The sequence below is a fragment of the Amborella trichopoda genome, chromosome 4 (genome assembly GCF_054954075.1).
Source record: "Amborella trichopoda isolate Santa Cruz 75 chromosome 4, AtrichopodaSantaCruz75HAP2 v2.0, whole genome shotgun sequence".
NCBI classification, from domain to species: Eukaryota; Viridiplantae; Streptophyta; class Magnoliopsida; order Amborellales; family Amborellaceae; genus Amborella; species Amborella trichopoda.
The window spans coordinates 25282071-25354159 of record NC_142339.1 but is presented as its reverse complement, the minus strand read 5'-3'; the positions used below and the strand labels follow the sequence as shown (position 1 = coordinate 25354159).

The 72089-nt window shown below is 35.8% G+C and overlaps 1 protein-coding gene and 2 long non-coding RNA genes across 4 annotated transcripts; 1 reads left to right on the top strand and 2 right to left on the bottom strand.

Moving 5' to 3' along the window:
• Positions 1-14599: 14599 nt before the first annotated feature.
• LOC148782372 (uncharacterized) lies at positions 14600-19432 on the bottom strand. The gene is made up of 2 exons (XR_016054260.1): positions 18922-19432; positions 14600-18429 (listed from the first exon to the last, which is right to left on the bottom strand). It is a non-coding gene; the product is annotated as an uncharacterized LOC148782372 (long non-coding RNA).
• Positions 19433-41726: 22294 nt separating this feature from the next.
• On the top strand, positions 41727-68150 carry LOC18425328 (CDPK-related kinase). Of its 2 annotated transcripts, XM_006829888.4 has the most exons (11): positions 41727-42312; positions 44916-45046; positions 49488-49529; positions 49682-49790; positions 63548-63626; positions 63746-64042; positions 64116-64228; positions 66921-67028; positions 67121-67183; positions 67275-67442; positions 67579-68150. In XM_006829888.4, exons 1-11 carry the CDS (start codon positions 41746-41748, stop codon positions 67720-67722), a joined length of 1821 nt encoding a protein of 606 aa, XP_006829951.1. In that variant the 5' UTR covers positions 41727-41745; the 3' UTR covers positions 67723-68150. The 2 variants fall into 2 exon arrangements, with proteins under 2 accessions (XP_006829951.1, XP_088721140.1); XM_088865014.1 differs by lacking the exons at positions 67121-67183; positions 67275-67442; positions 67579-68150 and having other exon boundaries at positions 64116-64275; positions 66921-66999.
• Positions 65769-66959, bottom strand: LOC148782371 (uncharacterized). Its single transcript, XR_016054256.1, has 2 exons — positions 66586-66959; positions 65769-66484 (listed from the first exon to the last, which is right to left on the bottom strand). It is a non-coding gene; the product is annotated as an uncharacterized LOC148782371 (long non-coding RNA).
• Positions 68151-72089: the final 3939 nt, after the last annotated feature.

Here is a 72089-nt window from a genome sequence, read left to right as displayed (position 1 = left end):
TCCTAATTTAATATTATATTCATACTAGATTTCCTTTTGGATAAATAACATCTATTTTGCAGGCTTCCATGTCTCGTTGCGTTATTTTTCTTTTCTCATAATTTAAATTTGCTTGCGGTTGAGATAATGCAGATTCCTAGACCCAATATATTTGTAGGGACTACTCAAAGGTCATCTGCTTAAGTGAAACTTATGAGTTATTCCTTGTGGTTATGCATTGAAATCTGATCACTATGAGTTATAGTTGTCAAGAAGCTTGGCACCTATTTGGATGCATCAAATTTTGGTGACCATATAGAATTTACAAGTTCTTGGGCTAGATTATTGTGTTCACTCTAATCTAAGTATGCATTACTCTCAACCTTGTCATGGTTAAAACATTTGTTTTGGAGCTTAGAATCTTCTTATTAGCTTTTTTAAAATGCAGTATCTTTTGGATTCATTATGTTAGCTCTTACCTATCATTTGTTATTTCTTATTACTTCATATGTTCCATTCATTTTGGACATGTCAATGCAATTGGGGACAAAGGGCCGGGCTCCTATTCTTGGGATCGAGGCAATCAAGCTACCCATGGACATGTCAATGCAGTTGGGCACTAAGGACTGGGCTCCTATTCTTGGGAGTGAGGCAGTCAAGCTACTCAATTGGGCCCAATGGTTTTGTGAAGTGCTTGATACTAGGTTGACAATAAGCAAGTACGCTAATTATGTCCCATTTGGTTGCACATATGACATGTAACAAGCTTCTGTGGCGGTTTCTTTGACGGTGCTTTATATCTTTTGGTCGCAGGGTGGCCCTTTGTCATTGTGAGCAATGAATTCCTCAATATAACATTACTTGCTGAACAATCTGAATTAATGTTTGTTTGATATTTGTATTGATATTTGTTGGATGATTGGGTTTATTCTAGTTTTCTTCCGTGGTTTGCTCTCGATTCCGTGTATTTATATGTTGAGCCTGTGACAACCAAAACTTTTCTCGTCCAATTAGAATGCATGGCACGACAGGGAGGAAGGAAGTTGTAAGGCAACGCTAGTTGAAGTTGTGGCCAGCGCCAACTGAAGTTGTAGGCAGCGCCGGCTGAAGTTGTGAGCAGTGCCGACTGTGAAGAGAACGAAGTGCCAACGCCGATTGAGTTATGAACAGTGCCAACGTCGACTAAGTTATGAACGTTGCCAGCGTCTGCTGAGTTATGAATAATGCCAGCACCGGCTAAGTTATGAACAGTGCCACCGCCGGCTAAGTTATGAATAGTGCCATCGCCGGCTGAGTTATGAACAATCCCAGTGCTGACAGAGTCATGTGCAGCGCCAGTTGTGAAGAGGACGAAGTACCAACGCCGGTTGAGTTTTTGACATGCATGTTTTGATAATGCCACTTATTAGGTGCAAGCTGAGGTGAGTACCACTTGTCCAGATTTTATACCTTTTGATGACACGTGCACCACGACACCAAACATAAGAGTACCTAAGCCTCTCCTCTCACCCACACCACTCACTCTTCCCTCACAATAAAAGTGTATGTGATGTAGAAAAATCCTTGCGCCATTTTCACTAGAATTTGGGGTTTTGTTCTATGACAATGATGGATATTGAGAATGAATATATGATTCTTAGTTTATGTAAGTAATGCATATTTGTGTGTACATGGTGAGAGAATAGTTATTTTCATATACTTTATCATGGAATGAAGGTTATGAAATGTGTTCTTGGGATATGCCATATGAAACTGTGAAATTCCAGAAACATGTGTGTTCTCGAAAAAGATTTTTGAACAGACAAATGAGATCCGATTTACCTCAAATCACCACCATTGGATATATATGTGAGTCTAATAAAATTTTCGTTTTTTCTCAATGTCTAAATTCTTTATAAAAATGAAGTTATGATTCAAAAGGTATGAATAGGTCACTATTGACTGTTTTTTTAGAATTTTCACTGACATTGATGTGGTCATTGGTTTCAACTAGCCAAATGAGATCCATTTTCAATCAAACCACTGCCATTTGAAAGGTATACGAGTAGGCTAAAACTTGCATTTAGAAATTATTTTGAAATTCGTTTTAGATTGAAAGTTATACTTTGGTTGAAGGTATGTCACTGTAGACAGTTTTAGCAAAAGCATAGATTTAATGTATCAGATGTCACTAAGTTTGACTAACCAAAAGGTATCCATTTTAGTCCAAACCACTTCCATTGGAACTATTTATGAGTTAGCTTTAATTCACATGTTGAGTACTTTTTTAAATTCCTTCTTGATTTTGAAATATGGACAAAATTTCAAAGACATGTCATTGTCGTCACTGCACAACAGATTTCAGAAGAAGTGTCTCTGCTCTTTGGCTCTTTTGAGGGGTCAATTAAGGTCCAACTGCTCAAACCACCCCTAATTGAAAGATACCTGTGTCTAACGTAAAATTGATTTTAGAACTATCTTTAAATTTCAAATGAAATAAAAGCTATAGCTTTGTTTTGATTGGATGTCACTGTCTGAGATTTCAGAAAGCGTGACATCAATACTGAGATTATGTGGCTCTCATAATGTATGCTACTGGCATTGTTCCTCTGTGGTACTCTGTGATACTGATACAGATATTCCGTGACATTGATACTATTAAAAGGCAATAGTGATATTGTTATTCTGTGACATTAACATTGTCATTCTGTAATACTGATATTGTTATTCAGTGATATTGATATTATCATCCAGTGATATTGACATTGTCATCCAGTGATACCGATACCGTTGTACTGCGATGCTGTGAATATGACACTAAGATTATGTCATATGAATATTGATATATGTGTCATGACCGCTACACAATGGGTCCTCCATTGTTTTAGTGAATATTCTAACTCTGTTATATGAAAACTGTTATTTTGTGACTTCTGGCCACTACGCAATAGGTCCTCCCTTGGTAGTGGATATTCTGAATTCTGTTATATGCATTCTGTGATTTCTGGCCACTACACAATGGGTCTATCATTAGTAGTGGATATTCTGATTTCTGACCACAACTGTGATTCTCTGACCACTACGTAATGGGTCTCCCATTGGTAGTTGGGTATACAGTACCTCGACTCCCATGATAGGGGTGGACTCGAGACGTAACTGTAATTAACTGGGTGGGTCGTGCCCACCAATTTTCTTAGGCACTACGCATTGGGTCCCCCAATGGTAGTGTAATGCCCACCTGCGTAAGAGTGAAAAATGGAGGGTTGTATCATGCAAGGCCGCATCCTATCGAAAACCCCAAAGCGCATTGAGGATTGTGTGCGTGAGTGAGGATATTACGAAGTAGGGCACCTACTTGTCATTGTCCTCCCTCCTGAATGAGGGTAGAAGTCCCTAGCACAATATTGGCTTAGCCTAATCGCTGTGGCTTCTACTTCGAGAGTTAACTAATTTGTTCTGCTTATCTAATTTCTGTATTCTGTAAGAATATATGACTGTAACTGTGATATGCATAAAAGTATATGTCATCTTGATAATAAGTAATGCTCCGTTAACTGATTCTTACCATCTCTTTATAGCATTCATGGGTACTCTGATATGTGACCAAACTTTGTAAGACAAATGCGATTTCTGATAAACCTGAGTATGTTATCATGTATATACTGATAGTCAGGAATGCAAAGGTAGTGATCTGCTTACTGGGCTTTTAGCTCATTCCATCTTAATCTCATAACTGCAGAATGAAGGGTGCTCGTAGCTGTGTTCAAGGTGGGTGGCAGTTTGAGGGCATGAAGCCTGCATATAGAGAAGTTTGAGAAGCCGCCTTTCGAAGACTTCCACAGTATGACTTCAGCAACATGATGTATACTTCATCTTGTGTATTTTGGGCCAGTAGTGCCTTAAAGAAATTGTAAAGACCTTTGATATCTCAATAATATAGTTGTACCTTTTGGATTGATATTTTTTTAATGAATGGATTTATTCTAGTTTTCTTTCGTAGTCTGCTCTCGATTCCATTTTTTTATGCATTGAGCCACTCCCACCTAAGTGACGTTTGCGACCTCTGGTCACGATCTCGCGCTCTGTCACCCTTAGGCAGAGGTCAGGGAGCGGGGTCGTGACAGAGCCAATCCCACCTGAGTGACGTTCGCGACCTCCGGTAGCGATCTCGCGCTCTATCACCCTCTGGCAGGGGTCAAGGAGTGGGGTCGTGACAGTTATGGTATCAGAACAGCTAGGTTAGGATTCTTGGCCTAAGGAGTCTTAAGAGTGTTTGTAGGATAGTCTTTGATAAGCTAGTAACTGGGTGTTTATGTTTTGATTGAAGATGCCGAGGACTCGTACCAACAACGCGAGTTCAAGCAATGGGAACCCCGAGGCCTTCTGTGAATTTGTTAGAGATTTGGGGGCCATGACAGAAGTAATGAGAGAAGTTGTACCGGTTTATTGGACCCTTTAAGATTTTAGAAAGAATTGGAGTTGTGGCATATCGAGTGGCCCTACTGCCCGAGTTAGCTAATGTCCACAATGTATTTCATGTGTCGTTATTAAGAAAGTATCAGCTCGATTTGTCCCATGTCCTAAAGTATGAGCTGATCCCGATTAGGGAAGATTTGACTTATGTTGAACAACCTTTTGAAATGCTAAACCGAAGAATTCAGATTTTACGTCACAAAGAGATCCCTCTAGTCTGGGTTTTGTGGCAGTATCATTCAAGGGAAGAATCAACGTGGTAGCAAGATGAAATTCAGGCATTTTACCCCCATTTATTTGATTAACGATTTTGAGGACAATCCTTTTTTAGGGGGGATGATGTGACGACCCAAACTTTTCTCGACCAGCTGGAGAGCATGGTGGGATAAGGAGGAAGGAAAGAAGAAGAAGGGAGAGCGCGCGGCGTTAGGAGAGGGAAGCCGCACCGGTTGTGTAGAAGCCAACGCCGATTTTGTTGTGTGCAGAGACCAGCGTCGGCTGTGAGGTGTGTAGAGAGTACCGCCGACTATGTTGTGTGCAGAGACAAGCGCCGACTGTGTAGGAGAAGGACACCACCGCCGGCTGTGTTGTGTGCAAAGATCAGAGTCGGTTGTGTTCGGTGTAGTGCCGGTTGTGCTGTGTGCACCGCCGGCTGTGAAGAAGCTAGCGTCGACTGTGTTGTGTGCATCGCCAGCTGTGAAGAAGCTAGCGTTGGTTGTGCTGTGTGCAGAGACCAGCGCCGGCTGTGTAGGAGAAGGAGACCAACGCCGGCTGTGTTGTGTGCAGAGATCACGCTGGTTGTGTAGGAGGAGACCGACGCCGGCTGTGTTGTGTGCAGAGATCAGCACCGGCTGTGTTGCGTGCAGCGCAGGCTGTGATGTGTGCTGCACCGATTGTGAAGAGACCAGCGACGACTATGTAGGAGAAGGAGACCAGCATCGGCTGTGTAGGAAAGAGAGATTAGTGTCGGTTGTGCTGTGTGTGGAGCCGACTGTGTTGAGTAAGTAGCCCCAGCTGCGTTTCTGATATGCATGGATTATGAGTGTCACTTGTTAGATGCATGCTGATGTAAGTGCAACTTGTCAAGATTTTAAGTCTTTTGATGACACTTGGACCACCACCCCAAACATAAGAGTACTTAAGCCTCATCTCTCACCCATGCCACTCATCCTTACTTCATCTCTTTCTCTAAGACACAAGGTTGGAAGAAGTGACTGTTGGTGGCCAGCTATTGTTGGCCAGGTGTGAGCCGTGAGAAGAGGAGTGGAGAAGGCGCTATTGTTATTCATGTAATCCATTACCAATGCAATATAATCATGAGGATGCATGGGAAGTTATGTATGTGAAATAAGCAATGAAAATGTATGTGATATAGAAAACCCTTATGTCTTATTCACTGAAAATTGGGGCTTTTGTTCTATGATAATGGTAGATGTTGAGAATGAATGTATGATTCTTAGATTATGTAAGAAATGCATGTGGTGTGTGTGCATTATGAGGGAATGGTTATCACGTTTTACATCATGAAATGAAGGTCATGGAATGTATTCTTGAGACATGTTATATGTCACTATGAAATTCCAGTAATATATGTGTTCTTAAAGGTACTTTTGAATAGGCAATGGGGTCCGATTGAACTTAAATCACCATCATTGGAAAGGTATACGAGTCTAGTAAAATGTTCATTTTTTGCCCACTGTAGAAATTCTTAACAAAAATGAAGTTATGTTTCAAAATGAGAAGATATATCATTGTTAACTGTTTTCTTGGATTTTTCACTAATACCACTGTGGTCACTGATTTTAACTAACCAAACGACATTCATTTTTGGCCAAACTATAGCCATTTGAAATTTCTTTGAATGGGATAAAATTTTCATGAAGACACTATTTTGAAATTATTTTTAGATCGAAAGTTATACTTCGTTTTATGAAGATTTGTCACTGTGGGTAGTGTTGATAAGATTCAGAACTATCACCTTATTTGGCACGAATCTTTGAACCACCAAACGAAATGCTTTCAAATCAGATTTTTTTGAAAGATATGTGTCTTGGCTTAAACTTTGGTATTGAAACCATCACAAGTTACCTCACGGTTTGAAAGTTATAAGGATATGAAGCAAGGTATGTCATTGTCCACTGTACGCAACAGGGGGCAGCCAGTTAACCCTCACCTCCTTGAACCTTTAAGAGGTCCAACAGCATCCAATTGTCTTCAAAACACTCCCATTTGAGAGATAGGTGTGTTGGGTACCTACTGTGTGAATGATGGTACCATGCTGCTTATGTCATATGTGAATATCATACTATGAATAGGTACCTACTATGTGAATGATGGTACCATGCTACTAATGTGATATGCAAATACCATGCTATGAATGGGTACCTACTATGTGAATGATGGTACCAAGATGCTTATGTGATAAGTGAATGAGCACCTACTGTGTGAACGATGGTGGTGGTGGTGGTTTCCTATTGAGAATGGTACCTATTGTATGAATGATGGTGCCGGCAGTCGTAATCTTCCCCTAACTCCCCATGATAGGACGGGAGTCAAGATGTGATTGTGAATATTTGGAAGGGTCGCGCCCCCTAGATTTATATGGGCACTATGCATTGGGTCACCCAATGGTAGTGTAACGCTCTCTTGCCAAAAGGGCACAAGAAGAGAGTCATGTCTTGCAAAGCCTCTTACCTATCGAAAACCCCAAAGCGCGTCGGGGATGGGCGTGTGTGTATGTGTGAGGGCATTACAAAGTGGAACATCCACTTGTCATTGTCCTCCCTCTTGAATGAGGATAGAGGTTTCAAGCAACAAGATTGGCTTAGCCTGGGCGATGGGACCTCTACTTCGGGAGTAGGGCCTTACTAATTTTTTGCTTATGATCTGTTGTCCTTACTGTTTTACTTCAAGTAAGGTGATTGTGAATTATGCATTGTATATTAAATTGCTTTATCATATTACTGTTGGAATGATGAGAAGCATACTGATGGATTTTACTTGATACCTTGTGAATATATGTGCATTGCATATTGTTATCACTGTCATGCTAGTTGGAATGCAATGGTGTAGATCTGCTTATTGGGCTTTTAACTCATTCCATCTTAATCTCATACTTATAGAGTGAAGGGTGGTGGCATCTGTGCTAAAGGTGGGTAGAAGTTTGGGGAGTTTGAAGCTTGAACTTGAGAAGTTTGAAAGCCATCTTCCGAAGACCATCACAGTATGTTTTGGGGGTTTCAACAGCATGATGTACACTTTATTTTGTGTATTTTGGGCCAGTAGTTCCTTGAAGAAGTGTAATGACTTTTAATATTGAATGAATGAAATACTTGTACCTTCTAGATTGATATTTGTTTGATGATTGGGTTTATTCCAGTTTTCTTTCGTCGTTTACTCTCGATTCCGTGTTTTTAAGCGTTGAGCCACTCCCACCTGAGTGACGTTCACGACCTCCAGTCGTGATCCCACACTCTGTCACCCTCTGGCATGGGTCAAGGAGAGGGGTCGTGACATAATCCTTTGCTGCACCTGATGGAGACAGCCCTCTCTTATGCAAGAAGAGCTGACCAACCACAGTCTCAATCGCGGTTCTGGCAAGAGGTTCATCAAAGCCTCAAAACAAAGCGCAACAGGGGTCTGCGAATCTTAACTAGAGAAGCAATCAAGACATTCAGGGCACCCTGCTCTAGTAACCTTCTTCGCCAGAATCCCTTCTACCCTCTTCAATAGACAAAGTTTCAAGAAGAGGAACAAGAATCCTGCACCATGGTCAATGGCATTGAAGATGGCCCGGCTACCCAACACCCACGGTCCCAAGACCGTCGAGAACCGGTGCTTACACACTTGGCGTACAAGACTCGAGTCCAATCAAGGCATGCCGAAGCCCTACTGACCGATCTACCTCGTGCAAACTGTCAAGCATGAAAACCTTCGACCGCAGTTAAGCCTGACCTCCCTAAGGAAACGGTCAGCGTCATGGTCATAAACGAACTTGTCGACTCCCAAGAGGTCCGTATGGAGAGGTTTGAGCAGATAGTCCAGGCGATGATGGACAAGATCGACCGTATGGAGATCGCCCGACATTCGGCTAACCATGAAGTCAATTCCCACCATTCTGAGAATGTGCCTCCCAGACAGCCCCCTCCTCCTGCCTCACAAGACAATTTTGTCCCCCACCCCTATTCTCAGGCAAATATAGATGCTATGGTAACACACAGTCTGAAGAACAGGCAAATCCTAGGCATACGGGGCACGACGCTTTATCACAAGTCCCTTCCTATATCGATCAAGTCCCATTTTCCTCAACTACAAGAAAGGGAAGTTTCCTCGCTTCGATGGAACAACATCCCCCAATCTACACATTGCCCATTTTCAAGCAGCATGCCGAGAGATGGCGGCTGATGGTAGACTCCTTCTTGATCAATTCGTTGAAACCCTTGATGGCCATTCGTTCCAGTGATATGCTTGGTTTCCTCCAAACTCAGTACGTACCTGGGAGGAGATGGAGAAGTTGTTTCATCAGCGTTTCTACGAGGTCGAGAGGGAGGTCCAAACTATTGAACACGTTACCTTGACCCAGGAGGTAGATGAACCAGTCAACAAATTTATATCAAAGTGGAGAGATTTAACAGCCCACCACCCTAATCCTATGCCTGAAAAGGAAAGTTCAAACATGTGTTCGAAACATGCAACCTGAGATCGCTCTACACGTTGAGGCCTCCAACCCAAACTCCATGTCAGACCTAATCTCTAAGTCAGTTCGCATAGAGAGATTGTCACACCATCATCATAGGTCATAACAACAATCTTCAAACCCGGGAAGCAACCGAGGCAACGGTAACTCTCGAATCAACTCCCGGGGCAACCAACAGAAGGGAGTGATCAGTGCAGCTATCACAGTAGCTGATCCAAAGAAGGCTGCCTCCCAAACTTTAGACCTCTCCAAAGGGGAGGGCACATCCAAGACAGCGCCTCAAGCAGGCAAGCAACATCAGTCGTACTCGCCAACCTCAATCGAAATGAGTATTGGATTGCCAATCAGAATAAAGCTTATCCCTTTGAAAAGGAATGGGTGTCTACACTGCTCCGATTGCTGCGCGAACAGAATATGGTTGAACTACCCGAGGCCAAGTTTCTTGACCAAGTTGGTCTTGATACGCACGCAAAATATTGTGCCTATCATCGAAGGATGAACCACTCTACCGAGGACTGTTATACACTCAAAGACATCATCAAGGCTCTGATCCAGAAGGGTCAGATTAAGCTTGAGGAACTCAAAAAGGCATTCGGGGCAACAGAAGCCTCTCATATAGTGACTCTTCACGAAGAAGATGAAGCGCCTGATCTCCTTCGAGCCTTGTTCGCCATGATGCTTCAAATGGGCCTTATCACGCCAAAGCCGGTGAGGCAACCCAAGCGCCTGGCTAAAGGAATAGAGAACCATTGGTGCCCATATCATCAGATATGGGCCCATGACCTGAGCGAGTGCTCTAGTTTCCATGACATAATCTCAAAGAAAATACAGGAATGTCATGAGTCCTGTAACCTTCCACAAGGGGACCCCCAATTCATTGCTCCCCCGGTGCAAGAGGACCGCCAACACAAGCCCTAGTTAATAATGATTTAGATCCTACAGAAACCTTAACTTCTCAACCATGAACAATCTATCGCGGGTGAAGCAGACTTAAGTCGTTAAAATGAGAGACCATCCATCAAGCTAGGACTGTTCACAAACCTAGTGAGATGAATCAAGCTCCTCCAGACACACCCAAGAGGAGACGGGCCCCAAGAAGAGCTCGTAGAAGGAATAGGCCTCCTCAACCGGCGATCCAGTAAGAGTTTCTCAGGCGTCTTCCTCCTCCGCCGACCTTGCAAGATTTCATCCCCGACATAATCATTTTTCGTCCTTCGTCCAATCAAGAGAAAGTCCCTGAGTCATCAATGACTTGAAGCATGTCCAATGAGGGTGACGACGTTAAAAGCACCACCCAACAATCTGAGCAAAGTAAAACCTAAAAGACTCCCTGCACACGTCCAATCTTGGTGATGACGTAAAAAGCTCCCCAAATAGATCCAATGACGGGAATGACCTTAAATCCCCCTCACCTACTATCCTTGCGTCTTCTTCTTCTTCCCCCTCCTCTTCTTCTGTGTATCCTGCAGGTATGGCCTTGCAATGTCCAGACTTAGACGCTCTCAATAGAGAACTCGAAGGGAGCATTATAACTAAGACACGGCGGAGACGAATGAGAAAGACACTAGCTCAGAAGGCTGGGCTCCTAACAGTTGTTGATGCCTTGGGGGCTCGAGCGCGGTCACAGCCATCTGCCACTGTTGGGACGCATAGGAACTCTAAGCCAAAGAAACCTCAGTGAACCCCAGAGCCAGACTTTGAGCAATGGTTGATTGAATCAAGACGACAGACCCTTTATTCTCAAGAAGCTTGCCATATGATGTAGGTCTGTGAAGTATCAACTAGCCCCAGCCAAACACCGTTAACACTCAGTCAAGAAACAGAGGATCCCTATGAAGGTGTCTTTCAACCTTCCCATAACTTCCAAACCAGGCTTCTGTAGCCTCATATACTGAAAGTCGGCCCTTCTGCTACTCAATTCAGGGAGGGTGCAGAAATTATGACCTACAATAGAACTTTATTGGAAGCAGAGATGGCGGAATCATAGGATTTTGCACTTGAAGTCAATGAGAAGTCCTCAGAAGATAATGATAAGGAGTTGCAAGAAGCCCCGAAAGAATAAGAAGAAGGCAGCCAAGCCACGGCCGATGAACTCGAAGAAATAAACCTAGGGGATGAAGCTGACCTTAGGTCCACTTTCATTTCGATAAATGTCTCCAGAAGAGAAGGAGAACTTTGCTGCCTTCTTGCGAGCAAATATAGATGTCATTGCATGGCATTATCATGAGATGCCTGGCCTAGATCCACAAGTCGTAGTCCACCCCCTCGGCATCGATCCGACTATCAAGCCTGTCAAGCAGAAATCAAGAAGGTTCGTGCTTGATCTTGAAATGCAGATAGATGCTGAGGTAACCAAACTTAAGCAAGCAGTCAAGAAGAAAAATGGTCAAATCATGGTCTGCATTGACTTCTGCGACCTCAATGCCGCTTGTCCAAAGAAGACTTTTCGTTGCCATTTACGGAAATGCTCATCGATTCCATAGCTCACTATCAGATCTTCTCCTTCATGGATGGATATTCCGGGCATAGTCATATACAGATGGCCCCAGGACGAGGAGGCCACCACATTTCTAACCCCAAAAGAAGTCTTATGCTATACAATGATGCCTTTCGGATTGAAGAATGCAAGCGCTACGTATCAGAGAGCAATGACGACCATATTTAACGACATGATGCACAAGGAGGTCAAATGTTATGTCGATGACTTGGTAGTGGAATCCAAGGAGAAAGAAGCTCACATGAAAGTTCTTGAAAAGGTGTTCAAAAGAGTACACCTTCATCAGCTCAAGATGAATCCACTAAAATGCATTGTTGGTGTGCGCTCAGGCAAGTTCTTAGGGTTCATTGCCAGACACCGAGGATTGGAGGTTGAGCTAGTCAAGATCAAGGCAATCCAGGAAATGGCGCCGCCCACTACACTGCGAGAACTGCAGTCTCTTCAAGGACAGCCGGTATTCATCGGCCGGTTCATTTCAAAACTCTCAGGCCACTGCAAGCCTTTCACGTGCCTATTGAAGAAGGATACTCCATTCATCTGAGATGAAGCATGTCAAGCAGCGCTCGACGACATCAAATAGTACTTGCTCAATCCCCCAGTGCTCTCCAACCCGCCCTCGACAAGTCACTTGGAGCACTATTGGCACAAAACAACGGCGAGGGGAAGGAAACCGAACTATACTATCTCAGCCGCAAGATACAAGGGGCTGAGAAGAACTATCCCCTTATCGAGAAGATGTGCTTTACTGTATCTTTGCGGCACAAAAGCTTTGTCATTACTTACTTGGTCATGAAGTGAAGCTCATATCAAAGGTCGATTCAGAAAAGTTTCTCATGACACGACCATGCTTGTCAGGACGCCTGGCCAAGTGGGTCTTAATGCTGATGGAATTCGACATCACATACATGCTACAAAAGGCTGTCAAAGGCCAAGCTTTGGCTGATTTTCTCGTAGCACATACTGTGCCGGTAGAATATCCTTTATCTAGTGACTTTCTCGATGAAGAAGTATTATGTACAGAACTTGTTGACGTATGGGAAATGTACTTTGATGGAGCCTTCCAATCTGATCGAGACGGTGTTGGAGTGGTTTTCATGACACCGAAAGGCGGGATACTTCCCCTATCCTTCTCCCTCACCGAAGTTAGTTCCCATAATGAGGCAGAATATTAGGCCTTGATAATTGCGTTGGAGATTGCTTTCGACCTGGACTTAATGCAACTCAAAATCTATGGCGACTCTGAGTTAGTCATTCGACAGCTCAAAGAGATTTATGATGTGAGAAAAGACACTCTCAAGCCCTACCATGATACGGCAAAAATCATACATGGCTCAGTTCGATGAAGTATCCTTGAGTCACATCCTCAGTAGCTTAAACTTGCAGACTGATGCACTCACGAAGCTGGTAGCTACAATTCAATTGTCCTCTCCAGGACCTACACCTGTCTGGGTTGCAGAATGGAGACACATCGAGTTGAGAATTGAAGTTGATGCAGATGATAAGAGAAATCTCTTCCCCGAGTGCCCTCCTTATCCATTCGGAGCGCTCTTATCTGCCAAAGAGGTTATCAAAGCGGAACAAGAAATGACACAAAGCCAAGGAGCGATTGTACGAAAACAAGACCCATAGTTCTTCGACCCAATGTGTGCCAAGGTTGAGCAGGTCGAGGATTGGAGAGAGCCCCTTATTAACTTCATAAAGTACGGGAGGCTTCCTGAAGATCGTGTTGAATGCAATAATATGCAACGTATGTCCACCAAGTACACTATCCTTGCAGGTGATGTTCTCTTCAGACACTCTTTCGATGGCATTCTTCTCAGATGTGTAGACATGCAAGAGGCAAATAAAGTCTTGGAAGAAGTTCACCCAGGAACATGTGGGTTGCATCAGTCGGGCCCTAAGCTCTATGACCGGATACGTAGATTGGGATATTATTGGCCTTCAATGACAGCCGACTCATTAAACTAAGCCCAGAGATGTCAGGTATGCCAAATACATTCGAGTCTCGTCCATCAGCCTCTAGAGCCTTTGCACCCTACAATGGCATCATGGCCCTTTTCCCAATGGGGTATGGACATTGTAGGACCTATTGACCCTCCTTCTGCAATGGGTCATGCCTTCATTCTAACAGCAACAGATTATTTCTCTAAATGGGCTGAAGTTGTCCAACTAAAGAAAGCTTTGGGCGCTACAGTGGCCAACTTCATGAGGCATCACATTATATACTGGTTTGGGGTGCCTGACCGGATTATCTCTGATAATGGCCCTCAATTTCTTGTTAACCAGTTTGGTTTCAAGTGGAAGTACTCAACTATGTACCACCCTCAGGCGAATGGCTTAGCTGAGGCTTTCAATAAGACTCTATGCAATTTTTTAAGGAAGTCAGTATCAAAAACAAGGAAGAATTGGCATGAGAAGCTGCCTGAAGCGCTATGGGTCTATCGTACTACTACACACGATGCTACTGATTCCACTCCTTATTCTTTGGTTTAAGGAAGTCAAACGGTTTTACCTCTCGAAATTCAAATCCCTTCACTGCGAGTCGCTATACATCAAGGACTAACTGAAGATGAAAGGGTCAAACTTCGGTATCAATAATTGGATGCACTCGATGAAAAGAGGTTAGAAGCATAGCAGAGTCTCGAACTCGACAAAGGGAGAATGAAGAGAGCCTTTAACAAGTATGTCAAGGTTCGTTCATTCGCTTGTGGGGATCTAGTTCTGGTCGTCAAGAGGCCGATTGTCATACATGGAACGCGTAAAGGGAAGTTTGAGCCCAAGTGGGAGGGTCCCTTTATAGTAAAAAAGGCCTCACCAAATGGAGCCTACATACTGACACATCCTGATGGGGAAGAGACGATGTCCCCCTATCAATAGGCGATACCTAAAGAAGTACTATCCGTGATGCAAACTCAAGAAAGAGAGACTCAAGGTGCAAAAGTAAAAAAGCTCAGAAGGATGATGCAAACAAGAAATTCAAAACAAAATATAAATATTTTTATTGCATTAAAAGGAGTTACAAGTTACAATCAAAGCCCATTGTTAGGGAAGTTACAAGTCTCTTGCATCTGAGGATAAGAGGACGGTTACAGGCCCAAAGAAACGCTCTTCTCATGAAGAAGAAGAAAACCCACCAAAGAAGTGCTCTTCTAATGACGAAGAAGCAAACCCACTAAAGAAACACCTTCCTCATGAAAAAGAAGCCAAACCACTTGGAGATGTTAACCATTTTCGAGTCAACTTCATCTGTCGAGGGTCTCCAAGTCAACTTCAATTCATCTGACGAGTATATCAGACATACAAAGCAGACTTCTCTGGCAAGGAATTGGCCTATGATGGAGAGCATACCCTATTCACAGTGGATGCCCTTCCATGGAACAACATGGATTTTACTGTTGTGCTAAAGGACTTGGCTTCCAACGGGTATCATGAGCCAAACCTTACCATTGGTCACTACCCTTACCTGCCCAAGTCACTGCAATGTATGAACATCCCTGCATATAACCTATCGTCGTGCGTAACGATTCCCACATGCGACTCACTGCCATGTGCAAGCAACACTATGCGCACCATGATGCTGGTCATGCACTTATGAGCGCTATTTGAGGCCAGTGCCGGCTGTGGATATCGAAGGCTAGCGCCGGTTGTGCTTCTAACTCCCTGCGCCGGTTGTGTCAGCTGTGCTTTTAAGAATCCAACGCCGGCTGCATAACCAAGGGCAGCACCTGTCGTGTTTGCCACCGCGGCTGTTCACCTCTCAGTGACTTTTGTTTTCCACGTCCCCTAGATTCCTGTGATTCCTCATTTTTTGCCTAAGACGTTTCGTCTCCCCTATTATTTCACGATTCCCAATGGGACCGTTCGTCTTCCCGCAATCGTCCACCTTCCCCGTGATGATTCACTTCTCTGCAAACCCTTTGGGTTCCTGCCAGAAATTCTTCCCACTACCGAAAATCCTTTCCCTCTGCAACTTCCCTCTGCAACTTGCCAGAAAACCACCAAAAACTAGCAGAAGTTCACCCAGCAGCCCCTCACTGCAGCTTTCGCCCTTTTTCTTTTCTCTACCTCACCAAAACCACTGTTAGAATCCTGGCAAACTTCTTAAAATCACGGTTAGAAGTTATCGTGCCAAGGAAAGACCTTATAACGGCTTTAGAATAGTATCCGACCACCGCCATTGCATCCAAAACATCTAAAAACCCTCGAGGACCAAATTTGGGCTCAATCGGACCACTCAAAAGGGGTTTACACCCATACTGTCCCAAAACGGGTAGGTTTTACACTATCGCAGTGCAGCTTCACTGAACCAATCCCCAAGTAAGGAGACTGCAACATCACATCTCGAGAGAGAATATGATACCAACTAGGGGCAAGGAAAATCTAAGGATAACCACGATTAAGACCTCCCTGCCACTTGGAAGAAGGAAGGATGATCGAGTTCTTATCTGTTTTTTAGGACGAAGTGCCACAAGGAGAAAAAAAAAAAGTCGCCAACTCTTCTCCTCCTCTTTTTTCATCTTCTTCAAAAGAAAAAAAAAACATTCCGCCGAGAAGAAAAATCGAAAGGAATCTTGAGCGTTGAAAAAAAAGCCACTGGGCTGAACACTTGAAAGGGACCCTAGAGGCAGCGAAAAAAAAAAAAAAAGGGCTACCGGGCTGAACACTCGAAAGGGACCCTGGGGCGATAGAAACATAAAACTTCTTTATCTTTTCATCTCTTATCCACAATCTCTAGAAATTTTTCTCTTCTCAATATAGAATGGCATCAGAAAGCAATGGAAGGCATCAGTCCAAGTAAAACTTGAAGAGACTCAACTATTTGAACTTAATAGAGTGGTAGTGGAAGAACAAAATTGGAAGTCCAAAGATATTCTGAGCACTCTGAAGCACATCCCATATTATCCAAGACACCAGTTTGATCCGAAAAACAAGAAAAAGTCTTCCTTGAATGGTAACATAAGAGCTAAGTACTTAGTGATTCCTTGTCCTGAAAGTCCCAAGTAGAGGCTCGACAAACTTATGACGAAAAGAAAAAGGGAAGAAGAAGAGAGGGATCCATGGTAGCATGAGCCAAACTGCTTACCAAAACTTGTTTTTCAAAATTTCTCATCCATCTTCAAATTTTCCCCTATGTGTCTCGTGAGTTTTCAAAAACCTTAATTTTTTTGGTTAAAACGTAGCACGAAACTCTGTTTTTGTTTCAAAATTCAATTTATCTTCAAAACCTTCTAAAATGTTATAAAAAAAAGAACGAATTTCATGGAGGCTTAGATATGATGCGTCTGCCGCCACCAAATCTTGATTGCCATGCTTGCAAGCCCTTAGGAAAACAAAGACCAACCATAGGTTCCTATACCAAAAAGCCTGAACCTGTGGACCCCAAGAATCAAAATCAAAGGCGAACAAGAAGTTCATCTAATGGAACTCCTAAAAACCTCGATTCTGAACTTAAATGACCACACAAACCCTAATAAACCTTAGGCAACCTATACCCAGTATAATTGCTTCGAAAGCCCAAAAGATTTTCAACAATCCAAGAATTACCTGAATCAAACTAACAGATAGAAATATCTAACAAATGACAATTTAGTCCCTATGAGACCATGATGCAATAAGGCTTTTTCTTTAATTAAATAAGGATAAAGCTTCAAAATAAATCCAAAAAATTCCCAAAAAAATCCAAAAAAAATCAAGAAAAATTATCATAGAATTCTATAAATACCCCCTCCATAAACTAAAAATGGAAGACCAAAAAAGAGAGCAATAAGTCCCTCATAAATTCCAAAAATTAGAAAAATAGCTAAAAAAATACCAAAAAATAGGAAAAACCCTTAGAAAATTCTTAAAAAAATTTGGAAAAATCCCTAAAATCAGATAAAATCTCATAATTTAATATTCAACCTTTGGAGATCTCAAAAACCTTAGAAGACTGAGGAAAATCTCATCCAATCCCCAAGAAAAGCTTAGGTAGACCCTACCTAAAATTATAAGCGTTTTTCATGCCTTAGGAACCTTAGATCTAGATCAAAGAACATTAGATCTACCAATTCCAGCAAACAAAGGCATCCAAAAAAAGAGATGGTAATACAGATCAAAGCGTAAATGACACAGCAATACCAACAGAATATCATGAAAAATGGTTAACCAGTAAAAACAAACACCTAAAGCGAGAAAATCGGATTTTAGTACAAGATTGACATTGAATCACATACAAAAAATACATAATTATGACATAAGTTACAGCCTATGAACAAGCATTTTAGTCAAAATAAAGACAACCTTCTATGAGAGAGGACGGAAAAAAGACTCATCCATATAGAGCAAACCACATAATATATTCTCCTAGACTCCTACACCTAAAGATGGTATGCAAATGATACACCAATTTCTCAGGATTGCTTTCAAAAATCTAATATCACATCCATACATAGCACAAGACCTAACTTAATGAAGAAGATGAAGTAACAGTCACAAACTATAACAAAAAATGCAATTGGTTTCAGCTTTTTACTTACTAACTAATATGCAATTCATCAAAGCTAACCACAAGCTATTTGTATCACTCAAAATCAACTACCTCCCTATTCGTATCATTCAGATGAGTCCTGAGTTGGACAATTGATTATAAAATAATGGCTAAAAATCTCTTTGCTAAAAAATAATGAACCCTTAAGTTACACAATGATTTGGTGATTAAATGTGGACAAGTAAATCGATCACTCGGCTCTGTTAAACTCTACGAATTATTCTCCCAACACCAACTCATTTGAGAGTGGAAACCAATCAAAATCACCGGATAGTGAACCTTCCAAACATAAGCACACACGCAAGTTTTAATCAAAGTAATCTGAGAAAAGCAAAATCAGTAAAGCCAAATAGCTTGTATCACACAACCATCTACCACTATAATAGGTTGGAAACTAACCAATGGCCAATCCCAGATAACAAAATACAGTCGGAGAGAAAATATTGTTTCTGGTACAAAATGGCCATACCATGTTATAAAGATAGAGTGAGAGAGAGAGTCACACGTAAAAAAACAAAACATAAAAAGCATGAACCCCAAATATAGAGAGAGGGAGAATTTACAAATGGCACAAAAAAGCAACAAATGAACCTCGATTAGAGAAAGAGAGAGAGAGAGAGAGAGAGATTACATACGACACGATGAGAGCAACAAATGAATCCCAGCGAGAAACACACACACACACAGATTCAACATGAAAGAAAAGAAAATTCCAAAAATGAAACCAAGAGACGGAGGAGGGGGAAAGAAAGACAGAGAGAGATATTGTACCTTGAGAGGAACCCACAGAAGAAAGTTCCCACACAATTGAGCCTTCTTCAGTAGAATGAAAAATGCAAGAGAAAAATCTCACGAATGAGTTTCACTCTACACCTGATAGAAATAGTACCACGCTCTCTCTCTCTCTACACTCCTCCACGCCATTACTCAAACCCAAAAGGCTTCCCCCAATACTCGATAAACAGATCATGAGAGCGGTTTATACAGTTCTCCATCACCACTAATGTGAGATTTGAAGCCATTAAGCAAAGCAGAGGACTTCATAGAAGGTTCCAAACATTGAGTTGCAGAGATTCGAACCCGGAAATATAGTTAGGGTTTCAAGTACTGAGAGAGGGGCGAGAGCAGAGAGAGGGAGGGAAAGGGATTAACGCAGATGAGAGAGAGAGAGGGATGGGGGTTTAGAAAACCCAAAATATTAAGTTACAATTCAAATCTCACCTCGAGATTTGGATCGTAATCAATCGTGATGAGTCGGGTCCCATGCTTGTACGTTTGGTAGGGTTCTAGAAGATCATTACTGTTCTATATATATATATATATATATATATATATATATATATATATATATATATATATATATATATATATATATATATAAAAGATGTTAGAAGGAGCCAATTAGCTCACAACAAAAAAAAAAGACATCAACAGTCCTAATCAAATTTAGGCCAATCTGATTATCTCAATAGTATTTGAATTTTAATTTTTTTTTTATAAATTTAAATTACTTGAAATTTGGAGCATGTGTATATAAAAAATAGATGAATCTTTGAAAAATATGAAAAAAATATTTTATATGAAATAAATTATCCAAAATACCCCTAAAATGTTTCAAGCGGTATTTTGGTCAATTTGTTTTAAGAATTATTATTTTTATTAAGTGCGACTTGATGAGAATAACACAAGCCTAAAATTTCAATTTATTTGGATTTGTAGAAAAAAAATTAAAATTCAAACACTACCGGACATCCGTGATCTCCAGATCGGCCTAAATTCAATCTGTGTCGTTGAGCTTTTTCCTGTGAGCTAGTCTTTTCATATATATATATGGATAATCTAAACTTCATAACCCTTTAAGTTACAAAGGTTCAAGATAGAGAGAGTTGTGAAGGGTGGATTTATTAATTTTGTAGTCTATTTTTTAAAAGAAGTTATTTTTGTGGGGCAATTTTGTAAATATTACTACAAAACAAAAGGTACTTTTGTCATCTCCATAAAGGGTAAAGTTAAAATTTTAACTTAAGAACAAAGGCACTCTACAAATAAAGTTTCAAGATACTAACTCCCAAAATATCATTGTATTTTTGTGAAAATTTTAAATTTGCACTTGTTTAATGGTAAAGTTACCTATTTAAATAATTTTTTAATAAAAAAATAATTATTGTTTTGATAAATACACCCATCACAACCACTTTTAACTTGAACCTTTGTATTTTGAGGGGTTGTTAACTCTAAACAAACCCATATATATATATATATATATATATATATATATATATATATATATATATATATATATATATATATATATATATATATATATATATATATATATATATATATATATATATAATTTTAAATCGAATTTAGAAAAGATTGTAGCAGTAACAAGTCTGTTTAATAAATCTTTTCTATTTGGTATTGGATATCTAATCCATTATAAAACTTTATTTAAAGGTTTATAATTTATTACTAACCTTGCTACCCCACTTTCTTTTTCAGCATTTTTATTTACATAAAAAACAGCACAGCTCCAAGGGGATGCACTTAGCCTGATTAGGTTTTTTCTTTGTAGATCATCAATTTCTGTTTTACAAAATTCTAATAGGGTTGTATTCATTTGTACAGGTCTAGCTTTTGTAGGAATTTTATTTTCTTTAAATTCTTTTTCATAAGGTAATCCTACTATATGTTTCTTTCTTTCCCAGAATGCATATGGAAAATCACTGCATATTTCTGTTTCTATCTGGGTTCGAAGGTTATTGATTTTTGTTATTATTTCAGGTTTTCCAAGTCTGTTTCTATTTGTTTATATTTAATTTCTAATTTAAGGGAACATAAAAAATTTTCTTTATTGTCTATTTTATCTTTGACTCTATTGATTTCTTTGAGCTTTGGTTTTTCTAAAAATTCAAACTTCATTGTTTGTCCTTCTCTAGATGTTTCTAGACCTGTATTATTAATTGTTATTAGGTAAAGTAATGTTAGAAATGGAATGCCAAGTATTACTGCTTGACTTAAATTCTTTACTATAATAAAAGGTGTTGGGAAACAGTGTCCATTATTGCACACCATGGCACTTGATAATTTATATTTAATAAATAATCTACTCTCATCAGCAGTATTAAGTATTTGAGTGGTTTTATCGAAGTATTTGGATGGGACTAAACCTTCATTAATGTAATTTAAATCTGCACTTGAGGCTACCAAAGCTAATGTTTGAAAATGATATTCATCTTGGATAATGATTTTTACTAATAGAAACCATTTTTTGTGAAATAATTTTGCTTACTAAATTTACAGATATATTATCTTCAACTTCTTTTGTTTCTGAGGTTTCTGGTTCTCTATGGTTAGTATCTACTAGTTGATCAAATTCAATTTCATCTGTATCAGTTGTGGTTCCTGATATGTCATTTTGTAATTTTAATATTTTGATTCTAGTCTTTAGTTGTCCTACTTTTGTTGTTATTTCATTTACTTCTTTTTTTAATTCAGATATTGTGGGTTCTCTTTGGAGTATATCTTTTTTATTAATTCGTTTGAGTATTTCAGCAAAATTATAATCTTCTAGGGGTTTTAGTAAAGGAGCTGGTTTATTTTTTGCTTTTGTTAGTGTAATAAATTGGGTAATGATTTCTCTTTTTTCCTCTGGATCATTTAATTTTTCTATGAGGTCTAAAATTAATGTTTCTTCTTTTGATAACATATTACAAGAACATTCTTCCATGTTTTGTTCAGATTCAGATTGTTCTGTGGAGGATATTAAATATTCTTCATCTTCTATTTGTCCTAATAAAGAGGTATCAGTAGAAGTTTCAGAAGAGTTATCATCATATATTTTGTATGATGTCATATAACTCATTTATAATTGATTCTTCTAAAATAATTGTGTCAATTTTCTTTTTCACTTAACATTGGCTTTTATAATGGCCAACTTTTCCGCATTTATAGCATACAGGTAATTTTTTTCTACCTTTATGAGTTTTATATTTGGGAGAGAATCTCTTTTTAAATTTTTCTTTTTTATATTTTTTATGACATTTCTTATCCTTCCTTTCTGGCTTACCTCTTTTCTTTTTATGAAATTTATCTTTAGATTTTTCTATATGATATCCGAATAGTTCACAAAAGTCTCCTAGTTCTTTTTTACCAGTCATTTTTTGTTTATCGAATTGCTTTTTTAATTTCATATCATTGCATACGGCTAATCCTTATGCACATATTTCTGCATATAATTCTCCTTATGTATAGACAGAATATGGTATGATTCCTCCATTCTTATTTTTTAATCTTGTTTTTACTTTCTCAGCAAATAAATATGGTAATCCTGCAACAAATTTTTCTTTCCATGGATCCTGTTGGCTATCTTCTCTACTTAATAATGTAGAAAAGAAAACATCTTTGTACCATTTATAATGGGATAGGGTTGGACATCGTAAATTGGATAATAAAACTTCAGATTGGGCTTCAAGTAAGGTTGTACTCCCCACAAAATGAAGAGTGATAGTGTAAATTATAGTATCGACAGCATCACTTTCGGAGTATAATATATCTTGATTATTTTCATTTTTAGCAGTCCATTGACGAGTATTATTAAGAATTTATTGTTTGTTATTTTCTGGTAAGTGAAAATCCCACCAACCTCGAAGCTATCCTGTGAAACCACAGATAATGGCTTTGGCAACTTTTTGTTCATGGTTGCATACCATTTTGCATGCAAAAGCATACATGGTTATATGTTTCATGGTGTCTAATATCTGTTGTTCAGACAATCCATCTATATTCCAATTTACTATTGATCTTCCAGAATAAGAAATATTTTGAGCTACCAAGTCTTCTTCGAATTGTATATCTACAGGAGTAGGTCTATGATGATAAGGTCTAGCTGTCAAAGGTTTTCATGACTTTCCATATGTTGTCCTTTGGATGTTATTATTATCTTGACTATGACTGTTTTCAGTAAAGGCTTCTTCCATATTTTCTATTATGTCAGCTATTATGGGTTTCTCGGCCTGTAGAGTTAACGTAGATGATTCAGGAATAACTTTACCTTTTTGTTTTTTATCCTGAATCTCTAGCTTTTTATCCTGAATTTCTAATTGAGATAATTTTGATATTAACATATCCATTAAGGTCTTATTGTCTTTTCCAAGTTTAAATCTTTCTTTGTCAAGTGATGTAGGTGGTTTGAATAAGACATTTTTGGTTTTTTGTATAGGTACAGGTCTTAACATATTTTCAATTCTGGATGCCTGCTTTCCTAATGATTGCATATATAGATTGGTGTAATTATTTTGTTCTATCACATGTGGAATTAATTCAGCTTTATGTTGTACTATTTCTCTTGTAGTCATTTTATATGGTGTAGCTTTTGTTTCTAATTTTAAGTCTGGATTTGATCCTCTTATAACAATACTTTTTTCAGGAGGATGGATACTTGTTAATGTATTTCCATCTATTGTCTCATATGAACTATATTGACTTTGTATTGTATTTACTTCAAAATTAGGAATATGAATTTTTCTCTCCTTACATATTTCTGTTAGCCATACAAAAAATCCTTTATTATAATGTTCTCTTTTTTGTGCCTTGGTATATTTTATATGGAATAATTCTATTAATCTAGGTTGAAAATTTTGTTTATACCAAGTTCTAATTGCCTTATTTTCTTCAGACAGATAATCATGTTCAATAAATTGTTTATTAAGCTTTTTTTCTTCTTGAAGAGTTAAGACTTGAAAATCCATTTCTGAATCAGTTAATTCTGGTTCAAATTTTTGTACTGACTTATATTGTGGGATGACAATATTCTCTCTTATTCTATATAAGCTTTCTAATTTTGGGGATATAGATGAAGTAGAACTCCTTGGTAATTCTATTAAAGGATTATTAGATGATTTTATTTCAGAATCATCTTTATGTCCTCTTTGTTTGGTGAATTGGATTTCTATTTTACCATTTAGATTTTCTATAACCTTATCAGAAATAATATTTAATGTTGGGGCTTGGTATTGATGGTTTTCATTATAGATTGACAAAGATTCTGGTAGGATAATTTTTTACGATTCTATGGTTTTTGGTATGATAGTATTAGACTTCTCGATATTGGTTTGGAAGAATACTGTTTTCCCTTTTGTATCATATCGTAAAACATTGGGACATAATGTAGTCATAACTTTATAATATATTCGATATACTATGGCTATATTTTGGGATCCTGCGATCATATCAAAACCTTGGGTTTTTAGGTTTAGGGTCAATACTTTAAGAATATTTGGATCCTTTAAAGATATAGAATAATTAGGGAAGCAATTAAAATATACTAGACCACTACATAGACTAGATTCTACCATACCTAATAGGGAATCATTAAATTTATTATGTCTAGTATCTCTTAGACATACTAATATTGAGTTATTGAGTCCTAACCTAGTTAATGGTTTAATAGCTACCTATATTAAACCTATATGAAGATAGTTATAACTTTTATCTTTATGAGATTATATTATTTTATTAGTTAATAACTGAAAGTCTTCTTGGGTTACAGACAAAGTTTGTTCTACTGTTTTAATAGCATAACCTATTTTGAATTCAAATGTTCATTTTTTATAAATATCACTTATAGGGATTTTAGGTAAATTTCAATTTTCTATCTGGTTTTATTATCGATAACTATTTCTTCTTTATTTTAATTCTTAGAGTATTACTAGTTTGGGGTAATGCTTTATTTGACAGATTCCTAATAAAATTTTCCATTATTAGGTTGCGGATGAGTGCTCATTTAGCTATCTCTTACGTCTTTTTTACCTCAGCGCCTCTCCTGGCCTCAACGGTCTCTCGACTGGATGCTTTCTGGCCTCAACTCTCGGACAAACTTTTTTTAATGAAAAATTTAATTAGGTTTCTATCTTCTAAAGTATTAATCCTAGTAGTAGTACTCTGTTGGATACTATTTAAAGAAGGTGTGGTCTGGCTCTGATACCAAATTTCGCCTCAAGATCTACCTTCCTAGATTAGTCCTAAATAATCCTAAATTCTGCGTAAATAACCAAAATAGAAACCTATAATTAAGATGAGTAAGAGAGATACATGAGTAATATCAATAGTAATCCAAGTATAATAAGTAGTTTGATAAATTTTTAAGCTAAGTACTGTCCGTATTATCATAACAACTGTTTATTACAGACTTCTGACAAGAGTAACAACGTATTATCATAACAACTGTTTATTACAGACTTCTGACAAGAGAAACAATAAGTACCAAACTGAAATTTAACAAACTGTTACAAACTCCAACTAATACTGACTCATAGACTTCTTATGAAACAACAACTATAAAAATTTTACAATCATAACAACTGCACAACTCATAAAACAACTCAATACACAATTTACAATACTTACAGCGTGCAGATACAGTAACTGCAAAATAGTTTCCACTCGTCTGGATAATAGTCTGGTAAGGTTTTGACGTTACAATCACACATAGATAACTTTGAAAAGAAGAAGGGATGAGAAGAAAGGCTGCTCTCTGAGTTTTGCCTGATGCCTTCGACTGAGGAGGTTTTCTTCTATTTATAGAGCAGTGAGGAGTGTAAATGGGTGCCAAGTGGTTGACACGTGGTCGGCCAGGATTGCAGAGAATTATTTGAATCTTCTTTTCGTTGTGAAAGACATGTTGATGAGATAGCTGGAGCATCTTTTGGGTAATCGTGGAGACAGGTGGCCTTGTCTGTGGCTAGAGCATCTTACTGTAGAGACAGGTGGTTATTTGTTACTATTTGTTGATCACATCAGCTTTGCTTTAAGTCACATCTGTTTTGCTTTGGGTCACATATGCTTTGCTTTGGGTCACATCTGCTTTACTTTGGGTTACATCTGCTTTGCTTTTGGTCATATCTGCTTTACTTTGGGTCACATCTACTTTGCTTTTGCTTTGGGTCACATCCGCTTTTAGTAATACTATTGAAAGAGATAAGGGAGAATTTTCGGTATGTACATCTGTGATTAAGTAGGTTAATACAGAGTATGCTTCTGAGACATTCTATGTCCTGATTGATTTGGTATATCATGAGGTTCTTCTATTTCAGGAGTGCTAGATGTGCCAGACGCATTATGGATTTGGGCAGTTTCTGCTTCTTCTTTAAACATTTTCATTAATTGTTTTTCTAATTCTTCCTTAGTGGCTTTGGGATTTTGTTTTTTCATCATGGTAATATATTCTGCCAGACTATTTGGGTTGGAGTATGAGTGTGAGCCATAAGCTAAAGGGATTTGTTTCAGCTGTATATTATCTGGTTCAATATTCTGGTAGACAAAGACGTCCCACCATTTGATGGCAATTTGTTTGCCTAAGCATGACATATATTCAAAATTATTGGTAATATTTGGGGATATCACAAAATTCCATTTTACAATCTATGGTATTTGATATATTACAATGAAATATAAATGGTAATCTATATTGAGATCATTCCCATTGTATTCAATAAAACGATTTTGAGAAAGCTGCAAAGGTTCAGGTAGTATTTGGGTTAAAGAACCCCATGTCGCAAACCAATTTCGGAACCAATTTGGAAATGGAGTTGTCACAGGTGTTTTAAACTGTTGGAACCAAGTGTGAGAATTATATGGGTTTTAGAGTGTCAGTATCTTATGCCAGGCATCAATGTAATCAGCATGTCTGTAATATTTATTTGGGAATTTTGGGGAATATAATCTCTTTGCTTTAGAAGGGTCTGATCCCCAATCTTCAAAAGATAATACTTTTCGTATTTGCAATTTTGAATAGGCTATTAATTTTGAATTCTTCTGATTGTAAATGTACTAAGGAAATGGATTCAGTTTCTAACAGAATCATTTCATACCATTCCCTTTTTTTGTTACCGATAGATGAACAGAGGTTAGTGCACAAGTAGTACTTGGCAACAGTATTTGGGCTTTCAGACACATGTTTAGTTTCAATGATTGCATTAGCAACAAGTAGGTTTCGAGATATTGAGATTTTCCTGGTAAAGTTGGTTTCTTTGGTGTAGGTGTAGATGTCTGAAAAACTGGAACTGGAAGAGAAACTGGAGGTTGGCTAGAATAAGCTGGGTAATTGATATTTGGGGAGTAAGAAATGGGACTATTACTAGGTGACAAAGCAGGTTCCATTCTTATTGGTGATTGGGTAATATTTGCTGGAATGATATCCAACGAGGTTTCCATAGGGGCTTTTCCCCGTTGTTCAGAGGTAGAAGTATTACTATTCTTAGTGGTATTCATATTTGCATAAAACAGAGTTAGTGGAAATGACAGAGCTGGTGGATCAAAATGATTAGTGTTGCCCCCTGCAAAAATTCGCGAGTAAGAAAATCAAGGAGATGGTTAGTAGCACCTTTCAAGTGTTCAATGGAAAAATCAAATGATGATAAGATCGCTTGCCATCGAGCAAAGATTTGCTTAAAGACAAGGTTTTGCACATCCTTAGTGAGAATATCAGTGGCGGCTTTGCAATATGTTATAATAAGAAAATGAGTATTAAGAATATCACTTTGAAATTTATTAACACAATGAACAATCGAAAGTATTTCTTTTTTAACAGTCGAATAATTTTGTTGGGTAGAATTCCAAGCTTTAGAGGTGTAACGTACTAATTGTTCTGTAGAATGAATACGTTGTTTTAAGATACCACCTAAGCCTATTTCAGAAGCATCACATTCTATGATCTTAAAAGCATTAGGATTGGCTAAATTTAAACTAGGTAATTCTTTAGCCATGAGTTTTATTTTCTTTACAGCCTGGGTATGTTCATTCGTCCATTTGGGAGGATTCTTTTTTAGTCTTTCATATAAAGGTCTAGCATCTATTGCTAAATTCTCATAAAAGTCTACTATGTAATTTAAACATCCTAAAAATCTTTATAATTCTGTTTTCTTTAGAATGATATCAGGAAATTTATCAGCAAACTATCTTTCTATTGGTATGATTGTACCACAATGAATATGATGACCTAAAAATCTTACTTTTGTCCGAAAAAGATTTATCTTTTTAGCAGATACTACTAAGCCTGCATATTTTATTGTACGGATAAAGGTATGAATATGTTTAAAATGTTGGTTTATAGTATCAGAGAATGCTAAGACATCATCAATATAAATAATCATAAATTTATAATATGGATTAAATACGTCATTCATATATATATATATATATATATATATACTACAAAACGCCTATAGGAGAAAATGAACAGTCATTTCACCTACCATCATCACCATCCAAACTTCATCACACAGTCACAGTTATCTGGTAGTGTTTCATTTTTATTCTTTTTTTATACTAATCGAAATGATTTGAAATTTGGAACGTGTGATATCTTAGTGAGACGCACCTAATAAAAATATGAAAAAATAATTTGTAAAATATAAATTTATCAAAATACCCCGGAATTATTACAAATTATTTTTTTTCATATTTTTATAAGATGCGCCTCACTGATGTACACATGCTTCAAATTTCATCATGTGATGAAGTTTGGATGGTGATGAGGGTAGGTGAAATCATTGTTCATTTTCTCTTATAGGCGTTTTGTAGTATCTTCATATATATATATATGAAAAAGCTAGGATTAACCCACTAGCTCATATGAACATATGAGACCAACATAGCATATTGAATTTGGGCCGATCTCACGATCACAGATATCCGGTAGTGTTTAAATTTTAATTTTTTTTTCTACAAATCCAAATTACTTTAAATTTTAGAAGTATGTTTATAAAAAAATAGTTGAATCTTCGAAAAAGATAAAAAAAATATTTTACATGAAATAAATTGACCAAAATACCCCAAAAAAATTTTAGGGGTACTTTGGTTATTTTTTTCTCAAATAATTTTTTTTATATTTTTATTAGGTGAGCCTTAATTAGAAGCACACGTACTTAAAATTTCAAGTGATTTGAATGTGTAGAAAAAAAATTAAAATTTAAACACGAAATGAAGTCGTACCGTCAGATTGGCCCAGATTCAATCTCGGCCATTGAGCTCGTATGTTCATATGAGCTAGTGGGCTAATCCTAGCTTTATATATATATATATATATATATATATATATATATATATATATATAGGGTTATGCTATGGTTAACACTTATAGAAACTCATTGGTTACGTTTAAAATAGGGTGTAAATATCAAAATAACTTAAAATACCCTTCTCAAAAATTTGTATAGGGCAAAATCGTTTTTTTTCAATATTCCACTTTTTATTAAAAAAAAACAATTTTTGGTTTCTTTATTACCAATTTAACTCGATAAAACCTTTGTAAAGATCACCTGTGGTTTTCAAAACCCTCAAAATTTCAGTACGAAATGGGATGCCTCGGACATGGATCATAATGCTGCTTTTGTTTAGAGGAACCAAGCGTAAGCAACCCCTTTGAATTTTGTTGAGATCAAAATTTCATAGTTTGATTAAGAGCCTCTTTTGAATTTCTGGTAGGTGATTCTTAAGCATATTTGGATTGGAATTTCTGGTAGGTGATTCTTAAGCATATTTGGATTGGAGTGAGATCATAATTCTTTTCTTGTCTAGCTCTACATAAGAGATGGAATAGGGAGTTTGCCCTTCAATTCTAATCATCATTAGATACATGGCAGGGGTATTTAAAGTGACGACTGTAATCAAAGCAAGCCCCTTCTTTATGATGTGCTCAATGCCTACTATCAGAGGGAGGTTCAAACAAAAGAAATGAAAGAAAAAAAGGGAGGAAGGGAGGGGGTAGGGTTGTAGGGGGCATTTCGTATGGATCTGAGAACGTCAAGCCATTGACGACTTGCCAGTTTGTTGGAGAAGCTGAAGGGCAAGAACCCACCCTCCCTCCAAGGAGAGAGGAAGAGGGCTCAGATGGGAAAACGATGATGCCCTGATGGGATATTTCGTAGAGGGAGAGGTTCTAGAGGGGAGGATATCATAGAAATTTCGATAGAAACTAATGCTTAGCCAAAAAAAAATTTGATTTTTTTTCTCCAAAAAATGTTTCTTTTGGCTCTAAAAAAGTGGAATCTTTAAAAAAGACTATTCTGCCCTTCAATGTTAGTTGATACAAATTCTTGACAAAGGTATTTTAAGTCGTTCTATCATTCACACCCTATTGTAAAGGTCACCAATGGGTTTTTATTGGTATTAACAATAGAATAACCCATATATATATATATATATATATATATATATATATATATATATATATATATATATATATATATATGGAAAAAACTAAAGTCAACCCACCAGTTGATGGAATGGTATAAATATAACAACTCAGATTGAATATGGGCTGATTGGGCAGTCACGACTGCATTTTGTAATATAATTTTAATATTTTTACATAAATCCAACTAACACGACATTTTGGGCGTCCACTCTTCTCACCAAAGCAGACCTAATACAAATACTTAAAAAATAATTCGTAAAAAATAAATTGTATAAAATATCCCTGAAACGTTTCAAGGTATTTTGGTTAATTTATTTTTTTTGATATTTTCATTAGATTATACTATTTTCAAAGAATAGACACTTTAAATTTTAAGTGATTTGAATTTGTATAAGAAAATTAAATGAAATGTAATATTCCATCAATTGGTGGGCGATGACAATAACTTTTTCCAAGCTTCTGGATTTCCAAGAGCTTGTGATCAGTCTAGAATAATTTTGCGACGGACAAAATTTTTTTTGTAGTCCCGCACAAAAGTGTGTCGAGACGTTTTATGGGACTTCTGAAGCAAGGTCCAAAGAGAGAGAGAGAGAGGGGGCGGGTAGAGAGAGAGGGGGTAGGTAGAGAGAGGGGGCAGGTAGAGAGGTGGCAGGAGAGCCAATCTGACCCCCTTTCTCTCTTTTCTCAATCTTTTCCTCTCTCTCTCTCCTCCTCTCTTCCTCTCTCTTTCTCTCTCCTCTCTTTCCCCCTGTCCTTCTTTCTCTCATTGTCTCTTTCTTTTCTCTCTCTCCATATATATATATATATATATATATATATATATATATATATATATATATATATATAGGATTTGTCTAGAATTAACAACCCCTCAAACTATAAAGGTTAAAGCTAGAAGGGGTTTGTGATATGTGTATTTATAAAAAGGAAAAAGTTTATATAATGATATAACCATATTATGTAGAAATAAAGTCGCACCTCAAAAATCCATCGAAAAAAATAGTTTTAATGTTGAAAATTTGATTGATCATCTCAACATAGAGATATATGACTATGAAAAATAAAAAGATTTTAAGTCTAAAAAATAGTGTATTTTACAACATATTATCTACACCGTCCATTTTCAACATTTTCATATGTTTCTAGATTTACTTGATTTTAACCATTTTTTAAATTTAAAATTTTATAATTAGATATAAAAATAGATTTTGAGATAATCCTAAGAACATTTTACATCAAAATTATATACTATGATAAAATTTGAAGGTGCACCTTACCTCTACAACTACGGATGCATCTGTATGTCAACTGTACCCTTATAAAAACGATCATTACTTTTTGTTTAAAAAATTATTTTAATAGGTAACTTAACCATAAACAAGGGTAAATTTGAAATTTTTTACAAAAGTAGAATGGCAATTTTTACAAAAGTACAATAGCATTGTGGAAGTTACTATCCTAAAATTTTATTTGTAGATTGCCCTTGTTTTTTAGTAAAATTTTTAATTTTATCATATATAAAAATGACAAAAGTACTCATTTTCTTATGGTAATATCTACAAAATTGCCCTTAATGATGAAGATATCACAAAAAGTAACTATAAAAAAAAACAGACTACAAAACTAGTAAATCCACCATTCACAACTATCTTTATGTTTAACTTTTGGAATTTGAAGGGTTGTGAAGTTTAGATTTACAATAACTGTGTTGTTATAATGAATACTATAGGTGGAATCTCAGCCGTTAGATCTTCATCATGTGGTCCAGAATATATATCACTATATGAATTTTAATATTCTTTTTAAAAATCGGACCATAATGAAAACTTAGATATGTGTATTGAAAAATAGGGCGCACAATTAAAAATTATATAAAAAATATTTTCCAAAATATAAAATGATCGAAAGACCCCTGAAAAATGTCGGGGTATTTTGGTCATTTTCAATTATTGAAAATATTTTATATGGTACGCAATAGTGCTAGTTATATACACCCAAAATTTTATCTTAATCAGATTTACAAAAAACATTAAAATTCATATGGTGATATGCATTCTGAACCACATGATGCAAATTTGACAGTTGGGATTCTACTTATATTATTATTCATTATAGCTACCTGTAGCTGCTTAGCTATTGTTAGTTTTTTCATATATATATATATATATATATATATATATATATATATATATATGTAATATTTTGATAAAACTACTCAAATACTTAATACTGCTGATGGTAGTAGATTATTTACTAAATACAAATTATCAAATGCTATGGTATGTAAATGTTGTTTTATAGTATCTGAGAAGACTAAAACATCATCAATGTATACTATCATAAATTTATAATATGGATTAAATACTTCATTCATTTCATTATCCTACTCTAGATGTTTCTATTCCTGTATTATTAATTGTTATGGGATATAGTAAGGTTAGGAATGGAATTCCAAGTATGACTGTCTGACTTAAGTTTTTTACTATAATAAAAGGTGTTGGAAAACAGTGTCCATTATTATTACATACCATGGCGTTTGATAATTTGTAATTAATAAATAATCTACTACCATCAGCTGTATTAAGTATTTGAGTAGTTTTATCAAAATATTTTGATGGAACTAAACCTTCATTAATACAATTTAAATCTGCACCTGAATCTACTAAAGCTAATGTTTGAAAATTATATTCCTCTTCAATGACAATTTTTACTAATATAAACCATTTTTGGGAAATAATTTTATTTACTAAGTTTACAGATATATTTTCTTCAACTTCTTTGGTTCTAGAGGTTTCTGGTTCTTTATCACTAGGATCTGCTAGTTGATCGAATTCGATTTCATCTGTATCAGTTACAGTTCCTGATATGTCATTTTGTAATTCTAATATTTTGATTCTAGTTTTTAATTGTCCTACTTCTGTTTTTATTTCATTTACTTCTTTTTTTAATTCAGATATTGTGGGTTCTCTTCGAAGTATATCTTTTTTATTACTTCGTTTGAGTATTTCAGCAAAATTGTAATCCTCTGGTGGTTTGAGTAATGAAACTGATTTATTTTTTGCTTTTGTTAATGTGATAAATTGGGTAATAATTTCTCTCTTTTCCTCTGGATCATTTATTTTTTCTATAAGGTCCAATATTAATGTATCTTCTTTGGATAGCATATTATAGGAACATTCTTCTATATTCTGTTCAGATCCAGATTGTTCTGTTGAGGACATGAAATAATCTTCATCTTCTATTTGTCCTACCATTGTAGTATCAGTGGAAGATTCAGAAGAATCATCATCATATATTTGTATTATATCATATAGTTTATTTCTAATAGATTCTTCTAAGATGATAGTATCTATTTTCTTTTTTATTTTACATTGGCTTTTATAATGGCTAACTTTTCCGCATTTATAACATACAGGTAATTTCCTTTTACCTTTATGGTACTTGTATCTTGGAGAGAATCTTTTTATGAATTTTTCTTTTTTATGTTTTTTATAAGATTTCTTTTTTTTTTTCTCTGTCTTATATCTTTTCTTTTTATGAAATTTATCTCTAGATTTCTCTATATGATATCCGAATTGTTCACAGAAGTCTCCTAATTCTTTTTTATCAGTCATTTTTTGTTTATCTAATTGTTTCTTTAATTTCATGTCTGTACATAGGGCTAATCCTTCTGCACATATTTCTGTAGATACTTCTCTTAATGTATAAACATAATATGGTATTATTCCTCCATTTTTATTTTTTAATCTAGTTTTTACTTCTTCTGCAAATAAATATGGTAATTTTGGAGAAGATAATAAAACCCTAATGAATCAATTAATATCAAAATTATCTAAATTAGAAATTAAAGAAAAAACTTTAAAAATTCAGGACAAAGAAAAAGAGAAAATTTCTACTGAAATCCTTGAATCATCTACATTAACCTTACAAGAAGAAACACCCATAATTGCTAACACAATAGAAAATATGGAAGAAGCTTTTACGGAAAATAGTCATGAACAAGAGGATAATAATATTCAAAGAATAGTATATGGAAAATCATGGAAACCTTAAACAGCTAGGCCCTATCATCATAAACCTACCCCTGTTGATATACAATTCGAAGAAGATTTGGTAGCCCATAATATTTCCTATTCAGGAAGATCAATAGTAAATTGGAATATAGATGGATTATCTGAACAACAAATATTAGACACTATGAAACATATGACCATGTATGCCTCTGCGTGCAAAATGGTAGGCAACCATGATCAAGAGGTCGCCAAAGCCATTGTTTGTGGTTTCACAGGATGGCTTCCAGGTTGGTGGGATTTCCACTTACCTGAAAATACAAAATAACAAATTTTGAATAATACTCACCAATGGACTGTTAAAAATGAAAATAATCAAGACGTCCTATATTTCGAAAGTGATGTTGTTAATACTCTCATTTACACCATCACACTTCATTTTGTGGGGAGTACAGCCTTACTTGAAGCCCGATCTGAAGGTTTGTTATCTAATTTAAGATGTCCAACCCTATCCCATTATAAATGGTACAAAGATATTTTCTTTTCCAGACTATTAAGTAGAGAAGATAGCCAGCAGGATCATTGGAAAGAAAAATTTATTGCTGGATTACCATATTTATTTGCAAAAAAAGTAAAAACTAGATTAAAAAATAAAAATGGAGGAATAATACAATATTTTGTTTATACATTAGGAGAATTATCTGCAGAAATAGGTGCAGAAGGATTAGCCCTATGTACAGACATGAAATTAAAGAAACAATTAGATAAATAAAAAATGACTGGTAAAAAAGAATTAGGAGACTTCTGTGAACAATTCGGATATCATATAGAGAAATCTAGAGATAAATTTCATAAAAAAAAGAAGATATAAGACAGAGAAAAAAGAAAAGAAATCTTATAAAAAACATAAAAAAGAAAAATTCATAAAAAGATTCTCTCCAAGATACAAGTACCATAAAGGTAAAAGGAAATTACCTGTATGTTATAAATGCGGAAAAGTTGGCCATTATAAAAGCCACTGTAAAATAAAAAAGAAAATAGATACCATCATCTTAGAAGAATCTATTAGAAATAAACTATATGATATAATACAAATATATGATGATGATTCTTCTGAATCTTCCATTGATACTACAATGGTAGGACAAATAGAAGATGAAGATTATTTCATGTCCTCAACAGAACAATCTGGATCTGAACAGAATATAGAAGAATGTTCCTGTAATATGCTATCCAAAGAAGATACATTAATATTGGACCTTATAGAAAAAATAAATGATCCAGAGGAAAAGAGAGAAATTATTACCCAATTTATCACATTAACAAAAGCAAAAAATAAATCAGTTTCATTACTCAAACCACCAGAGGATTACAATTTTGCTGAAATACTCAAACGAAGTAATAAAAAAGATATACTTCAAAGAGAACCCACAATATCTGAATTAAAAAAAGAAGTAAATGAAATAAAAACAGAAGTAGGACAATTAAAAACTAGAATCAAAATATTAGAATTACAAAATGACATATCAGGAACTGTAACTGATACAGATGAAATCGAATTCGATCAACTAGCAGATCCTAGTGATAAAGAACCAGAAACCTCTGGAACCAAAGAAGTTGAAGAAAATATATCTGTAAACTTAGTAAATAAAATTATTTCCCAAAAATGGTTTATATTAGTAAAAATTGTCATTGAAGAGGAATATAATTTTCAAACATTAGCTTTAGTAGATTCAGGTGCAGATTTAAATTGTATTAATGAAGGTTTAGTTCCATCAAAATATTTTGATAAAACTACTCAAATACTTACTATTGATCTTTCTGAATAGGAAATATTATGGGCTACCAAATCTTCTTCGAATTGTATATCAACATGGGTAGGTCTATGATGATAGAGCCTAGATGTTAAAGGTTTTCATGATTTTCCATATACTATTATTTGAATATTATTATCCTCTTATTCATGACTATTTTCCGTAAAGGCTTCTTCCATATTTTCTATTGTGTTAGCAATTATGGGTGTCTTTTCTTGTAAGGTTAATGTAAATGATTCAGGGATTTATGTAGAAATTTTCTCTTTTTCTTTGTCCTGAATTTTTAAAGTTTTTTCTTTAATTTCTAATTTAGATATTAATTGGTCCATTAGGGTTTTATTATCTTCTCCGAAATTAAAATTTTCTTTATCAAGTGATGGAGGTGGTTTAAATAAAACATTTTTGGTTTCTTTTATAGGTACAAGTCTTAACATATTTTCAATTCTGGATGCTTGCCTTCCTAAAGATTGCATATATAAATTTGTATAGTTATTTTGTTCTATTACATGTGGAATTAATTCAGCTTTAAGTATTATTTTTCCTGTGGTCATTTTATATGGTGTAGCCTTTGTTTCTAATTTTAATTCTGGTTTTGATCCTTTTATTATAATACTTTTTTCAGGAGGGTGAATACTTGTCATTGTATTTCCGTCAGTTGTTTCATATGAAGCATATTGGCTTTGTATTGTATTTATTTCAAAATTAGAAATATGTATTTTTCTTTCTTTACATATTTCTTTTAACCATACAAAAAATCCTTTGTTATATCGTTCTCTTTTTCGTGCCTATTACTAAGTGATAAAGCAGGTTCCATTCTTATTGGTGACTGGGTAATATTTACTGGAATGACCACAGGAGAAATAATACATAAAGCTGAATTAATTCCACATGTAATAGAATAAAATAATTATACAAATTTATATATGCAATCTTTAGGAAGGCAAGCATCCAGAATTGAAAATATATATATATATATATATATATATATATATATATATATATATATATATATATATATATATATATATATATATATATATATATATATATATATATATATTGGAAAATTGTTTCATGTGGGTCGGAATGCATGACTACATATACGGTCCAAAAAGTATAAAGCATCCATCTTAAAGATGGATGCAAGTAGGTGTTCCATTTAAAACTATTGGAAACTAACGGTCCAAATGTTTTTTTATTAGAATTATTCTTTCAAGTTTTTAAAATTTATTTATTTTTTCATATTCATGATCTCCATGTTAGAGATTACATGTCCTTAAAAATTAAGCCCAAAAATCTATCTTAAAAATAAATTGATTAATAGGCTCGCATTTCTAACATGCGGGCTTGGCTGCCAGGTCATATACTACAAAAAGTTAACAATCCTATAATCTTTATAGTATTAGATTCCTTTCTTAATCATGCAATACGTATGGACCCCCTCATCTTTGGCTTAATAAGATAGTATGGATATAGATAATAAAATACATATATATTTTTATATTAGAAAAATATTTTGTCACAAGTGGCTGATGCAATAGTACATACAATATCCCATATTCAATATGGGCCGATCGGATGGCTACAATCATTTTTTATATTTGACTTTTAAATTTTTTTCAACAAATCCAAATCATTTGAAATTTGAAGCGTCTACTCTTGAAAAATTAGCGGTATATGACAAAAATATTTTAAAAATAAATTGACCAAAAATACCCTCAAAAGTTTTAGATGTATTTCGTTCAATTTATTTTTTACAAATTATTTATTTTATATATTTTACTAAGTGTTCCTTAAAAAAAAAAAAAAGTAGACACTACAAATTTCAACTATTTTAGATATGTTAAAAAAATGAAAATTAAACTACAGAATACAATCGTGACTGTTTGACGTATACTATTGCATCAAAGGCATATAAAAATTATTCTCCTTTATAATATAATACATCCCCATTATATTTTACAAATTGCATGATCTCCTCAATTTATTAGGACATATACGTATGTGTTGTCATTATGCGATAGACAGCATCAATTTTGTTTAATCTAGCAATATCCTTTAGATCGCTCCTATTTTAGAGAAAGTATAGAAGTCTCTATGCGCACTAGAGTCCTAGTACATAAAGTTTCCTTAAACAGCTTTTGCCCTAATAAAATATGAATTTATCATTTTAGGAAGCTTTTTTCCACGTCTAGATTAAGATAATTTTAAGTTTTTAAAATTTTTGTAGTTTTTGTAAATTTTATTTTAAGTAAAGTTAATGTATTCTTCCTTATTCTTTTAACTTTTACATGAGTGGTTTATTTTCTAATAATTTTTTTTTTCCATTTTGAAATTAGGGATAAAAAGAATAAGGTGTTCTTCTATACAATAGAATTCTTATAAATAAAGTTTATCTTCTATACACAAATGCAAGAATCTAAATTCTAAAATACAAATATATCTTAATTTTTATTTTTTAGTAAAGTAGTTTATTTTAGTTTGAAATATGAGATTTAAAAACTAATTTATAATTTGATTAGTTATATATGTCGATCCCACATGTTTTTGCCCCAAAAAGATGAAAAGGATAAAAATTCTCAACAGTTTAAAGGATTCCTTTTTCAGTTCAATGGAATCCACACCATCCCCATGTCTACCCCCTGATCGCCCCCTCGGATCCTCTACGTCCACCCCCAGAGAGAGAGCCAAAAAAAAAAAATGAAAATGAAAATCCCACCACCCTGTGGAGCTAAGAAAAAATGTTGCTAGAAAGGTGTTATGGCGCTTTTCTTTTGGGCTTTTTCTCTCTCTATTATTTCTTTATTATTGATTTGATGAAGAATTTTTCTTGAGTAATATTAGTCGTATGTTGGTAAAGACGACATAGAAAAATGAAAATAATAATAAAGGAGTTATAATAGTTGAGTCCCCACCAAAAACAAGTGGGGTCCCCTTTGTCTGTGAAAGAATAAGAATAAGACGGAGGTGGTTTTTGGCTTAGCATATGCCCCCTTCATCTAAGCCGCTCAGACTCAGTGGGGTTGGTTGCTTTTTCCTTTTTTGTGTGTGAATTGAGAATATTGTTAATAATGGGGGGAAAGTAGGAGGCGGAAAAGAAAGGTATCCTCCTTACTTTCCATGGGAGATTGAGTGGGGTGGTGCGTGGAGGCAGAGATATGCACAACCAACAAATGATTTTCTCTCTCTCTCTCTCAATGCCGGGCTGGAAATGGGTGGGTCTAGCTCTGGCCCTTATCCCTATAGGAAGGCCCATGCCCGGCCCTGGCCCAAGGCCTAGATAGACTAGGCCAAATGGAAAAAAAAAATTAATAAAAAATATAAATTACAAAAGGATCGGGGCCAAGCTGAAACTGTATTGGCCTTAGCCCAAGCATGGCCCTTTGGGCTGTGGTGACACCACAATGGCCACATTTTGTTGCCTAAGCCTTGATTTACCAGAGCTAGGCATCAGCCTACCATGTCAGGGTGGTGGTTTGCTACAATATGGAGTCTTGATTTTCATTCCAACTATAGATAGGATCCTAATGAATTACCAAAAATAACAATTGTAATAATTAGACAGAGAGTAGTAGGTTTTAGTCCCGTATTGAAAAATGGAGGTAATAAAGAATTTGATGGAAATAGTCTCATGCCTTATGTTCATAGAATAAATGAGAGTGTGGTTGCACACAAAATGCACGACCGGCAATGTGCATGGACACTTAATGTTACACTTTATACTTTGTACGCTCGCATAAGTACAGAGGTGGCCTTAGTCGGTTGAATAGTCTCTATAAATAGGGTTTCAAGCTTTCCGTTTTTTTACACCTCCTTCTCTCTCTTCATATTTTTCTATACTACTAAAAACCATGCACACTCTCTCTACTTTGAGGCAACTCTGCTGACCTTCTGTTTACAAGTATATGAAGACTCTCTTGCCTGGTCTACCTTTTCTCACATTAAAATTTATCAACAATAACGGGGCAAAATATAATCTTAAAAAAAGGGCTTTTACCATGGCTACAGCCAAGAAAGCCTACCATCTCTATTTGTATTTCTATTAAATTCCTACTAATCTCTATTTGTTTTTCCATTGAATTCCTACCATCTCTATTTGTATTTCCATTAAATTCCTCACCAAAATTCTTTGACCCCTATTTTACCCTAAAATTTTTCTAACAGTGTACCAAAACATTATATACTCCGTTGTAACTTCTATCTTGTGTTTTTGATGAATGTATAAATCTATGACTTTTTCTGAAAAAAAAAAAAAAAGTACCAAAAACACCAATAGGTGGTGGAAGAGTGACATGGGCGGAGGAGAGATTAATTGTTTTCTAAAAAGCAGGGGCACACACGAGGGACTTCCTCACCAAATCGGCTTCGTTTTAAGTATTTGCGCGCCTCTCGATATTTAGCTTACGTGTCTTTGTCCATTTGTCGAATATATGTATGAAAGGAGGACCACAATGGCATCCACCTCATTAAACTCGTCCTTTCAACCTATCGAAACTTTCATAAATGTAACAAAAAAATTGTATATACGCTTTTTATACAACATGAAAAAAAAGGAATTTTTTTTATTTATATATGGTTGTAACCATAAAATGTAAAATCATACACCTCAAAAATCTATCAAAAATGTTGTTTTAATATTGAAAAACCCTCTAATTGATCATCTCGATATCGAGATGTATGAATATGAAAAAAAAAGTTTTTGAGTCTAAAAAATAGTGGATCTTGCCACACATTATCTAGATTGACTACTTTCAAGATTTTTATATATTTTATAGATCTACTTTATTTTAATTATTTTTAAAATTTAAAATTTTATAATTAGATATGAAAATAGATTTTAAGATAATCTTAAAAATTTTTTACAATAAAAATACATGTTATAATAAAATTTTGAAGTACGCTTTAATTGGATTGTTTAAGATTGCAACCTTACAAAAACCGCACCAAAAAAAAAAAAATAAATAAAAAAATAATAGATGTATAGTTAGAAGTTAGGAGGAAAGTTATTGGGTTTTTAATAAATGGGATTGGAGGGGAATTTAAAGGGAGGCGAGTGGTGGCGTGGAGAGCGGGGCCAGGCGGGATCTTGAGCTGCCCGTTGACGCCACAAATTATTACCACCCATTCCATTACCGTCTTATGTTCATCTCTTATCATCACTCTTAATTATTACTGCTTTAATTTATACATAATTATTCCTTTTTTCTTTGACCATCATTTTGGTAAAAAATTGCATATTTTTTTATTTTGTGGGCCCTCTTATTTTTTTACTTGCTTGGAGAGGGAACGAACCCGAGAGCTTGAAGCAGATTTCATCTCTGATTTCCTCTCTATTTCCTGGTGCGCCTGCAAAAAGCAAGCCCCACAGGATTGGGTTCTTCTTCCTCTTACCTTTCTTTCTTTGTGCAGTTGAGAGAGGGAGAGGATGGCATCTTTGCAGCAAGAGAAGCTGTGAGAATCAGATTCACCCCATGTCAATATCAATAGTCTAAGTCGTGACCGATTGAGTCTAAAGGGTTAGAGAGAGAGTGAGACCGGAGCTCGTCTCGTAGTGTAGTTGTTGAGTAGGTGGATGGGCCTCTGCCATGGAAAGCCCAACCCTCCTCCTCCTCCACTGGAGGAGGTGGTCCCTCCTGCAACTGCCCAACCACCACCCTCTTCCATCAATGGGGAAGGAGGAGGAGGAGGAGGAGAGAGAAATGTTGCAACAACAACAACAACAAGTGCAGCATCAGAGGAGGTGCATACCACAACAGTGGGGAAACCCTCACCTTTCCCTTTTTACAGTCCAAGCCCAGCCCACCATTACCTATTCAAGAACTCACCTGTGAATTCTAACTCTACGCCTCGTCGTTTCTTCAAGCGTCCCTTCCCTCCCCCGTCGCCCGCTAAGCATATTAGAGCGGTGCTTGCTCGAAGGCACGGGTCGGTGAAGCCAAATGAGGCTGCTATTCCTGAGGGGAGGGAGGCTGAGGTCACGTTGGATAAAAGTTTCGGGTTTTCAAAGCATTTCTCGTCCAAGTATGATCTTGGAGAAGAAGTGGGGCGAGGACACTTTGGGTATACGTGCTCTGCTCGGTTCAAGAAGGGTGAGCTCAAGGGCCAGCAGGTTGCTGTCAAGATCATCCCCAAAGCCAAGGTCTCTACTACCTCCTCATCTCTCTTTCTCTCTCTCTCTCTCTCTATGTATGAATGTTTCCATCTTATGTGACATTGAAGATTGGAATTGCAGTTATTTATGGTTCCTCTCTCCTCTGTAAATGTGTGTTTATTCCTTTTTGTTCTTGTTACTATTTTGGGATATCAGTTATTTCTGAATAACCCCCTCCCCCCCCCCCCCCCCCCCCCCCCTCTTTGCCCTTCCCTAAATTATTTGGGCTGTCGAAATCTTGTTGATCATGGATTTTCCATTGCTCTTCCCATTTTTGTAAACTGCATTCACTTGGTTGGGAGCAATCTTGTGTGTTGATTGTTTGATCACTTTCCTCCTACTCGTTTTGGGTTTGCCATCTGTTTCTTTCTATGGGCACAATCTGGTTTTGAGCTAGTTGGTGATGAATTAATCCATTCCTGAAAGGAAGGTTTGTGGGGCTTTGTATTCATTTGTTCAATTCACTGGCATATTTATGATGCACCATTTTAATCTATTTGTAATGGGGGATCTTGATCAGTAAACCTTTTTCTGACCCTTCCATGTTGGCCAGCGCGTAATCAGTGGCCTTTATCAAATAGCTTATGAAAATGTTTGTGTCCGGAAGGACGTTGGTGCTTGGGAATGCCTCTATAATTCTACAGCAAGCTCATATCTGTTCTTTTTACTGGAAAATTGTTAACACTTTTAGATTTCAATTTTCATTATTCCAATACTTCACAAAATTCCTTATCTAAATAAATAATTCAAAGTTCTCTGCATTACATGGATTTGAAGTCCTCTCTTTATCTAAAGAATAATTCTAAATTTTTTGCATTATATGGATTTGAAGGCCTATGCAGGTGTTCCTTTCTTATCATTGATGTTTAACGCAGTAGTGGTTTTGAATGCTAATTTGACCACTTGTTTGCCTGCCATCTATGGTTTGGTAATAACGTGGTTTGATTTTCAATGAAATGTGTCACTTTTGTGACTGTAATAAAAACATGTATTTCTGTTTTTATCCCCACTCACGAACTGGATGGCCTTTTACACGTGTATGCACTTGTAAAAAGAGCACAATAATTGTGCAGCTGACCTACAAATGGGCCAATTGCTAAAATGCCTCCCTGGACCATGGTGGAGTCATCCTTTGGGGCAGCATCCAAACATGCTTGGTGGTTATAAACATATTTGGTTTTCCTTTTTCTCTGCGATTTCTCTTTTGAGCCATAGTACCCTTAATGTATCACTTTCCCCTTTTCATATTATTATTGGTTCAACTTCAATATTTTGAATAGTCTTATCGGATATTTCTTTTTGTACGAAGAGGCCGAAGACTTCGGCCTCTAGAGCCGCACCAAAGTGAATATGAAACCGATATTTCGTGGAATTATGTGTTTTATGAGTTTTTAATTAAGTCGCTTGTTTATTTTTAATACAGTGAGTTTTAATTTGGTTTCCTAAAAAGGGTCGAGCATTCCTTACTCAGGGATTAACATGAATCTTTGAAAGCTTATATTTAATGGGGTTCAGCTTGACCTATATACAAGGATTGAACATGCTGTTTTGGAGTTTCTTATTCTTCCAAACAAAACAAAATTAGCAGGGCTAGAGGAGCTTTCAATGTATGCAACTTACTTAAACAAGATCAATATTATTGAAGTCATGTAAATCGTATGTGAAGATTGAAGCATGCTTACATGGCATACAAATTTTTTTCGCAAGTTAATTTTAAAACATTTTAGTTTATAAGTATCGAACTACAATAAGATAGAAGCTCTCATATATATATATGGAAGATACTACAAAACGCCTATAGGCAAAAATGAACAGTGATTTCGTCTACCCTCATTACCATCCAAACTTCATCGCACGGTCACAGTTGTTCAATAGTGTTTTCAATTTTTATTTCTTTTGTTTCAATTATATATATATAATGAACTACTTTTGTTTTTTATTCTTTGAAAATAATACCTGAAGACCTTTAGTGAATAGGTTGAACCACCTAGGCACTTCTCTTTCCAGCCCAAACTAAGGCAGATTCCCAAGAGAATTTGATGAGAATGTTTCTGAAGACATAGAGGCTCATTTTGTAGTTATTTGTTACTTGTCCATGACTGAGAACTTTGTGTCATGTACTAATTTTCTTTATAGTTTTTCTTTTGCATATTTACTAGTATGCTTTTGCTGGGGAGCCCCATTTTTAGGCATAATGGTTCATGGGGATGCTTCTTTTGTTTGCTCCTTTGATTTCTCATATTCTCCCTAGTACTTCAAGTTGATGACTCGGTTCTTATATGTTTTGGATGCTTGTAAGTTTCTAGTATGGGGGTTTCTTGGTCTCACAAAGTGTAGTTCATCATTAAATGGTGATAGATAGTCCTTTGTTTCTTTTTTATCGTCTCCTTCATTTCTTGTTTGTCTTTGTTTGATGTATGTCCATGACTGAAGCGTCATTTTGAAGGCATGTTTGTGCTATTCTTTCGGTATGCATTGCCATTATGTCAAGTTCAGGCATGTTAGAGAGTTCCCTTGCTGATAATATTTAAAGTTGTGATTTGATGTGCATCCTTTAATATCTGATGAACCTAGTGTTCACTTTTGGGCAGATGACCACAGCCATAGCCATTGAAGATGTGAGGAGGGAGGTGAAAATTTTAAGAGCTTTGACTGGACATACCAATCTAGTGCAATTTTATGATGCCTATGAAGATCATGACCATGTGTATATAGTAATGGAGTAAGACTGGATCACTGTACTGTTATCTCTTCTTATGATATTCACTAGAAAATTTTAGAATATTCCTTGTTATTAAAAAAGATTTCAAAATTTTAGCAATGAAATTTTAAATTTTAAGGTAACTCGAAATGTTGATCTCAAAAATATCTCATGAGTTCAGATTTTTTTCTTTTATTCAATTTACTCATTACATAAAATAAATTGTTGTGGTTTTTTATGCTAGAAACTCTGTAAAAGATGAAGGGCTATGCAATTATGTATTGACTCCTTCCAATTCTAATTTTAAAGCGAACAAGAAAAGTTCACTTCCAGCATGTGTAGTAGCGTGGAAACTTGGTCTTTGTTACTGGCAAAATTTTAGAAAGCATGCATCCTTTGCGTTGTCATTCATGATTCAGATGTGCTTTCCACATGTTTCCCATGCATGCCATGGACAATGTTTCCCTTTGTCCTTCCATTGGCTTGTCAAGCACTTTTGAATAACATGGTTCCTCTTTCCACATTATTTCTGTATTGTGTTCTTTCAATTTTCAATTTATTTTTAATTTTTTTCTAGTTTTGTCTTCCTCATGGTTTTGTGTAGGTTGGAACAAAATTCTTGTTCTGACCTTGGAGACATCTTCAGCTACCTTAATAAGTATGAGTTCCTTGCAAGTTCCTTAACATATATAATATATAATGACTAGCTTCTTGTTAAAGGATGACCTATTTAATCGTTCTGTTGAATAAACCATATTGACTCAACTAAGGACCAATATGATCATCATAATTAATGTTGAAATCATTTCTAAAATGCATATTCAGAAGTTTTTTTAAGACGCAGGAAGTAAACATTTTGGGAAAATGGGAAGAATGAGAACTTCTATGAACTGGACTATGAACTATTTGAAAAGTAGTGGCTAAACTCATGGGTACATGTGGAAAATACATTGCCCCAAAGTATGCATGAAAAATTGAAGGAAAGCATACGAGGTATTGATAAGAATATTGAGGAAAATTTTGAACCTTTGACATCCTAAATGGATGTATGGTGATTAAAAAAGTGTCGGGCCGACTCGGGACTCGCTCGAGTCGGCCCATGTCAAAATGCTGGTGATTCTGGAGGAAAAACCTTGGAATCACCTCTAATATTACCTTTATTTTTGTGGTCTTTTTAAAAATATCTCCAGTCTAACTTTGACTCCTCCAACTTGGACTAGGTGAATTTGGATTAGGACCCTTGCTAGTCCCAACTCGAGTCCTGATTTTTTATCACTGGATGCATGCATGGAAATATCAACCTCTCAGGAGCCTGAATTTGAATGTAGATTATCTTGAGCCTGAATTTGAATGCAGCCACAGCAGTTGGTGAGCTTTGAGAAGAAATATCACTCTTGCTCCAAAGTTGTCAGACAAATTTAGACATTTGTGGACCACATCTAATGAATTAGTAGACGTGCTTGCTGAAGGAGCACTGAGAAATTCAATAGCAGTAGTGTGCGAAATTGTTGGTTATTTTGTTGACTCCTTAAATATGGTAGAAAGGTCAATAGACCTCAATTAAATTTGGTAAATAGGTTTAGGGAGAAATTCATGAGTAGATTTTCTTGCACCTATTATCCTGTTTAATTTCTTCCAAAATTGTCATGTGTGGATAGGAGAAGACCTTATGGCCATCAACAAGAAAGGATCATCATGGACATCACGATGAATATCAGAATATCACCAATTGTTGGTTAATAGAAGAACAAGAGAATATAAAATAAGGGGTTATCTAAGAGAGAGAGAGAGAGAGAGAGTAACGATGGATATATAAAGGATGCCCTTGATGAGTACACCTCATCATACAAGTGGTTTGATAAAGATAAATTTACATGTTACATAATATAAAAAAGTATAAGTATACATATGATGATATGTGTTCGAGCATATGCCACACTCATGTTAAAAGAGAAAGCCTCATGTCAAAACAAGAAGTTAAAAAAGAAGTGATCTAAGGGATGAACGCGTATCATATGTATATTGTACACCCCTTAGACCATTTACTCCTTTTTTAACTTCTTATTTGGGCATGGGTCTTTTTCTTTTGACATGGGATGTGACATGTAATAGGATGACCATATATATATATATATATATATATATATATATATATATAGGAAAATACTTTCCAACCCCTATAGGCGAAAATGAACAGTGATTTCGCTATCTTCATCACCGTCCAAAGTTCATTGCAAGGTCATGATTGTCTGGTAGTGTTTCAATTTTCAATTTTTTTTCTATAAATCAGAATGATTTGAAATTTGCAGAGTGTGTACATCTTAGTGAGGCACACCTAATAAAAATATGAAAAAAATATTTTGTAAAATAAAAATTGACCAAAATACCCCCATAAATTTTTGGGGGTATTTTGGTCAATTTATATTTTACGAATTATATTTTTTATATTTTTATTAGATTCTCCTATTTTTGATGAACACATGCTCCAAATTTCAGATCATTCTGATTTGTAAAAAAAAAAAAAAAAATTGAAACACTACCGGACAACTATGACTGTACAATGCACTTTGGACGGTGATGAGCATAGGTGAAATCACTGTTCATTTGCGCCTATAGGCGTTGCGTAGTGTTATATATGCATAGGTGAAATCACTGTTCATTTTCGCCTATAGGCGTTGTGTAGTGTTATATATATATATATATATATATATATATATATATATGATGATGATGAAGATGATGATGATGAGGTGTACTCATCATGGACATCCTTTTATACCTCATCGTTTCTCTTTATGAGATGACTTTGATCTTGAATACTATCTCTCTCTCTCTCTATCTCTCTAAGATAACCCGTTCTTCTGTCAAACAACAATTGGTATGTTCACTGTTTTGTCTATGATGATCCTTTCTTGTTGATGGCCATAATATCTTCTCCTTTCATCCACATGATGATTTTTGAAGAAATTAATCAGGATACTTTTTTGTACCTTTATTTTGTGCAGGAATTTTAATAGACCCTCTCTTGTATTATCTTTTGGTAGTTACAAGTAAATCTTTTCCAGGATCTTTCTTGTATATCCATTGATAGTCAACCTACTCTTGAACAACCCAAGTATCAATGTAAGCAAGAATTATGTCATTGAAAATCTCTTGGGCTTTTTGTTATCAATAGAGAAATATTTCACAAGTGAGTAGTGAGACTAAAAGACCAATATGGTGATGTTATACCTTATAAGTCCTTGGGTACATATGGAGTTTTGTTAGCCAACATTCAAGCAATAGAAGCCCTTCCAGAGGTTGACAAGGCCTAATGAACTAGCCCCAATGATGTTTAGTGTATTTTTTATGACCTCATTCCTCAATAGAACTGCAACACAACTATCCGTAGTATCTCATCCCAACTTTTCCTTCTCTCTCCTTGCCCTCTCTTGTTGCTTTTCTTTGAAACTAGACACAAGTCACAATTCGCATGGTGTGTAAAGTTGTGAACTGTAAAATATATAGAAAATCAAGGCATTTAAAAAGTTTGTAGGTCATAAAAATATGGAGATCTACATTCCATTGTATATTAACCAAAAAATGTGATGTTGAAACTTGCACCCGAAGCATAGGATACTTGATTTCATATTGGTGGAATCGTGCTTCCCCTTACTCATGAAATGATGATTTCCCATATCAAGATCCTTAATATCAAGGAGTCGCCTAGAATTGAGATCTGGTGTTTCAGAGTGCCAACACGAGATCCGATAGTGGAAGCGACACCTTGTTAGAAGATCCCGGTGACTATGGCCAGAACCAGTTGCACCTTAGATTTTTGCTGAGTTGGGGGCCTTTAACACTTTGAAGAAAGCGAGTTCTCTCATGTCTCCAGATCTCAAACTTGTCTTCTTAAACCTCTTTACTAAATTTAGTTGAGGTTAGCTTTCTACCATATTTAAGGGATTCATAATAGTAACCAACAATAACACAGGGCCATAGAGTACTTGATTTTGAAAAACATTTTTAGTATGTGTCTGGGTCATATTTCCCGCAGTTTGGACGAATTTCGTAAACATATTTACTTTGTACAGCTGCTACGCTGTATACAATCTTATATATTTTGGAAGTGGAAATTCATTAACAATAAAACATGAAAAAAAAAGCAGATTGTCTTTGTGATGGAGTGTAGCAACTAGTCATTTATTTTTCTGTTTGTTTCATTTTTATGATTGATGGCTAGATCTAAATGACTATCCTTTGGTTGATTGTGATAATCATTTATTTTAACTAAAGAGAACGCCTTATGATTTATTTGATTATGAAGTGACCTTTTTTTTTTTTTTGCAACTTCATTGGTTATAAAGTGGCTATTTGTTCCGACCTTTATTTATTTATTTATTTAATTATTTTTTTTTGTAATTTCATTGGTTATGAAGGGCTATTTGTTCCATGAAGCTGATCATGCTTTTGCCTGTTTTAGATTATGTGAAGGAGGGGAGCTTTTGGATCGGATACTTTCAAGGTATAACTTAGCGCTAAATTCTTTAACTTATTCTGAAATACTAAATCAATAAATACTAGGAGTATACCGGATATGTTAATTTCCTTTTGATAGTTGTTCTTCATCTTAAGGGATATAAATAATTGATGAATGAGATTTGACTTTCTTTGTAGGGGAGGGAAATACTCAGAAGATGATGCCAAGGCTGTCATGGTTCAGATTTTGAATGTTGTTGCTTTTTGTCATCTGCAAGGAGTAGTTCACCGAGATCTCAAACCAGAGGTATTTTACATTTTGGGAAATCTATCTCTGCGTATTTGTGCTTTCTTAGTGGTTCAATCTTGCTTGACTTAGTAGTTATGTGTGTGAACAGTACTCCTGAATAGTGTCATGAACAGTGCTGTGAATAGTAAAAAAGTCAAAACTAGAGAGAAGAGAGAAAAGATGAAATAGACGAGAGGAGAGAGTGACGTGAGATTCAATCACCCCATGCCCCACCAATATTTTTGTTTATAATGTTTGCTTAGGGTTTACAAAGGACAAAATCACCCTCAATGAATATAAGTTTCCTAGAATATATATAAAAATGACAGAAATACCCCAATACACAAAGCAAGTTATTCTTTAACACTCCCATGCAAGCTGGATCACCCATGCCTAGCTTGGAACAAATCTACTGAGTCTGGTTATGACTAAGCACCTTGGTGAATATATCAGCCGATTGATCTGATGACTTCACATATGGGGTTGTTAAAGCACCTTGGTGAATATATCAGCCGATTGATCTGATGACTTCACATATGGGGTTGTTATTTGCTTCCTAATTTGGCTACCACATTTTGTTTCTTGCTTTTCCAAGTTACCAAGTTTCCTCCAACAAAGGTGCAGAAGCCTGTAGTAGATCTTCTTTCTAAAGGTGATTCTACCCAATCAGCATCAGGATAATTCTTAATGTCAAACTGACCATTCTTCTTGTAGATGAGTCCTCGGCCTGGAGCTCCCTTCAGGTATCTCAAAATTCTTCGTACTACTTCCCAATGTGTTGTTATGGGAGAATGCATATATTGACTTACTACACACATCGAAGGCTATATCTGGTCTAGTGATTGTTAGGTTGAGAAGTCTACTAACAAGTCATCTATATCTGCCAGGATCTTCTAGTAAGTCTCCTTGATGCACTGATAGTTTGGAACTTGGATCCATGGGTGTATCAACCGATTTAGCCCCTAACATCCCTATTTATGTTAGTAAATTAGATACATATTGCCTTTGGGATTGACGACCAAGCTACTTCAATCCCAAGAAAATACCTCAGTTGCCCCAAGTATTTTGTATGAACATACTGTTGCAGATAATTCTTCAACTTTTGATTTCCTTCTTGATCACTGCCTGTAATAATAATATTATCAACATAAACAACCAAGATAATCGTTTGAGCGGCATGGTTTTGAATAAATACTGATTGATCCACATGGCTCCGCTGAAACCCATATGCCAAAACAAGTTTGCTGAATTTCTCAAACCATGCGCGTGGTGATTTCTTTAGGCAATAAATTGCTTTGTGTAACCTGCATACCTTGTCTGACTCCCCCTTAGAAACAAACCTTGGTGGTTGCTCCATATAGACTTCCTGTAAATCCCCATGGACGATGGCATTATTAACATCAAGTTGGCATAATAACCACTCCTTATTTGCTGCCACATATATAATTACCCTAACTGAATTAGGTTTGGCCACAAGAGAAATGTCTCAAAATAATCAATACCAAATGTCTGTGTGTATCCCTTTGCCACCAGTCTAGCCTTTGTCTCTCTATAGATCTATCGGGCTAGTACTTAATGGTATATACCCAACGACATCCAACCAATTTCTTCCCTGCAAGCAAATTAGTGAGCTCCCAAGTACCATTTGACTCAAATACAACCATTTCCTCATCCATAGCTTTCCTCCATCAAACATGCAAAAGAGCTTCCTGATAGAATTTAGGTATGGAAATGGAAGAAAGTGCTTAAGCAAAATTCTTATTACAGGGAGATAGATTTTCAAATGTAACAAATGAGCAAAAGGATATTTTGTACAAGATCATTGACCTTTATGAAGTGCTATTGGTAGATCAATATCTTTCGACTAAAGGAGTACATTCAGGAGCTGGATGAGGATCGGCAAATAAAGATGAAGATTGGTCGGTTGCTTGAGTTGGTGGTGATGGCTCTTCTCTTAATTTCCTTCTTGTATGCACTTTGAGAGGTTGAAAGAGACACATGAGATAATGAGTTATCAAGGAATGTAGAAGTACCTATATTAGCCAAAGCAGCAGTGGTAGATGAGGGATGAGTAGATGGTTGTTGGCTATGCTTGATTAACTTATTGTGTTCTTCTCGTGAGAGCAACATTGAGTCACTGTCAAAATGTAGAATCTGGTCTGGATCGTTGGAGCCAACTGGCTGCACACCATCACCTTCAGAAACATAACACACCTGGTTAGTCCAAGCATGCTTGCGAAACTTATCTTAGCATTTTTCAGCAGTGTGATGTGTTTGCCCACAATGGTTTCACTTCCTTCTGCCTTGATCTCTACATGACCTCCCCTGAATCACGACCATGTCCTTTATTTCCATCACCACGGCCTTTGGCATCACCTCTACCCATGGAGGAGGTTAAAGCAGTCCCATCGCCAGTGCTAGTAGCCACTAAAAAAGAAGATATAGTAACCCGTTGAAGGCGAGAATATACATTAGTGAGAGGAAAGTTCACTACTAGCTAAGATCTGCCCCTGAGCAGTAGGATACTCAGAATTAAGGCCAGATAGAAACTTTCTAACTCTAAATTTCTTTCTTTGCTTTTTAAGAGGTTCCATATCATTACGTAGGGGTTGATAAATATTCAATTCTTCCACATACCTCGAATAGAACTATAATAATCACTAAATCTTTTACCTCCTTGTTGTAAATGACTTGTACTCTCATAAAATTGATAAATCTGAGAAATTTTTTTATCAAAGGAGTACATTTTATTTACAACTTCGCATGCTTCCTTAGCAGTATCATAGAGCATAGCATCAACTCTCAGATGGGGTTCCTTACTCTTCCATAACGATGTCATAATCTAATATTTCTCCCTAAACCAATTGTCATACCCGCTTTCCGACTCTTTTGGGCTGTTTTTAGTTAAAAATTTCATCTTACACAATGCGCCCAGAAAAGCCTTTATGGATTGGGCCCATAGAGGTAATTGGACCCATATAATCTTTCAGAGAGATTGTTGGAATTCCTATTATGTCATTGGCAATAGGAATTCCAGGTTTACTTTCCTCGTCCATAAGAGCAAAACATTCTTAAATAAGCAAGGTATGAAGTATATTAAATCCAACGATCCAAAGCAACAAACAACAAATAATACACACAATAACTTCTTGTTCAACTATATGAGTATACGTATCTGTTTAAAAGCCGATGCACAAAGCTCTTTCCAATATAACTCACGATAAAACACCAAACAAGTCATTCACAACTTCGGCAACACACCTTACGGCATTTCAAACTTGTTCCTCTCGACTTTTCACATCCAAGATAGGAACCTTTTTAATAGCACGAATATGCATAACACAGAGGCCACCATATTGACCTCACACACTCAAAGGAATATTTATTGACGAAATCAGCCCCAACAGAATTAGGGTTTTTCCTCTCTCCGTTTATTATTATTATTATTATTTTTAAATAGTAGCTATTTCTTTAAAGAATAGAGAAGAAGATAATAAGTATATCAGTGCTTTGATTGAAAGTTGGACTATGTGATAAAAGCGCGTTTCTTATTTTTCTTATTCTTACACCGACAAGACCACCCATAATGTCCAATTACAAATAAATAACTCTTGAAACAAATAAAGAAAAGAAGAAAAACACGGTTCTCACTTGCTACCACTCTTGAATACAATTCTTTAAATCAAAACCTTAACTCATTGCTTTATGGGAATAGAGGAGCTCAACATAAAAATAAAATTTAAGGAAGTAAAATTACTGGAGATTACCTTAACCAGGTTTAGTACGCCCCAAGCTGAGTCTCCTCCTTCCGATGGTACTCGGGATCTATGATTGGTCTCTTGATTCTTCTACTTATAGCAAAACCCTCTCAAAGACATATGGATCTCGATCTAGAACCAACTTCTTGAGGCCTCAATGCTTTAGTCTTACTCAAGCCCTTTTACTTGATTTTTAAAGAGATGAGAGCTTAGAAATCTAAGAGAGAGGGATACATCTACTACTAGCTAAGGGATGCTCCCTTTTGCTACCCACAAAAATCAAGATCTAGCCTAGCTTGGGCATGCCACTTTTTAGAACTCACAAAGGAGAGAGATATGATATATCCTAGCCCTAGGCGTGCTACCTTTAGAGAGATTGAGAGGCTAGGTTGGGGCGTGGCCCATTAGACTAACTTGGGAGAGAGAGATGTATGGTAGGTTGGGGCATGGCCCCCTTATTGATCCTAGAGAGAGAAAATAACTCTTGGAGAGAGTAGAGAGAAGAGTTGTGTAGAGATTGGGTGAAGGGGGAGAGTCCGTTTTTATAGATTTTTTATGCCTTAGGGTTTGCCTCAATTCGTAGGGTCAAATCTTGATCGTCGATCTAAGGAGACTTGTGGGGTGAGAGATTTGAGCTATCAATTCCTTAAATCTACTATCAAGATTCAAGGAAGGTGCTAGAACCTTATTTCCATTTCCTAAACCTATTCTCATCAAATATTTAAACAAGGAAAATATTACTCTTACTTTTTCATTTAGTAAATATTACTCATACTTTTTCCTTTAGTAAATATTTATTCCTTATTCTTTTAGTCAAGCAATCTTGATACACAAGTCATTCCATTCTTGTTTCAATCAAAATCTATACAAAACACTTTCCATAAATTTTCAATTTAATTGATTGCCTTGATTCACAAGATTAGAAAATAAGAAAGTACCCCCACTGTGTGGGCCCCCATGGACTCTCTCAAATATTATGAATTAAAATGATTTTTTAAAAATAAGCTTTTCTTTCTCTTTGATTATTTAAAACATTGAAAATTGATTTTCTCTTATTTTATAAATCAAAATGATAAAAATAAAATATCAAGAGAATTACAAAAATTCAAACAAACATTCTAAAAATCATATAATATAAAATTAGTTATTTTTGATGGAATCGGATCTGTATTGGAGCACTCCACCTTCAACTGCAGACCACGATCCATACTAGCTTTCTCAAACTGACTCAGAAGTTTTCAATCCACTGCAAGGACTCATGATTGGACCACCAAAGTCAGGCAATAGGTTAGGGGGCACAATCCCAGTTTGTGAATTTCAGGTTCTCCCTTAGAGATAAAAACCATGGTCCCCCAGATCATGATGCAGCCACGACTTTATGGTGCATAGGGGTAATCTCTTGCACATGTATACGCTTCACCCTCAATGGTAGATCACTATCTCAATATGGCTATCTATATGCATGCCGTGTGATGATACAACGATGAGGTTTTAACCTTGTCTCTAAAGGTTATTCATCACACAAAAGGGTCACACAGCCCCTCGGCTCTCATCCGGGCATACTCCGACCTCATTAAAGGCTTGACCCACTAAACCTTTCTCGGTTTTATCTCTATGCTCAGGTACCTTGGGTTTTTCCAACTCGACTAGCCTAGCACGTCGAGCTTAGTCTGAGTATCGACAAATTACATTTTCCTAGTATGGTCCACACGAAAACCACATTGTCACTTAGTTTATGTTTCATTATATACAATGGTTATACAAGATCTCATAAGACCTTTAATGGTCACATAAACCTAAAATCTCCCACTTGGCCTTTGGAGGCCTTACAATTTCTCTTCCTCACATTCTCATCCCCCCAATTGCAGTATCTTTGTCAAGGATTTTTCACTTATTCTCTTTTATTACATAATCATGGCTTTCGCCATCAATCCTTACACAAAAGATTTATGGAGACAATGCCTCTTTCTCTTTACTGCTTGGATCTCATCTCGAACGTGGTCGTAATCGATCTTTCATATCGCATCGTGAATTATGGAAGTTCTTCATTACATACCCTTATTGCATGGGGTCGTATCTTCATGGGCTTAAAGCAGTTATTCAATCAAGCTGCTCTCTCCTGTAGTCATACAACTAGCGCCACGCATCTAGATTCCAAGGGTGAACAACATTATGTCATTCCAGCTGGCCCCTTAAACACAAGCAGGTGCTCCCACTGGAATATTGAGTTTATCTGATCTTTTATAACAGGATACTTGTATATCTAAATATCCAAGCAGCTAAAGATAATCATGGGATTGTTAACAGCTCCCACTCAAACATAACACATAAATAATATTATCTCAGCATTCTCATGCATGTGTCATGAGGTAGTATAACAATCTTATGCAAAAAATAAATCAATGCCCGTTTGGTTCTACAATATGCAAAACCTTCCTGAACCACAAAGGTTCAACCGCACTAGTCTTCTTGGTAGTATACCCCATACAATTTAAGTTATCTAATCCACACAATACATGTCAAGGAGACTTTGTAAGATGGCCATCCTATGATATCCTATGGTTCAAGGTCTTAGGTAATCGAGGATTATAAAGAACTCAAAATCAGGTCACATAATCGGTACAATGAAAACCATGGTCAAGACATGTGGGTATTTAAAAACAATGCATAGATTTGTGACAACTTTTCACATGCACATAAAATACTTTCAAGACCTAATGTTTTCCTTTTATCAAAAACTCTCGACTTGGTATACTTTCACAAACAATAGTTAAAAAATAGTATAGTGGTTTAAAATGATTTTTCTTAAATACTTAGTGTCCCTTGCAAGACTATGGGGTTTTCTCAAAACCATATCCATAAAAAAGGGTTTTTTTTTATTTTTAATTTTTTATTACAAATGACCCAATTCAATTTTAAATACATACTTAGTCTTCATAAATTGTTTTTACCGCATTCACCTTTAATTACTTACCAAGTCATGTTTATAGCCACAAAATAAATCATAAAGTCCATATAAAGTCCATCTTATAATTTTATCCAAAATAAAGCATGATTAAACAATGATTATCAAAACTTGACAAAACACTTATTTTTGGCAAATATGGAGACTTTATCATGAGATCATCATCACATGCAACACATCATATTACTGGACATTATTGAGAGGATGGTCACTAATATCAAGTTTCATCAGAACACTTCCTTCGTGCTTACATCTTTGAGTGAGCCATACCCATCTCTTGTGTTTCATACTTAGGCTCATAGTCCTTGATCAAACTACATCTCCATATGTATCACTTCCTTAAGTGGTTCATACTCAAGCACAAGAAAGCACAAAAACACAGGGTATTAAAAAAAAAAAAACCCGGCTCTTTCAAATTTGTTAGCACTTATCACCTAATGTCTAGACACTCCATACATATTCATAAACAAATGGGCAAAATATAATCAAAGAAGTATTTAAAACATAAAATAGAAAGTTATTGAATCCTTTTTCTCTTTATGACCTTACCATATAATGTGAGAGAAATTTCATATCTCAAAACCATATAGTGTGGTACCTGGGCTTTCTTGATTCTTTGGTTTTACTTGTTGACGAGCTTTTGTGAACTTGGAAGAGCATACAACTGATGAATAAATACTTGGTCATCATCTTTTAGACGTCGATGAAGCAACCACCTCTTCGGCCTTTGGATTCTTCCATGCATATCTAAAAAATGTTCTTCTTCATCCCATCATTCCAAAGATTATAAATTTAATTCTCCCACTGATCTTTAGAGTTTTTATGCTGCCACTAAGTCTCTTTATATATCTCTGTATTGCGAAGAAACCAATATGCTTTTACAAGTATTTTGTTTCTTCTTTCTGCAATTCTTAGATTGAACACTCTTCACGTAGAGTGTCACATGTCGTCAACCTTATAGTTCCTCCCTTTGAAGTTTTACTGTTATAAATCATACTCATGGTACATTATAAAACTTTTGAATGAGCCCTAAAAGAGCTTCAATTATGAGGAGTTCAAAGATGTGCCTCAACATGAGACATCTTTTAATTTATTGCAGAATAGAAGATGAGCATCCCATTATACAAATATGACATCTCTCAATTCATGAGGAGTTTATCTCTGAAACTTACGGAGTATTTAAATAGACTAAAAAATACAAAATAGTGCTCAGTTCCATCTCTAAATCACACCATTTAGTGAGTTTTAATGACATTCACGTCATAATACAATTTTCACACCAGAAAGTTAAGTTGTGCACCTCTCAATAAAATAATTGTTCCTCTCAATCCACAAATGATTTCTTTCTGAAACTGTTTCTGTTGAAAACTAGACTCAAAATCAAAGCATAGCATCATGGTGTGAATCCCAAATGATATTTTTCTTCAGATAAATAAATAAGTGACATTCACGTCTCAAAATTTATCATATTGCAGAATTCCAAGATGAACACTCTCTAGTAAAATTGCTTTTCCTCTCCACCCTCATGGAGTTTCCCTTTCAAACCTATTTTGTTTGAAAGTAGACATATGTTAAGTAGGCTTGTAAATATAGCTATTCACATCTCAATGAAGACACCAAACTGCAGAAAATTTAAGATGACCTCTCTCCGATCCAAAATTTTTATTCCTTATTTTCCATAGATATATCTTTCAAATAATTTTTATTAGAAACTAGACTCAAAATGAAAGTCTAGAAACTTGGTGTGGGCCTTGAAACATTATGGTAAGAATACAAATAAAATCACGACTTCCAAGTTATTGAGACAATTTTCGTTGCATAAAACTGCATTTGCACATCTTTCAATAAAATGAGCATATCTTTCAAACCACAAGGGTTTTCTTCATGAAATTATTTTTGTTTGAAAATAGACTCAATTTGATGAGTTAGAATCAAGTTTCAACTAAAAAATAAAATCATATGATTGGTGGAAAAATTCACGGAACTCAATGGGCAGTTCTTGGATTTTGCAAGGTCAGAACTGACACCTTTCATTGATGAGTCCATAATTCTCAATTCCTTTAGGAATGTCCCATTGAATTTTTGTGGGTAGATCCTACTCTAAAAAATACATAATATCACTAAAGTATTCAAAATATAAATACCTCATTATCCTCTTTATATCATTGCTCCAAAACAGCAGAAAATATCCCATTCTGCAGAAGGCCTTTTCAGTGTTTGAATATGCCAACAGTTCTTCCGGAGGTGTATCACTTGACCACAAAAGTCCTTGGTTTTCTTATATCTCATTCTCAGCTCACAAAAAATAGTGAAATAAAAGTTCTCTAAAAAACAAAATTAGTGAAATAAAAGAAATAGGGTAGCAAGTAGATCTAGTTCTGATACCAATAAAAGTTGGACTATGTGATCAAGCACATTGTATATAAATTAAAACTTTTTTTATTTTTCCTTATTTTACATTGGCAAGACCACTCACAATGTCCAATTACAAATAAATAACTCTTGAAACAAATAAAGAAAGGAAGAGAAACACGGTTCTCACTTGCTACCACTATTGAATACAATTCTTTCAAATCAAAACCTACCTTAACTCATTGCTTTATGGGAATAGAAAAGCTCAACACAAAAATAAAATTTAAAGAAGCAAAATTGTTGGAGATTACCTTAACCGGGCTTAGTACACTCCACGCTGAGTCTCCTCCTTCCGATAGTGCTCAGGATTTGTGATCGGTCTCTTAATTATCCTACTTATGGAAAAATCCTCTGAAAGACATATGGATCTCGATCTAGAACCAACTACTTAACGCCTCAATGCCTTAGTCATAGCCCCTTTACTTGATTTTTATAGAGATGAGAGCTTAGAAATCAACGAGAGAGGGAGAGATCTACTAGCTAGGGGATGCTTCCCTTGGCTACTTACAAAAATCAAGATTTAGCCTAGCTTGGGCATACCACCTTTTAGAACTCACAAGAGAGAGATGTGATATATCCTAGCCCTAAGCATGCCACCTTTAGAGAGATTGAGAGGCTAGGTTGGGGCGTAGTCCATTAGACTAACTTGGGAGAGAGAGATGTATGGAAGGTTGGGGCATGGCCCCCTTAGGGATCTTAGAGAGAGAAAATAACTCTTAGAGAGAGAAGAGACAAGAGAGGTGTGTAGAGATTTGGTAAAAGGGGAGAGTCCCTTGTTATAGAATTTTTATGCCTTAGGGTTTTCCTTAATTTGTAGGGTCAAATTCTGACCGTCGATTTAAGGAGACTTGTGGGGTGAGAGATTTGAGCCATCCATTCCTTTTATCCACCATCAAGATTCAAGGAAGGTGCTAGAACCTTATCTTCATTTCCTAAATCTATTCCCATCAAATATTGAAATAAGAAAAATATTACTCATACTTTCTCATTTAGTAAATATTTATTCCTTATTCTTTCAATCAAGCAATCTTGATACACATGACATTCCATTCCATTCTCTTTTCAATCAAAATCTCTACAAAACGCTTTCCATAAATTTTTAATTTAATCGTTTGCCTTGATTCACAAGATTAGAGAATAAGAAAGTCCCACTATGTGGGGTGTGCCACACATCACAATGGTGGACTTGGTGGGCCCCCATGGACCCTCTCAAATATTTATGAATTAAAATGATTTTAAGAAATAAGCTTTTTTTCTCTTTGATTATTTAAAAATTGAAAATTGATTTTCTCTTATTTTATAAATCAAAATGATAAAAATAAAATATCAAGAGAATCACAAAAATTCAAATAAACATTCTAAAAATCATATAACATAAACTTAATTAATTTTGGTTGGAATCGGATCCGTCTAGGTCTAGGAATTTATCAATGCACTGGAGCACTCCACCTTCAACTGCAGTCTACGATCCACACTAGCTTTCTCAAACTGACCTAGCAATTCCCATTACCCATAATCCACTGCAAAGGCTCATGATTGGACCACCAAAGTCGGCCAATAGGCTAGGGAACATAATCCTAGTCTGTGGATTTCAGGTTCTCCCTTAGAGACAAAAAACCATGGTTCCCCAGACCATAATCCAGCCACGACTCTATGGTAGGGGTATTCTCTCGTCCCATGCACGTGCTTCACCCTCAATGGTGGATCATTATCTCAATAAAGCTATTTATGTATATGCTGTGTGATGATACACTGATGAGGTTTTAGCCCTGTCTCTAAAGGCTATTTATCACACACAAGGGTCACACAGTTTCTTGGCTCTCATCTGGGCATACTCCGACCTCATCAAGGGCTAACCCACTAAACCCTTTTCGGTTTTATCTCTATGCTCATACCTTGGGTTTTTTCAACTTGGCTGGCCTAGCATGTCAAGCCTAGTCTGAGTATCGACAAATCTCATTTGCCTAGTATGGTCCACACGAAGACCACATTCCCATTGAGTTTATGTTTCACTATATGCAATGCTTATTCAAGCTCTCATAAGGCCTTTAAAGGCCACATAAACCCAACACTGATAGCATGCGAAGAATACCGTGAACAGAGTCATGAACAATTTCATGAACAGTGCCGTAAAGAGTACTATGAACAGAGAGAAAGGGAAAAGAAGAGGAAAAGAAAGAGAGAAGAGAGAAGAGATGAAAGAGAAGAGGGGAGAGAGTGACATGAGATTCAGTCACCCCGTGCCCCACTAATATATTTATATATAATGTTTGTTTAGGTTTTGCATTGGATAAAATACCCCCAATGAAAATAACTATCCTATTAGTATATAAAAAGAACAGAAATACCATAATATATAAAACAAGTTATTCTTTAACAATGTGTAATGCCAATTTCACTTGCCTGTGGAACCTTTGGTTTTTTATTTAGTTTGCATTAACAAACAATCAATTCAGATTTTGTATCCAGGGTCTTCTTTTGTGCTTGTAGGTTCATTTTATGTATCCTTTTCGTTCTTTTAGATTTTTTAATTACAAAAATGAAAGTTTTGTACATGAGCTTGTAATCCAGTTGCGATGAACATTGATATAGTCAACATGTATTTGATTGGATTTCTTCCATTGGAATTTGAAGTTATCCTATTAAAAAACAAAAAAAAAAAAGAGAAAAAAAAAAACTCGGTCATCCTGTTGTTGGGAATATTTCAAGAGTTTCACTTGCATCCTCCTCCAAGATAATCAAGTTAATATTTGTGCTCAAGGATTCTTACGCGTGGCTACTTGAATATTTTTTGCAATTGGAGGAGCTGAATTATCAAGAAATGACTCTTGATGGTACAATTCTTTCCTGGTTATGGGAAATTGGAGAAATAGAGTGTGAAATAACATGAAGGTTATTAGAGAATAAGCGGCCCTAAATAGTTTGTAATGTATTCATGATCATCATAATCATCTAAGCTTAATCCCAACTATTTGAGGTCCGCTACATAAATCTTGTTCTACCATTCTGCTTTGTCAAGGGCCATACCTTCAGTTTGACTATAAATCACCACATCTCTTCTCATTACTTCCATCCATGTCCTTTAAGGCCTTCTCCTTGCCGTTTTGTAGCTTTTCACTTGAATCAAATTGCCCCTTCTAATCGGTGTTATATTAGGTCTACGTTGCCTATGGCCAGCCCACCTAAGTCTACTTTCCCTCATCTTATCGCCTATTGGAGCCACCCTTAAGTTCACATGTATGGATTCGTTTTGAATTATATCCTTTCTTGTCTTGCCACTCATCCATGTCAACATTCTTATCTCAACTATACTTGTCCTATTGATATGTTGTTTCTTGACTGTGCAACATTCCGTCTCACAAATTATTGCTGGTGTTACAAGCATTTTATAAAACTTCCTCTTCAGTTTCATTGGAATGTGGCGATTATATAAAACTCCGGATGCAGATCTCTACTTCACCCACCCAACTCTAATTATATACGTGACATCGAGCTTGTAATGTATTGTTAAATCCTATTTGAGTCATGTTATAGTGTGCAATGGTGTAACCTTTATATGAGTACATCCACATACCATGAGTTGTGGGATTCTTAGGAGATATCAACTACTGATCATAGGAATTTGAAGGTGCGAATTCAGAACTTCCAATCTATTCCAATGTGTGAAATGCTATTCAAGGGGCTAATTATCTCTAATAAACTACTGTAAAACTAATACTTGATGTGTTAGTTGTATTTTAATGCACTTCTGTAAGGAACCACAAAATTGTCTTCAATTTTTGTCTATTCTCTCCCTCCCTCTGCCATATTTCTCTGTTAAGGCTTGATCATCTATTAATTTCAGTAGTTGCATTGATGAGCATTCTCTATTTTGTTTTTGGAGCTTTTCTTCAATTTCATGGAAGACTTTGTAGCACACAATCATTCTGTGTGATAACTAGTGAGATTTGGAATTGCCCACTGGTGTGCACATTCACTAATCCGCATGTGTATGCTTGGATGAGTATGTGCATGCGCTTGCATGCATATGCTATTCAAATCTTACTTGCTATTGTACTTGTAATTGGGCTCCTGTGGAACTCACTGTTGGCATAAGCTGCATCAGCTGAAGAATACTTGGCGGGCTAACTGGAGTTTTGTATTCCATGGATGCGGAGGCTTGAACGCTTGTTATTGGCCTCATAATTTTGTTGTCTTTTCAATGGTTCCTTGCTTGGAATGCCTTTAGCTGTTCTCTTTGAGATAGTCATGCCTCAATCTCCACTATCTGTGTATGTACTCAAGGAGATTCTTGAGATCATGATTCTAGACGTTTCTCATTTTAGTACGTAGAGCATCACTGAGATCTTGGTCCTAGAGAGATCTTATTTCAGTATGTGTATAGAAAGGCTAATTTAGTAGCTGGCCGGGGGTATCTATGATGTATTTTAGACTTTGTGATTCATTACCTCATTGCATTTTCACTTGTAAACCAACCGCTGTACCACTATCCAGAAATAAATGCTAGTTATCAAAAAGTATTTTAAACACGAGTCTTGATCATGGTTTGTAGCTTCTTTCGACATGGGAATATGTTAGAATGCTATTATTTGCTATTGATATATCTTTCCCTTTCTAATCATCGCTTTTAACTGAACCAGAATTTCCTTTTTACAACAAAGGATGAAAACTCACAGTTGAAGGCCATAGACTTCGGCTTATCAGACTTTGTCAAACCAGGTATTCCTGGACAATACAATCTGTAGTCCTGAAAACCTTTATAGTGTTAATCCAAAACTTTTTCTCTTTGTTTTATTGCTTGGGAGTCATAAGACGTCTGATGTTTGAGATCTTTGCAGATGAAAGGCTTAATGACATTGTGGGAAGTGCTTATTATGTTGCACCCGAAGTCCTACATCGGTCATATAGTACAGAGGCTGATGTCTGGAGTATTGGTGTGATCGCATACATTCTTCTATGTGGGAGCCGACCTTTCTGGGCGCGAACAGAATCTGGTATTTTTCGTGCCGTCTTAAAAGCTGATCCAAGTTTTGATGAAGCACCTTGGCCTTCATTATCTTTGGAAGCAAAAGATTTTGTTAAGCGTTTGTTAAACAAAGATTCAAGGAAAAGAATGACCGCTGCTCAGGCTCTCAGTGAGTATCATCATGGCTAATCAGATTTCAAATTCACTTGCTACGATGCTGAGGAATTTCTTTTTGTTTGCAGGCCATCACTGGATACGAAATTTCAGCACATTAAAAGTTCCTTTGGATATTCATATTTTCAAACTCATTAGGGCATATTTATGCTCTTCATCCCTTCGTAAATCCGCTTTGATGGTATGTGTCTGAGTTTAATTTGAGCAGTTCTGCCGCACTTGGAAATGGTAATCAAAGCAACTTGTGATATGGAATGCTTATGTTAATTGTTTTTCAAGTTTTATGGGGTGCTTATGTAAATTGAATAATTGAATGTCTAAATTCAAAGTCTTGTTTTCCGAAAATTCTTGTCCATGTGCAGCTTGATCTCCTATAGACATGCTATGGATGTTCAAAATTAGAGCCATTCTCTTTTTCAATTGATCGTCTTTGTACTCTAAGCAATTACAACCGAGAGATTCTTGAGCATGAGTGAATGTAAACAGGAAATTTTATTGCAATTAGTATTTCTATGTATGGTACCATCTTTTCCCTCTATCAAATACCCTAAGGATTGAAATTTTGTTATTCGTATTCTATGTGGGAATACTTAGATGGGGGCTATTTTCCAGCAAAAAGAATTCCTAGCCAGTATATGCCCATAAGCAACTGATGAGATTGGAAGAGTGATTAGGGCATACATAGATAACCAAGAAGAAGAAAAGAAAAGAAAAGATGAAAATGAGACGAAAGGAATAAATAGAAGAAATTCAAGTATTTGATGACTTGTCTGATTGAGAGTTGAGAGTTGATTATCTTTTTTTTTTATTTGTCAAACTTTTCCTCTTTGCCTCTTTGGAGTTTAAACTTTAAAGTTTGAAATTTTGGATAATTTATATGAGATAGAATAGATTGCTTTGTTTTACATTTTAACTGTGTTGACATTTGAAAGTTTAGAACAACAAAGTCAATTACTGTTTATCAGGCTATCAAGGGACTCAAAGTTTCAGAAAACTAATGTATTATAGATATTGAATAAATTAAAATGCCTACTATCACATAAATGATATTTATGCTATTTTTCTATGTATTATTATGTTTGTTGTGATTTTTAACCTTTTCCAAATTTATTGACTGCATTAGAGCTGATGCTTCCCCATTGGGACCACATCTTACCCATCTGCATCAGGTTTGTATCCTGCATTTTAAAACACTGGGGAGTATGGAGCAATTCATCTTAGATTCAAGTTCTTTCTGGTAATTTTTGGATGAGGGGTAATTACTCCAACAAACTGACCTTCAGTCGTCTCTATGCATGGAGAAACCTATAAATTATGTCTGGGATGTAGCTAAAAGAATTTCTGTGATTGAGAAGTATGAAAGAAGATTAGCCTTGTAGAAGAGTCGGTTCCTATAGAAAATTTGAAGTTGCATTGGGGATATGCTTGGTATTATCTATGTTTTCTTTCTTTTTCTCTTTTTTTGTTTTTATGTCGTGCTTTTAGATTCCATTTGGCAGGCTAGAAAGCTAGAGAAGTGCCGACTTTTCGTTAGTGTATAATTGTGCCGTCATTTTACCTGGTAAATGAAAAGTTCAATGCAATGCGAAAGAAATAGGGGAGCTTAGGCATTAAGAGTTCGTGATAGAGAAAATAGCATGTTGCTTTGTTCTTTAGTCATGAATAAATAATGATACTGACAAGATTATAACTGTTAGATGGATACTTTCTTTTAGCTTTGATTTTTGTATATGACAATTTCCTTTTTCTAATAATTACTTTGTTTGTGGTGTTTCTCAAATTTCCACTGATAGCTGTTTGGAGTTTTCTTCATATGAGACCTGAAGTAAAAAATTATGAGGACCGATACTTCATGTTCTTAGTCAATCGCAAAATTGAACATGGCCGTTCTCTGTTGTGCTAGCCCATTTTCTTTCTTTCTTTTTTATTTTTATTTTAAAAAGTTATGGGCTCAACTGATATAGGAGTTTATGATATTGTGGGTTGACAGTTTTTATTTTGGGTCTTTCCCTTATGTCCTTGTTGAGCTTTTCAACACTGCTTCTCAGATAGTTTGTTGGAGAGTTTGAACTTCTTTCATCAGAAGAGTGAATCTCTTTGGTTGGAGTGTGCGGGGTGACAGAGAAATGCTAACTAGTTTGGTGATAGCATCAGAAACTGGCAGCCTTTTTGATAGGATCAGAATCTTTCAGTCTTCTATGATATTGATAGTGAGCGACGAGCCATTTTTTGCAGTCATTTTTCTTAGAAAGTGAGTGAAATTCTTCATCTAGGCCTCTATTCAAAAGAAAGATTCAGTGTATTTCATTGCCTGTGTCTGGTCTATCAGGTTTGTTGACATGTAAACTTAATGCATTGGTCTTAGTCTACATTACTTGATCTTTGTCCTTCCAATCATCACAGTTATTTTTCATTTGAACCTTCTTCCCTGAAATGGCTGTGAAAATTATTGAAATGTTATTAGTGTCATTGAGCATGGAATGAGAAGATCTTAATGTCACACAACAAAGTCAGAGCACTAAGGAGAGTCTTCCTTACCATGGGCGACCTGTGAGCCATTCCCGACCTATCATGTCTGAATCTGTTGGAGAGTTGTGGGGAGCTTGAGTTCTCAGTCGTCCTCTTACAGGATTATATTGGAAAATACCTGGCGAAGTTGGCCTATTTAAACTTCACTGATCATGGAAAGTCCTTGTAGAACTATTTCTGTGAATCAATTTGGTTGAAACTTTATTACTTTAGCTGTACCGCTCCTTACTCAAGCTAATGAAGCAAGTTCTGATTTGTAAATTTCAGACTGCCTTAATTCGAGGATGCTGGTAGATACATCCCATTTTTTGTTTGTAATTTGTTTTCAATTGCTTCTCTGCCAGGCTCTATCAAAAACACTGACTGTGGATGAGCTCTTTTACCTGCGGGAACAGTTTCAATTGTTAGAGGCGAACAAAAATGGGTGCATTTCTCTTGAAAACATTAGGATGGTTCGTTCCCTTTTTATGACTTTGTAATATTATCATTAGGAAGCTAGTTGGGATGATGTTTATCAAGGTGCTTACTATGATGTTGTGGGCAGGCCTTAATGAAACATGCAACAGATGCGATGAAGGAGTCAAGGGTTCATGAGCTTCTTACTTCGGTAGTGCATCCATTCTTAAGAGTTCAGCCCTCTTCGTTCTTGTCTATTGGAATAGCAATTGACAAATGAAGCTCTGCTTTTCATTCTACAGATGACAGCACTTCTATACCGGAAGATGGATTTTGAAGAATTCTGTGCTGCAGCAATAAGTGTCCACCAACTTGAAGGTTTGGACCGCTGGGAGCAACATGCTCGCTCCGCTTTCGAGCTCTTTGACAAGGAGGGCAACAGGGCCATTGTCATTGAGGAACTTGCATCGGTATGCTATGCACCATCCATTATCTTATGGTTCGAAAGATGTATTGAAGAACTTTGATAAAATAGACTCTTGGTTCTTTTTTCCCTTTTTTCCATCTTTCATGGTTTGGGTGGTTAAGTAAGGTCTTTCCTTACAGGAGCTTGGGCTTGGTCCTTGTGTCCCCGTGCATGCGGTTCTTCACGACTGGATAAGACATACAGATGGTAAACTGAGTTTTTTAGGGTTTGTCAAACTGTTACATGGTGTGTCTTCTCGACCCCAGACTGTAAAGCCCCAATAAAAATACAATGGGCTATTGGCTTTTATGGGAGCTACCCATCTTTTTAATTGGGTGAAAGAGGCAAACGTGGATGGAGGGTTCTTGGAGTGATACAATTGGGATGCTGGTTAAAAAGGTTTCAGTGTTAGAAAAGGGGGAAGCACTTTGATGGCAGAATATCTCTTAAAGGTTCTGTGTCTCCTTTTGTAGACTCTTTGGCAACTCAGAGATACAAGTCTAGCAAAGCTTGCTCGTGCCCTGAGAGAATCATATGATCAGAAATTGAAGAAATGAGTGGTTTGAAGATCGACAATAGGCGCCCTCTTCCTGTACTGTAATCTCCTTTTTGTTCAGATCCATTTGTATGCATGGTTGGTTGGTCCACTTTAGATGGGGTGGAGGATGAATGGTCTTTTTGATATATAAATGACTGGTTGAATTTCTTGTCACTATTGAATGCCTGGGCCCTTCTTAACCCTTTTTTGGTTAGACCAGACTGAACTAGGTCTTACTAACCTTAAAACTGTGGGGATGGGAACTGCCTAACAACTAGTGGTTGTCCTGACCTTAAATATGAGCCAACAAGTTTAAACAGTTTCAGTCCTAAAAATAGGTAAAAGTGACTCAAAAGGTGCAAAGGCTTTGAGAAGTTAGTTGGATAGGCCTGGTCTGTTGGATAGGCCTGGTCTGGTTGAATTGTTTCCATGGTCTCACATTCCAAGAGGCATGGAGCATTGTCTGGTCTCTCTTGACTTTGGCCTGGTGAATTGCCTCAGTGTCTCTTTTAGGAGCATAACTAAAATGTGGAAATGAATTTTACGGAATGGGATATTTACCGAAATCCCCATGAATAGAACCAAATTTTATTTCATGGTATTTGTATGAGATTCCTCTTCTTCTTCATAAGCAAGCTCTGAAGAGGGTTTGGTTGATCCATTATTGATGTTTCATCTTTCTTTTCTTTTTTGTTTTTTTTTGAGAGACCAATCAATTCTGATTCTTTTTTTGTCTGTCAATTTATATGGATAAATGCATGGACATGTGGATTATATAATTGTTTGAAGGTAGATCAACCTTTTGCAAGCCAAGTACAGAACCATAGATTTGATTAGAAATAGAGGTTCTTATATGTGTAGATGTAGATGTTCTCATGTGAGAGAACAATGGGGATTTCCAATCAGTCCATTAAGAGGGAGAAAAAGAGAGAGAGGGAGAGAGATTGGCGTTAGACCTCTATTCGGTTATGGATGTGGCACTGGCTTGAAGATACCAAATCTGCCAAAATGGCTCTATTTCAAGATTTTCACAATTACACAGCATAATCCGCATTGGCTTATCCAAAAAAAATTATATATACACGATATAATATTTATAGAAGTACGATACAGCGTATGAGAAAATATGTCTCTCAGCGATTGAATAGGAGATATTTGTATAAGTTTGTACGAGGAAACCAGTAAATTAGAGGGAAGTATGAATTTACTTTTGATGCAAGTGGGTCACAATCACTTTTGTCTAGGGTTTGAAAAAATGGCGAGTCGAACTGGACTCGTCCGGTTCGACTCGAGAATCGACAGTACCCATGTCGGTTCCACCACAAAATCGGGAATCGCTCGTGTCCAGAGAGAACCGGGCGATTCCCAATAGTGAATCGTCGAGTCACACCATTGACTTGCCTCAGAACACGGGCTGCACAGTGTTCTTCATTGATTTCATCTTTTTCTGTCATTTTTTTTTTTATCATTTTTATCTTTTTCAACTTTATAATCGAATCTTGCAGGCTTTAATTCAAAATTTTCAACCATTTCAGTCAATAAAAGGTAGTAAAAATCATCGATTTTGACAAAAAAAGTTTGAATCGAAGAGTGAGTTTTAGGGTTTCCGCCATTTCTAGCAAAAGAGGGCATCATTTTGTGTAAAATTTCAGGGTGACTGATCGTAAGAGTGTTGTTCAGAAGTTTTTGTTCATAATTTGTGATTATTTTGGAGGAATACATATCAATTTTGAATTTGAATGCATGGGTGCACGAAAAACAAGTAAGAACTGTGTTTTTTTTTCCGCCATTCTATTAAATTCGCTCAATATTTTGCAAATCATGTGTTAAATTTATAGCGTTTATCATCGCATGTATTCAATTTGATTTTATTTATTCAATTCGAGCTTGATTTTTGAGAAAAAAAGAGTGATGTCTGTGAAGAAAAAAAATGGATTGCTGTTTTTTTTTTTTTTTTGGGCCATTCTATCAATTTTACTCAATATTTTGCAAAGAATGTGTTAAATTTATAGGGTTTTGAATCCTTGTAGTTTTGTTTATCATCACATGTATTCAATTTGATCTGATTTATTCAATTTGAGCTTGATTTTTTAGATTGAATGATTGATGTCTGTGAAGAACTTTGTTTTTTTTTTTTTTCCTCAATTCAATAGATTTTATTTAATTTTTTAATAATAACGTGTTAATATTATTGGGCTTTGATTCCTTATAGTGTTGTTTATCAAAACATGTATTCAATTTGATGTAATTTATTCGATTTGAGCTGGATTTTTGAGTTGGAATGACTGATGTTAGGTGGGTCTGTACAAAACTGCCTTTTTTTTTTTTTAAATTCATTATCAATTTTTTTGAAAAATCTTGATTTTCCAAAAAATTGTGAAAATCGTGACCACGTTTTGATTATCATGAGGAATTAAGCAATATTTTTAATTTTTATTGTTAAATTTTTAGTTAAAAATTGCATGTTGATAGATTATTTATGCAAAAAAATACATGTTATTATATTTTTAATGCAAAACTGTATTTTTTAATTTGTTGTTAATGCAAAAAAATACATTAACAAATACATACTGTTAAACTGTATTATATTTTTAATGCAGTTTTGCATCAAAAATGTATTTTAAATTTTTTAAATTTTTAATGCAAAAAATGCATGTTGTTAAACTATATTATCATGAGGAATTAAAGTGAATATCATTGTAAAAAAATCGTGGCATGTATGATAATTATATTATCTTGCATTTTTCAATTTTATTATTAAATTTTTAATGCAAAAACTGTATGTTCTTGATAATTGAGTTTTAGCCATGTTTGGAGCTAGCATTTTTTATTATATTATCTTGCAAATTTGTAATTGAGATGTACGACTATTTTTGATCATTTCAATAGAGTTGGGATTGTGCCCACTATATCATTGTAAATTTTATTTGTGGCATTGTGAATGACTATATCATTGTAAATGTTTTTTGTGTCTAATATACGTGTAGTGGCATTATGGATGACTATATTAATGTATTTTTTTTCTTGATTCTAAGTGTGACTTATACAGACTTTTTTTTATCTATAATGTTGCATAAATATTTTTTTTTTTCAATATGAACTAATTCATGTTTGTCGAAATGAAGATTTGTGACAAGTCCATATGTATTGGCATTGTGAATTATTATACCATTGTAAATATATTTTTTATTGATACTATATCAATGTAAATTTTTTGTTTTATATATAGTGGCTGATATGAGCTATTTTTATCTATAATGCTGCATAAATAAATTATTTTTCCCAGTAGGAACTAAAATATTTTTGTTAATAGAAGTATTTTGCATTATCAACAAATATAACTTCATGAACTACCCCTACATATTATCACTACACATGGTGATTATTTTTCATGTTGAACTGTCAAGTTAATTTTTAACCTTTTATTTATTAAAGTTGAACCATAGCAAGATCTGCGGAAGACCCTGCATGGCAATATGGGGTCAGACTTGATCCCAACAAAAAAGACAAAATTATTTGTAAATACTACCAAAGAGTGATAAGTAGTGGGGTACATAGGTTCAAGCAACACTTGGCAGGGGTTAAGGGAGATGTTTCTGCGAGCAATAGTGTCCCTAATAATGTAAGAAAACAGATGGCGGCATTCTCAAGGCTACCAAAGGTAAAAAAATTACAAAGCAAATGATGGATGAGGAGATAGCTGTTTATATACGGCATCAAGCGGGAATGATAAAGAAGAGCAATATAATAATAACTTGGAGATGGCCACAAGAATGAGTTTACAGGAAACATACCAAAGGGAATGCAGGTTTAGAATGCCTGGTGGTTATGACATGGGCATGCATGGTAGGCTTAGCTTAGACATGCATGGCGGGCCCAGCTCGAGCATGTATGACAGGCCCAACTCAAATATGTATGGAGGGGTTGGTGGCAATATGTATCAAGAGGAATTAAACATTGAAGAAATTGTTTCTAGCTTATCTAGGAGTGCCAGTATTGCAGGTCATGGTCGTATAGACCCATTTCTCTCAAAGCCTAAGTCAGAACAGATGACCCTCAAAGGCGTGGTGAAAGATACGAGAAACATGTTGGGCAGATATGTTGGTAAATGGT

Bases quoted from the DNA above. Each gene is read 5' to 3' on its own strand.
- LOC18425328 (XM_006829888.4), top strand. From the start codon at position 41,746: ATGGGCCTCTGCCATGGAAAGCCCAACCCTCCTCCTCCTCCACTGGAG. The intron at 42,313-44,915 runs GTCTCTACTACC...ACTTTTGGGCAG, and splicing joins AGATCATCCCCAAAGCCAAG to ATGACCACAGCCATAGCCAT. The intron at 45,047-49,487 runs GTAAGACTGGAT...TGCCTGTTTTAG, and splicing joins CATGTGTATATAGTAATGGA to ATTATGTGAAGGAGGGGAGC.